This window comes from Eurosta solidaginis, chromosome 1, assembly GCF_040869045.1.
Source record: "Eurosta solidaginis isolate ZX-2024a chromosome 1, ASM4086904v1, whole genome shotgun sequence".
Classification (NCBI taxonomy): Eukaryota; Metazoa; Arthropoda; class Insecta; order Diptera; family Tephritidae; genus Eurosta; species Eurosta solidaginis.
Window position 1 is genome coordinate 105,370,825 of NC_090319.1, and position 72,089 is coordinate 105,442,913.

General features: G+C 37.4%; 1 protein-coding gene across 6 annotated transcripts; it reads left to right on the forward strand.

Annotated features, from left to right (window-relative positions):
* The first annotated feature begins 7,496 nt into the window (after positions 1–7,496).
* On the forward strand, positions 7,497–44,667 carry LOC137236656 (uncharacterized). Of its 6 annotated transcripts, none has more exons than XM_067759505.1 (10): positions 7,497–8,605; positions 8,660–8,737; positions 34,175–34,361; positions 42,326–42,544; positions 42,615–42,691; positions 42,757–42,969; positions 43,033–43,189; positions 43,247–43,464; positions 43,599–44,003; positions 44,063–44,667. In XM_067759505.1, the coding sequence occupies exons 9-10, from the start codon at positions 43,739–43,741 to the stop codon at positions 44,353–44,355; spliced, it is 558 nt and encodes a 185-aa protein (XP_067615606.1). In that variant the 5' UTR covers positions 7,497–8,605; positions 8,660–8,737; positions 34,175–34,361; positions 42,326–42,544; positions 42,615–42,691; positions 42,757–42,969; positions 43,033–43,189; positions 43,247–43,464; positions 43,599–43,738; the 3' UTR covers positions 44,356–44,667. The 6 variants fall into 5 exon arrangements, 3 of the variants coding, with proteins under 3 accessions (XP_067615606.1, XP_067615608.1, XP_067615607.1); XR_010948551.1 differs by having other exon boundaries at positions 43,033–43,464; XR_010948552.1 differs by lacking the exon at positions 34,175–34,361 and having other exon boundaries at positions 43,033–43,464.
* The last annotated feature ends 27,422 nt before the right edge of the window (positions 44,668–72,089 follow it).

Sequence of the window (72,089 nt, forward strand, 5' to 3'; positions counted from 1 at the left end):
ACATATTTCAGTTACATCTGAGTATAATGCGTATTTAAATTTAGTAGGACAAAATTTATGCGCAGCAATTTCAGAGGTGTATTTATAGTTTGTCGACTAGCAGTCAATATAAAGTTTAAGCGTAAACGGATATACGCGTGTTAAAAAACACGGCTGCCGTGTTTTTTAACACGCGCGTATACGTTTCGTTTGCGCGTGTTAAAAAACGCCTATCTTCGCTTAGATAATGCTTAGGAGACCCATCTAGCGGCTGTGGTTAAACAACTAGCTACAGCAACAGGGTGTACCGAAAAGCGGAGACGCAACGCTCTGATGGCCATAGGGTATAACATATAGCTGAATCAGTTGCGATGAATTGTGGACACACATAGAATACATAGAATTAGTGTAGAGGGTGAAACAAAGACACATATTTCAGTTACATCTGAGTATAATGCGTATTTAAATTTAGTAGGACAAAATTTATGCGCAGCAATTTCAGAGGTGTATTTATAGTTTGTCGACTAGCAGTCAATATAAAGTTTAAGCGTAAACGGATATACGCGTGTTAAAAAACACGGCTAATATGTTGGACCGAAAAGCACAGATACAAACCTCTGATGGCCGTAGTGTATAAAATATAGCTGAAGCGGTTGCGATGAATAGTGGATACACACCATTTTTTGAGGTGATACATAGAATTAGTGTTGAGGTGAAACATAAGCCGTGTTTTTTTTACACGCGGATAAGTTTACGTTGCGCGTAAAAAACGCTTAGATAATGCTTAGGAGACCCATCTAGCGGCAGTGGTTAAATAACTAGCTACAGAACAGGGTGTACGTAAAATCGGAGACACAAACCTTCTGGTGGTCATAATGTATAACATAGCTGAATCGGTTGCGATGAATATTAGAGGTGATACATAGAATTAGTCTTGAGGTGAAACATAGACACATATTTCAGTTACATCTGAGTATAATGCGTATTGAAATTTTTTAGTACTAATTTTATGTGCGGCAATTTCAGAGGTGTATTTAAAGATTGACGCTTAGCAGTCCATATAAAGTTTAATCGTGTCTATAGATGTAAAAAAAACACAGCTATTATACTCAGATTTAACTGAAATATGTGTCTATGTTTCACCTTTCACAATTCATCGCAACTCATTCAGCTATATATTATACACTATGGCCATCGAGGGTTATGTCTCCGCTTTTCGGTACACCCTGTGCTGTAACTGGTTGTTTAACCACTGTCGCTAGATGGGTCTCCTACGCGAGGATAAGCGTTTTTTACGCGCAAGCGTAAACGTATACGCGTGTAAAAAAACACGTCTATTGTTGTTGTCTTTTGCATGTTAAATTTCTATCCGTATCTGGATCACGCTTCGTTGGAACGCAGCAAGAGAGATAGTTGTGATTTTAGATGCGATTATTCTCTATATGGAGCGAACGAATTTTTCTTAAAGCCCAGACAAAATCAACTTTTGTAACAAAGTAACGCAAAAGAAATTCAGAAACTTTCGTTTTGCTGGTATTACCTGAGTTTTTTTTTACATCTATAGGCGTTTACGCTTAAACTTAATATGGACTGCTAAGCGCCAAACTTTAAATACACCTCTGAAATTGCTGCGCATAAAATTTGTCCTACTAAATTTCAATACGCATTATACTCAGATGTAACTGAAATATGTGTCTATGTTTCACCTCTACACTAATTCTATATATCACCTCTTAAAATAGTGCGTGTCCACTATTCATCGCAACTAATTCAGCTATATGTTATACATTATAGTCACCAGAGGTTTGTGTCTCCGATTTTAGGTGCACCCTGTTCTGTAGCTAGTTATTTAACCACTGCCGCTAGATGAGTCTCCTAAGCATTATCTAAGCGAGGATAGGCGTTTATTTCTTTGTAGATTTCCAATTTTCCCTCAATTTCTTCTATTTGCAACTAGTTGTATTCAAGTACAAAAACATATTTCCTTTTTGAGCGAAAATAATTGTTATTAAATTTTTTCAATGACAAAAAATAAAAACTTGAGTTATCATCTTGCGTTTGTTGTAGCAGGCAAACTTGATCCTGAAACGGCGCCTTTTCAAAAAAAAAAGTCTTGTGCTCAAATCGTACATACTTTAACGAATTTAGAGCAATTCCGCATATTTGAAACCTTCTACTACCGTTCGAATCACTAAACTGTTGAATAAATAACTCCACTATTCAATAATGCCAAATGGCCTTTACTAAAGTACTTCACATCAATAACACTTCTACGCTATCTGTGCTTAAATCAAACTCATTCTGATTGCTCAGCTGGCGCTATTTTATACTCTGTGCTGTGTCGCTCACATACTTCTAGGCTAGATGCACGCTTATAACCTCTCATATGCACGTGTATATGTGAGTGATAATTGCACAGATGATTGCATACTTTCGAGAGTATCTCAGATATATGCATGTGTTTGTGCTTTACTCTCCGCTGCTTGTATGGACATATGGGTAGACAAAATGATTGATTTGTTGATGTGCATACAAGTCACTGCTTAGTATCGGCTTAGAGATGTGAGTACCACTTCGTGTTACTAATATTCGTCACAATACGATCACGGATCGGCAACCATGCGAAAGTAAAATTACGTAATATGTCAAACGCATAAACAAAATGGGATTATAATACATATACGATAGTTACGTTCCAATGACGCGTGAACCAGATACGGATAGAAATTTAACATGCAATCCTGATATTTATCTGGTTCAATTTCTAATCCTTATAGCAATTCTGTTCGTTTCGTTTTCTGTAGTAGATTTTTTGACAGCTAACCACTTTTGAGTTGGTAGCACTCATGGGTCAACTATATGGTTGGCTCATCTTTACAGTAGAAACATACCTTTCTTTGTTCAGATTGTCAAAATCAGCATGTTGGTGTTAGACGAATGGAATGGAATGAAAACATAAAACTTTAGCAGCTTTTGTGTGTAGTAAGAAAATATTGTCAATGTGTTGGTTTCATTTTGGGTTTGCCATCTCCTTCTGACAATCCCTACTCCAGTGAAATGAAAAAAAATAAAATCAACTTTTGAGATGAGCCAACCATATAGTTGGGCCATGGTATCATTGAAATAAGAATGTGTATATATAAAAGATTTCGCCATATTTAAAAGCGAAAACACGGAAAGAGTAAACAACTTGAAGAAAATGTAAGGAAAATGAATAGTTTATTTACGTGCGAAACTATTCTGTATCTTCAACTTTTGTGTACGTTTCTTATTCTTATTTTCCACAAAACAGATATTTTATATTAGTGCTACCAGCTCTCATTAAGTTGATCCAGATCGTTCGAATGAGATTTGATCGTGAGCCAGAGCTCGATAACTCAATGGAACGCTCCTGTTAGCAAACGGAACGTAATTTATTTTAATAAATTTTACGATACAAATTAGGTTGGATTGTATTTTTAGTTCACAATAAATTTTGAACTGTCAAATTGATTGCCAAAAATAAAAAATTAAAGTATATAACTACCAGGGATGCACCTTAACTTTAAGCTAATCGTTTATCAAAAAATTTCCACCGTTTCCGTTGAAAGACTTCGAAATATTATCGATAAAGAAATTATCAAGATAAATTGCATCTCGTTTTTAACCGAAACGAAAAGCTTTCGCTAACGGTAAAAACGTTAACAAAAACGTGATACTTTGTGTTTGAATTGTGCTGGCAATGCTATAGCCATGGTGAAGCCGTAACGTGGTAACAGCGAGCGGTCATGCACACACAAACTCCATGTAATTTGTTTGTGTAATTCGTTGGTGGGTGGTAATGTTAAAAAATACTCTGAGAAATGTTCGTACTGTCAAAATTCATGAGAAAAGTTGCAATCAGCTTGGCTAATGCTTTCACCTTTAATGACTCCGCCATCAATCAGCTTTGCCTGCATAGTTTTAAAGTAATAATCAACATAAACGATTTGATTTCGTTTTGATATGGCAGAAAACGAAACAAAATCATTTCGTTAATTTAACGTTCTTTACGTTAATAAACGAAACGAAATGACTTTGTTTCGTTTACTAACGTTAATTATCGTAACAAAATGATATCGGTTCGTTGATTAAGCATGCCTGATAACTACGATGGATAAAATCTGATTGTTTTGTTTGAGCGAAGGCGATGAAAAGATAGTGCGAAGGCGGTTAAGAGGACCAGAGGCCCTATTCAGTAACTATGAGTTTTGAAATGTAAATTTTTCTCTCATACAAATTATATGAAGAAAAAGTGTACATTTTAAAACTCACAGTTACTGAATAGGGCCCCAGTAACCCTTTGGACTTATCGAACAAAGCGTTAAGGGCCCATTACTGATACTTAGCATAGACTTGACTTGACTTGGCAACTTAGCCACGATTATACTCTACTTAGCGCATACAATCTGGTATCATAATCAATAGCCGTGTTTTTTAACACGCGTCTATCCGTTTACGCTTAAACTTTATATTGACTGCTAAGAGACAAACTATAAATACACCTCTGAAATTGCTGCGCATAAATTTTGTCCTACTAAATTTCAATACGCATTATACTCAGATGTAACTGAAATATGTGTCTTTGTTTCACCCTGTACACTAATTCTATGTATTATATGTGTGTCCACAATTCATCGCAACTGATTCAGCTATATGTTATACCCTATGGCCATCAGAGCGTTGCGTCTCCGCTTTTCGGTACACCCTGTTGCTGTAGCTAGTTGTTTTACCACAGCCGCTAGATGGGTCTCCTAAGCATTATCTAAGCGAAGATAGGCGTTTTTTAACACGCGCAAACGAAACGTATACGCGCGTGTTAAAAAACACGGCTAATAAATAGCCGTGTTTTTTTCACATGCGTATACGTTTACGTTTGCCCGTGAAAAAAACGCTTATCCTCGCTTAGGAGACCCATCTAGCGGCAGTGGTTGAATAACTACAGCTACAGCACAGTGTGTACCGAAAAGCGGAGACACAACCCTCTGATGCCCATAGGGTATAACATATAGCTGAATCAGTTGCGATGAATTGTGGACACACATATAATACATAGAATTAGTGTAGAGGGTGAAACAAAGACATCAGTGTTTCATTTTTGTGTAGGGAAAGGGGGTTTTTTTTTTGTTTTTGAACTCCTTTGTGTATGATTGGTGGTGTTGGGCCTGCCCGAGACGCCCATATGAGTATAACACGTCAGTACCGATTTTGATGTTTTGCGGTTTTCGGTACTGCTTTTGTGTATTAATTTTCGGTATCCGTATTTTTTCGTAGTATGACAGCACTAATCAGAATGCTATTGTCGTGCTGCGGGTGGCATCTCGTGGAAAATTATGGTTGTTATGGGTTTGTACCCGCACATACCTTTGGGTGATGTGTACTTATAAGAATTTGTGGCAGCCCTGATTCCTTTTGCTATGGACGCGTAACCGGGACTTGAAGGACCCGTTACTGGAAGGTTGTGGTGAGTACATGCCTTCTACTTTTTGTCAATATTTAAGCAAAAGGCAACGTGGAACGACGTAAGTATAAGAAAATTATAACGCATTTTAGTAATTTTCCTAATGTTTGTTCTCCCTTTTTTTGTCTTTTCAGTTTGAAATGGAGCCAATACAATGTATTTTAGTGACGGTGGAGGCTGGGGACGAGCAGCCCAACCCGGTGGTGGTCTATGTGCAATATCCGGAGCGGCGGAGGGGCTCCTTCATTTGTCGCGCCGGAGGAGCTTGTGCAGCAGGCGGTGGCAGAGGGGTTGCTGCGCGTGAACCCCTGTATCCTCCGTGCTCTGCTGACGCCGATTATAGTTAAACTGCGCGGGAACACCATCGCCTGGTATGGCCAGTTTTACGCCAGCTATGAGGGCGTATTGTGGTTACGGCGGCCACCCCACGGTTCACATCCGCGTGGTACGTTCAACTGCCGCGTGTGCAACCGAATCCTATCGCCGTTTTTATGCCTAGTGGCCCACTTGAATGGGCATATGAGTTTTTATCCCTATCGGTTCTCGGATTGCCCGAAGTGGTATACGTCGTCCGCTTCATTGTGCCGGCACCGAACGCGGATGCATTAGGTCTTTATTATAGATTGGTGAACCTTTGAAGTATGTATGTTTTTGGTTATTTTCACAACAAAAATGATAATTTGTCTCTCTTTCTTTTGTTCTGTAAAAATAAAGTTTATTCATTCCTTCGTTTCATCCATTGAATAAACTTGAATAAATCGCCCGGATTAGTAGGAAACTCGAAAGGGGGAGGGCGGTGGGTCATGGTATGTTAATTATTATGTTTGTCCTTGAATTCTAGGATACTGGCAGGAAATTAGGGAAACGCACCATTTGGTGGTCGAGTCAGCGAACATGTAAACTCTTTCGTTTTCTCATTCCATTGTATGCAATGATTGCTGTGGTGAAAATGTCAAACCGGTTCGTGACGTGAGAGAGAAAAAAAAGCCATTTCCATTAAGAAAAAACGAACACGCATATGTGGTAGGTTAGATTTTTTTTTCAGTTTTATTAATGTGAATTTTTTATTGCTTTTACTTCATTGAAAAAATTTTATTTCAATAATTTCATTGAAAATTTTTTCTTCTATTTTCTTTTTAGATGACTGGCGGTGGAGATCCAGGAGATGGAGCTACCAATTGGTTTTTATGTGTCGTTTTCTTCTAGGTGTACCGGCATCGCAATGAGGTGCTCCAACTGCGGCGTCGGCCGCGCCGGCAGTTGTCACACGCTTGCGATGTCTATTGTAGCACGCAGCAATGATTTTTTTCTCTTTCTTTGCATATCTTTGTGGAATTTGGTACTGGAATAAATGCCAGAATGCATTTAAGCGAGGTCATTCTAGGACCTACCACCTGGGATTGACTCTTTGAAGCGCCTAGTTTACCAATAACGTACCCCCCTTGTTTTTTTTTTTTTGTTTGTTTGGCAAATGGCGGCGACCAGCTCGAATGCTGTATTTTTCGTGTATGCATATACGGTGGTGGTAACCGGCGTGCGCAAATGAGCGTTGTCAAAGCTGGAGATGAAATTATTATTTGCATGCCAGGACGTCTCAATGATGTATGTAGTTCAGGCCAAAGTAATCGACGTAACTAGATAACCGTACCTGATTGTAGCTGAGGCTAATCTTATGTTAGACATGGGCTTCTAGCAGCAAAATACCTAAAGTTTTGCTTGATATACGACCTGACAGACAGATTGTGCTACCTGGCCGCCAGGAGTAAGACGTTTAGCTCAAAGTTATATGAGTAATACTAATCAGGTTTGTGTGGGGTCTCTAGATTTGGCAGCCATACATAATGCTAAACAAGTAAATAAAATAATGGATGATAGGGATAAATTTTGCAAGATAAGAAAATTTGTACATACGTAACATGGGACAGGTTGAGAAAGCTAGGGTTTTTTTTTTTTTGTGGTAGGTAAACAAAAAAAAAAAATACGAGAGCAGGTGATTTGTCTAGCGATTTAACATTGGAAGCATATATGTGCACATGAATACATGGTACCAGAAAACTGTTTGATCGAAAACAAGCTATTGCGGATATAGCTTCCGGTCATATTAAACTACTAATTGCAGCTGATGTCGTTTCCAGTGGTCTCTATATAGAATATTACGCATGTGATGAATTTTGATGTTCCACGCAATGTCGTGGGGTATGTGTATAGAGTTCGCCGAACCGGACGGGCAGGTCGTAGCCGTACTTCGATTGGTTAGGTACATCGCGCTACATTGAAAATTGGCATGGAAGTGGCTATAAAAAATTCAGTATCCTGGTGTGGCACAAGGGACTGAAAGTGATATTGATAATTTAGTAGGAATGCTGAATTATGGGATGTTTTTCCACAGGGTTTCTTTATTGATAGTGTTGTTGAGGTGGCGAAACGTGAGCTCAACTGGGAAGTCGATTACATGGATACTTTTAAGCAAATGATTGTACTCTATCCAGAGTACTATGTGCCTTTAGTCATCAAGGCATTGACCACAATTAGTCTGCTTACGACAGAATTGGTGCCAGGTGTGCCTGTGGATAAACGTTTCGGTTTACGCTATGACCATCGTTATCAAATTCTGTATTGAAATTGTGCCTCCGCGAACCTTTCGAATTGGAATGTATGCAAACCGATCCCAATTCGTCCAATTTCCTCTACGATGCTGATACGAAAAGACAAATGTTAATTGGTTTCGGCTCTACGCGGGTCTATTAAAGGAAATTTATTTAAAACTATCGGCGGGTAATAATACAAGCAGCTGAAAATGATCGCGAAGGTGTCTTGCATACATATGTCACGCAAAATAGGTTTCCTCACGGGTTATGAAACTAACAAACGGAAGATGGATGCAGTTAGGATACTTGGTGAAATGTTTAGTTTTGATGGTACATTCAATTGAACATCACTGAGCGCATTGTACATTTAGTACCAACAATGGTCGATCGTCGTCTTTGCCCGCCACCAGAAGAAATATATTCGATACATCGTAAATTATCAGGCATATTTTGTTGGTTGCTCGGCTTGATGTACAACTCAATTGTCGGCCGTACTACGCAAAAATTGTTATTAAGACTCCACGTGCTTGGGTGCGTGAATATTTGGGATGTTGTCAAGGTAGATCCGTAGCATATCAATGTATGGTAGCTAATAAAATTTGTACACTTTTAGTGCGCGTAGCAGATAAATTGTTGGAAAACAAAGGCATAAATTCTGGTATCCTGAATCCATCACCGACCAACTTGAGGGGTATGTACGTTTTATTAGTTTTATTATAGGGGAACAAGCGTTGATCCGTACGCTCCAGGTCATCAGTCTTAGTAAGCAAAGCTGTACATTCGCTTCAACACGCTCTATTAGTTTTGCTTGGCAGGGTTGCCAGCTTCTTGGAATTTTGTATCATGATTAAATTCAAATATCTTAAAGGTGATAGAATCACCAAATAATAAGCCATATATATCAACAATTCAAGTAGCTTTTTATGTCGGTTAAAGGGTTGGCACTCTCAAAATATTGATGAAAAAAGCAAAAAAAATTCCGAATTTTATTTACTTTTCGAGGTGCTATACTCTGTTATTTTGAAGCAATTTACTTTTATGCCATCTCGTTGCATTAGCTCTTGCTCTACGAAGCTGAATTTTTTTTGCATCAAAGTCATCTTCGAAAAGAAAATGATGCTTAGCAGATTTGCACTTTAAACCGACGATATTTAATAACCATTTTCCAATTTTCAGTTTGACTATTTTTTATAATCTGAGCGTTTATATATTCATTCTACCTGTTTACTTTGAGTAGGATACTATGGTATAGTTTTTATACATTTTCGTATACCAATCCCTAAATATACATGAAGTGTAAATATATATATAGGCATAAATTATGTCTAGTATTTAGATTGGAATTGATCATGATAACAGACATATATATGTAAGTAGTGCATAGATATGTATTAGCGTACTGTAAAATGCACCTTATAAACTCAAACAAAATTATTGGGTTTGATTTTGTAAAAATTAAGGAATAATTGTTCTGTGGCAGATATCGGATCTGCGTTGAGGCTTTTCGGGTATCCTCGTTATGGGATAACGAGTGATGGGGATGGTTTCTGGTGTCCTCGCTCTGGGCGAGCGAGTGAATTGTGGGGTTTTCTGTTCAGTTCCGGTTAGTATTATTAAAAACCTAGAAAATTTTATTTTTTTGTTTGCAAGCTTTTGGTAAGCTCTCCCGTGTCTTCGTGCATCTCGCTCCCTTTCCCCATTGCCCACCAGGAGTAAGGTTTACGATTCCCCCCGGTAGACTCGACAGGAGACCGGGGGTAGAGAACAAAAAGAAAACACATGCAGGAATAGCGGGGCATCACGGCGCATAGTTGAAATGCGTCTTCATGTCCCGCGCTCCCTTCCCCATTGCCATCGCGTAGTAAGATGTAGGATTGCCCTCCGGTAGACTCGCACCATCACGAGACCTGGGGGTTGATTATAATTAGGGCCTCGGGAGAGACAAAAGCTTAGGGATAGCGGGGCATCACGGCGGGTGGTTGAACGTGTCTTTATGTCCCGCGCTCCCTTTCCCCATTGCCATCGCGTAGTACGTTTTAGGGTTCCCCTCCGGTAGACTCGCACCCTCACGAGACCGGGGGTTGATTATAATATATGGCTCGGGAGAAGATAGGGATAGAGAGACACGAAGACGCGGGTTCCTGAGGATGCTTTGAGTGCTATCACTAACCGTGGACCTCTGGTTTTAGGTATTCTGGGGAAATAGAGTTTTGGGTTTTTAGGGCGGAATTTGGCCCCTTACATTTCATCCTCCTTGTCGGGGGACGGAAGGAGTACCAATTTTGTAATTGGTCTAGTTATTTGTCCCTTGGTTGTATGGACGTCAACAACACGCATACGGTTATCAGAGCTTGGGTGTGTGTTGACGATTCTCCCCATTCTCCACTCGTTGGGTTGGAGGTTGTCCTCTTTGATAAAAACTAGGTCTCTGGGTTTTAGATTAGATTGTGGATGTTTCCACTTGTATCGTTTCTGGATCTCGGTGAGATATTCCGATTTCCATCTTTTGCAGAAAGTATGGTGCAGAGCCTTCAATTTCTGCCATCTGTTGACTATTGAGGCAGGATTCTCGTTGCAGTCGATTTCGGGTGGAGCTAGCAGATGTCCACCTACGAGAAAGTGACCTGGAGTAAGGGGCTCCAGGTCGGAAGGTCCGTTAGCTGAGGGGCTGAGTTGTCTGGAGTTAAGGCATGCCTCTATTCGGCATAAGAGGGTAGTAAACTCCTCAAAGGTATATTTCGTCTTCTTATATCATGTTTCCACCAAATGCAAACACCGTGTTTGTCTTCGAAAAGCGTGTTTAAGGGCAAACACAAGTCTAAACACTTGTCAAATTCCATACAAAAATCGAAACCCAAACTCACTCCAAACCCATCTTTGAAAGAGTGTTTGTGTTGGGTTTGCATACTTTTTATTATTAACTGATGGCAATAATGTTCATTTATGTCAATTGTTTCTCTTTTGTGTTCACATTCTTCTCGAAGTCATGGCAACATTGTTTGCGATTGTCAATGTATCAATGTCAATATCAATGTCAATGTGTGTGACAATGACAAAAGTGTGTGACAATCAAAAAAGTTAAAGAGCGGTAAAAACACAAATATGGCACACATAATTAATAAAAAAAAACTAAAATACTGTGGACGCCTGCGGCAGACGAGGCATTTATAGACCTGTGGGAGGAGAAGGCCAGCGAGTTGCGTGGGCCACGCAAAAACTCTCACATATATGGAGAAATGGCCCAGTCATTGGCAGGATTGGTTGGCGATATTCGTTCCATCGACATAAAATATAAAATCCACAATTTTACAATGAGATACAGGTAAGAAATATGGGGTAGTAATCTGGGACAGCAGCTGCCTGGGTAATTTTATACGACAGCATGACACTGCTAATACGCTTCCAAAAATATCGAGAGAGGTGTCCAAAGACGAGTATTGACATCAGTATTAATAATCCGAAACCGGAAAAGAAAAACTTTATCCGAAAAACTGTCCGGAGATATTTGCAGTTGAAATTGGCGATTTTCATGTGGTTATTGTAATGTTGGGGTACCCACAAAATTTGTGAACATACATAAGTGTGTTGCGCGGATATAGTTTTGGTCTCCAAATCAGTGTTGGACCCACCCAGGGTAATTTTTTATAAGCGCGGCCAAAGGCCGCCAATGCAGGAAGGTATTATGCGCAAAAATACTGTGGATCCCACCCCCGGTTTCGGAGGGACCCGTGGATAATTTTTCGGTTTTTCGTTAATATCTTTTGAACGACTTAAAATTTTTATTTTACGCCTTCGGATTATTAATCCTGATGTCAAGACGCGTCGTTTGACACCACTCTCGATATTTTTGGTAGCGTATTAGCAGTGTCATGCTGTCGTATAGAATTGCCGCTGACTCTTTAAAAATACTACAAGCACATGACAACTTACAACCTTCTTTTGCACATTTCTTGAGAATTATTACAGATATCGGGTTCCATAAAACGAATTCGATATCCTGGACCCGAAACGCCCGTACTCTAGGTATCACTCTAGTTAACTTCTCAAGGTCAGCCGCTGTCCTAGACCATTACTAAATATATGTACATATTTGAGTTATGTTCTAGGACCGTGGCCAAGCCCTAAAAAATAGCAAAAAATCCAAAAGTGATACCCAGATACGCTGTTTGGCTCCAGGATCTCGAATCCGAAAGCGGATATCCGATATCTCTCATACTTTTCGGGATATTTGCAAAACAAAATTGAAGTTTTCATGTGGTTGTTGTATTTTTGTTCTACACAGCAAAAAAAATTGTGTGGAGTATCAGATATATCAGGTTTTCGCCTTCGGATTCGGTATCCTGGGGCCAAAATGCATCTCTGGGTACCACTTTCGGACTTTTAATAAAAAAAAATTTTTAGCTATTTTTTTTTTTTGGGCTCGGCCACGGTCCTAGAACATTATCCATATTTGCACATAACCATTAATTTGAGTGTTATGTGGAAAATTATTTCAGCAAATGCAAAGGAGGCCAAGGAACAGGCTGTTCTCCTGCTTCTTGGAAGCACTACGAACGTGTTCATCGCATTATAGGAAACGACCAAATTAACAATGTTGAAGCTGTTGTTATGGACAGTATACGAGGTAACTTTATTAATCGAGACAGATATTGTCATTAATATTTGTAAAATGCTTTAAAAATATCTCTTCCCAGAAATAACATTTTTCGTAAACGCTTTTTGGTTTACTTGGGTTAAACAAATCTCTTTCCCTATTTTTGAACGGGTTTTAACAGTCTGCTGACAAATTAAAGTCTTGTCATAATTATTACCTGTGTGATGTACATACTTATCGGTGGTGACGGCAATGAACGCAGTATTGAATTTTTGTGCGCCTGTCTTACGTCTCCGAACGGCATCTGCTAGGCAGATAAATTTTCACTGAGAAGCTTTTCATGGCAGAAATACACTCTGATTGTTTGCCAGACCACTGCCGAGGGGCGACCCCGCTAGAAATATTTTTTATAATTGAAAAAACTCTAAATTTTTGATGTTGCTTTGCCCGGGGCTTGAAGCCAGGACCTTTGGTGTGGTAGGCGGAGCACGATACCAGCACACCACGCCGGTCGCTTCTTGTAGTAGCTGTCGCTAAAACGATCGCCAAAAATCTCTAATAGGCCAGTCATTATAGGGCGTTCACCTCCGAATGTGAGATACCCACAATATTATCGCCTGAAAACTTGCATTATGGCATCCTGAAACTATTCTCAAAATTCGACAATAATTGGATGCCCGCAAGTTTTAAATTCAGGGGTCAAAGCTCACAAAAATCTATTTTTTCTCCTTTTTTTGTAAATATCTCGATTTCTAGAAGTTTTGCGCTAGTTATTATTTATATTATCAGTAATGTAGAGAATTAAATTCTCCGCAACTTTTGTATTTAACATTTTTTCATATCTCGAATTTTTTTCGAGATAGAGGGCGGAAATCGAAATTTTTGAAAAATGACGGTGATAGGTACTTTAAGCTGTTATTACTTCGGAATGGCTTCACCAATTTCAAAGATCTTGGTACCGTTCGAAAGGTAATTAAATTTGTTAGTTTATAGTTTTATATTTGAAAAAAGATAAGTTTCAGTGTAATCAACAACTTCGGCATGTATGTTTTTGAAATACCTTTCCAAGGGTAACACTAAGCTTTTTTCATTTCGATGGTTGAGTGCACACTTATTAGAAGTGACAAATTTAAAAATGTTCAGGAGTTCTGATTTTGTATTTTTGAGACAATTGCGATGTATATATAAAACTCATATTTACACTTATATATATATAAATTAATACAATTTTTTTCTAATTACTAGCCAGACCCGATTCGGTTACATCGGCATCCACAGCCGGTTCGTCCACTTCGTCTCCCGAGCCATCGTCTCCAGCTCTCAGCGAAGCCTCCACACCTGTAATGAAGAAAAATCAAAAAATTTGCGAGTTGAACGAAACTATCAAAACAGCTATGGCAGAAAACAATAAATTGACTGCTGATCTAATTGAAATTGAGAAAAAGAAGGTGGCTGCAATCGAGATGCTGTCGCAAAGCGTCGTTAGCTTCTTGGAGCGGAACTAATTTAAAAACGCTGTTCACTTAAATACAGTCTTCGGAAAAACAAATTCAATGCAAACATATAACTGGCTATATTTTTTATGATAATCAATTGGCATAAACGATTGTTTTTAAATATAAAACAGCCATTGGCAGGTAAATTAATTTTAAAACATTTACTAACTTAAAACAGTTATATTCAAGCACAACAAAAAAAAAAAACACATTTTGCCTAGCATGGAAGAGTGCCAAACTAGAGCAACAAACCCAACGAACCTTCCTATTTGAGAAGGGGAATACATCTTGAAGCCCAAGGTTGATTTGTTTTGAGTAGCGATCTCAGCTGTCAGTCCCCATTGATGTTTCATAACTGGCTATAATTGTTTGTTGCATGGGAAGCTTTAATTTTCTCAATAAAAAGCCTTGATTCCCGTCGAGACCCTCCATGGGCTATTAAGCCGAAATGTACTCAATTAAAGCTTCCCATGCAACAAACAATTATAGCCAGTTATGAAACATCAATGGGGACTGACAGCTGAGATCGCTACTCAAAACCAATCAACCTTGGGCTTCAAGATGTATTCCCCTTTTCAAATAGGAAGGTTCGTTGGGTTTGTTGCTCTAGTTTGGCACTCTTCCATGCTAGGCAAAATGTGTTTTTTTTTTTTTTGTTGTGCTTGAATATAACTGTTTTAAGTTAGTAAATGTTTTAAAAATAATTTACCTGCCAATGGCTGTTTTATATTTAAAAACAATCGTTTATGCCAGTTGATTATCATAAAAAATATAGTCAGTTACATATTTGCATTGAATTTGTTGCTTTTATTTTGTACAACACTATGTATTGCCTTAAAATGTATATGAATTGTTGCTTTTGTTTTGAACAACACTATATATATAGAATTAAAATGTATATGAATTTTGGCACATTCACACTTATGTACAAATGTATTAAATATACCAAAATGTAGAAAAACCTAAAAATAGCTTTCTGTCGACACCAAACTGGTTTAAAGAGTTCATGCGAACAGATAGTTTAAATCAGCCGAAATTTTTTTGGGAATGTCCAGTTCCAGTCCGGATATATGTTAACATATCTTTGTATATACTTTATTTTGGCGATTTTTGTAGGTAGTTTGTTTTAACTTAACCTGCGGTTAGTGACCGAGCAAGCAACCGGCGTTGGTGGTTACGTAGCTCGTCACAACGGTGCGTCCCACATCCATAGGTAAGCCCAGAATGTGTATGTCTGTATGCATATAGCCTATGGCGCATTCATACATATTCTATGCTAGCTTACTTGAGAATATTTCTTGCTAATATGTGGCGAGCTAAATAGGGGTGAAATGACACCCAAAAGGATTCCTACAGATCAAGGGACACCACGAACGGCGTAATGAGAGCGACTTGGGTTCAGCCACAGGTCATTATTGTTGTAAGGGAGCAGGAATAGGGTGATTCTATGCTTTTCACCTGCCTGTTGGCTCATAGTCTAGATCTGTCTACCTAAGGACATATACATTTCTGAGCAAAACAACGACCGAAGCAACATTAAGGCCAAAGCCCAGAGAAAGCTGTCGAGTTGCTTTCAGGGTTTACACAAGAGTGTCACAGCTGACCTCAACTTGCCCGCATCATCAGCACAGAAATGGTTCCCCAATGAGTTGATTGATTTAAGGACCTCTCTAAATAAATTAATGATACTGTGCGTTTCAGCAAAGAAACACACGCAAGTGGATAAATTGTACAAGCAAACTTACCGAAATATTCCATTAATCCGTTCCTTATAACCTCCCCTTCTGATCTGTCATTTAAATTATTGTGACCTTGAGGGCTGCGCCTGGCATCTCGCTGCATATCCACAAGCCAATTTTCTAGGACAGGGTCCTTCTCGTCGATCAAAAAATTGTGTAAAGCGCATGCTGCAGAAATTACGACATTTGCATTTTTGATATGATTATCAATACCTTTTCCAATTTTCCTAAACCTAAAATATAAAGAAATTTGTATTAGAACGATTTCCGTTTTTATTATGTACATATATTCACCTGGCTTTGTAATGGCCGAAAGCATTTTCAACGACTCGTCGACACTTGGATAACCTATAATTAAACAATTTCCAGCCGAGTTTTCGATGTTGTACGGGTAAGGCTTCATGACATATTGCGAGAGTCGGAACGCGGAGTCGCTTATAATATGCACTGGTATTTTTGTGCGCCCATGATACCAGCTCATTTCGTCGAGAAGTGCACATTCCTGCAGCTCCCGCTTGATAGACGACCGCTCAAATATACTTGAGTCATTACATCTTCCCGGGCTACCACAGTGGATGTACATGAATCGGTATTTTGCGTCCACCAAAGCCAAAAGCACTACGGAATACCAACCCTTATAATTGTAGTAGTCGACAGCTTCCTCTTTTTTAGGGTGTATCTCTATGTGACAACCATCTGTATTAGATAACGATTTGTGGTTTAAACTGTTTTCCGTGTTGTTATTAATTTGCTTACCTATGGCTCCAATACATTGTGGATAACCCCTTGCATTGAAGTCTGCTACTCCTTGCGCTATCCCAGTCTTTGTGAGGGGGAAGCTTTTGAAATATTCCGGCGCCATGCACGCCCAGACTTCATTGCAAAACTCTATTAAAATTTTGCAAACAGTAGCTTTGCCTACTCCAAACAAATTTGCAATCGATCTATATTCACTGGAAGATCCCAGTGCATATAAAGCAATTGCAACACTCTTCTCTAAAGGAATCGCATTTCTATAATTTGTGTCCTTCTTCTTCATTTTTTGAAGGCGAATGCACAACTTGTCGAAGCTGGATCTTGTCATTCTAAAGTTTTCCCTAAAAAACTTTGGGCCGTTCTTCTGGCAGTCCACCTCCCAAAAGGTACTTGAATGTTCCTGAAATTTATTTATTAAACCTAAAAATTGTATACTGAAGTTGCTAACACACCAAACTCCATACATTTTGCGAGCGTATTATAATTTCGTTGAAACATGCAGCTATAGTCAATAGCATTTTGTTACAAACAACTTTTCGTTTTAAATAGTTCATTGTCACTTCGCTGTCTATTATTTTAAAAAATAATGACACAATCATTATAATAAATTGAATTTTATGAACCATTTTTAATTTTATTGTAATTAATATAATTTTTTCAACTTCAAACTTCACAACAAAATAAACAATCAAGCGAATGACAGTTTGAACACAATTTACCTCAAACACGCAGTGGAAACAGTTGACAACTATTTCAAACCCAAAACTGGCAAACACGGTGTTTGGGTTTGGTGGAAACAGCATATTATAATGGGTTTTAAAACTTTTTACCCCAGCCTCTCAAAAGCCTCTCATGTGAGGAGCACCTGGGGGTATGAAATGCCATGCGAGAGTTTGATGGCTATATTTATTCAGTATTTCGTCCCTTGCTTCCCGCAGAAATGCCTTGAACTCGGATCGTAAAGATCGCAAAGCTCCGACAAAGTTAGTACCATTGTCGGAGTAGACGTTTTTTGGTCATCTTCGTCTGGATACAAATCTGGCGAAGGCAGCAAGAAAGGGCCGGTACTGAGGTCACTTGTCGCTTCCAGGTGAATAGCTTTCGTCGAAAACCAGACGAATAAACAGACATATCCTTTTGAGATCCTACACCCTCTCCCTCGGTAAGACTTTATGTCAAATGGTCCGGCGAAATCTACCCCTGTATTTGTGAAGGCCCTTGTAAAGGTGGTGCGCTCCTTTGGAAGGATTCCCATAAGTTGAATTTGTGCCCGCTTCTTTTAAATAGTACAGACTTTACAGTTGTGGATGACAGACCTTATCATGTTTTTAACACGCGGTATCCAGTACTGAGTGCGAATAAAGCGCAGCATCAGCTGGTTTTCTCCATGGAGGGAGATCTTATGTATAAACTCAACTAGGAGTCTGCTTAACCTACAAGTGTACGGCAGGATAATGGGGTATCGTTCGTTGTAGGGCATATCTTTGGATGCGTCAATCCTACCACCAGTTCTGATTATACCTTCAGTATCGATGAATGGGTTTAAGGGTAAAATTTCACTCTTCCCATGAATTGGTTTCCCTGACTTCAAATTGGCATACTCTTCTCGATAGTATTGACTTTGGCATATAGCTATCAATCGTTGCGTCGTTGTTTCTATTTTATCAGATGCTATTGCATGAGACTCCCTTTTGAAAGAAACTTTAGTTTTTGGATGTGTTCTGCAGAAAAAACGAAAAATTTATGATATGACCCGCAACGCCCTTTAAAATTCGGAGAACCTATCAAGGATGTTAGGGTTGTTATTGACAGACGTTGCATGGACCTTTACCCGCTTTTCCTCAATAGGCGTGTTGTATACGGTATCTTGTGCTGGCCAGTGGGAATTCTGTTCTTGCAGCCAAGAAGGTCCCTGCCACCACAACGAATTGTTGACCAGGTCAGACGCAGCTAATCCTCTACGGCCTAAATCTGCTGGGTTTGAGTTTGAATTTACGTGGAACCAGTCCTTATTTCCGACCATGTCGATGATCTTGATGATCTGATGTGCGACGAAGGTTGACCAGGAACAGGGCGGCTTTCATATCCATGCGAGTACGATAGTTGAAACCGTCCAAAGGTGGACTTTCGCTGGTCCCAATTTGAGGTTCCTGAAAATTGATTCTGTGATTTCCGCTACCCTGCAAAAATCGTTGTACCATGTGGTCCACTGGAGTACTTACCATTCTACTCCACTGTAATGCAGCGATGGACCAACTCATGTTTCTACACGAACATGTTGTAAGCCGATCATTGCTCGTTTTTAACGATTGTATTCACTACACGATGTTTATTGGACTGTGGGTACTCCATGGATTACTCTGATGTAATGTGGAGCTGGAGTATATGGTCCGGTCCTAGGACATCGCAATGTTAATTGGACCATATTTTTTGTATGAATTGTGGTTAATTTTGGAGCACTCGCTTGGTCCATAGCGAGTACTCCATACATGCATGCATGGAGTACTCGCGATTTTTGCAGGGTAATAGCACGGCTCCGCAAAGTTCCAATCGCGGAAGAGAAAGAGTTTTCACTGGGCTGCTCGGGTTTTTGCTAGCAGCAGGTTTGTACAGATGCCATTATCCATTTGCACGCGCATGTAAACGGCTGCTGCATAAGCCTTCTCGGATGCGTTACAAAATCCATGGATCTCGATGTCGGTTCCTGGTGAAAAGTTGACCCATCTAGGTATCCTGATTTTATCGATTTCATGGTATTGGTCGGTGAAGGTTTTCCATCGTTCTAGCGTACTGGTAGATACTGGTTCGTCCCAAGCGGTGCCTTCTAACCATATACCCTGCATGAGTATTTTTGCCACAATTACCATTGGTGCCAGCCATCCTAAGGGATCGAAAATTTTGGCGATTGCTGATAGTATCTCTCTCTTCGTAATGTTTTCCGGGTTGTCCAGCGTCCCTGCTTTAAAATAAAATAAATCTGAGTGGGCATTCCATCGAATGCCTAATGCTTTCACTGAACTGGTATCTTCGAATGCCAGGAAGTTTTCACTGAGCAGGTCTGCTTTGAGGATGCCCCTTAGAATGTCCTCTGAATTGGATGTCCATTTGCGAAGTGGAAAGCCCGCTGAGTGTAGGACTTGACGAATTTCATCTCTGGCTTTAGTGGTCGATGTGATCGTATGCCCACCCGCTAACACGTCATCTACATACATGTATTCTCGCAGTATGCTAGCCGATGTAGGGTGTGAATTTTATACGTCGTCTGCCAGTTGTAGGAGCGTTCTTATCGCGAGATATGGAGCGCAATTCACTCCGAAGGTAACCGTATTGAATTTGTAAAAACTAATAGGGTCATTCGGGGAAGTCCGATGCACAAAACATTGAAATTTGGTGTGATTTTCGTTTACCCAAATCTGTCGATACACCTTTTCGATGTCGTTATTGAAGACGAAACGGTATAGTCTCCTTAGTAAGATTAATATGGGTAAATCGGCTTGTAGAACTGGGCCTGGGAGTAGAATATCGTTTAAGCTAGTGGCATTCGCCGTAGGGCTCGAGGCATTAAATACTACGCGTACCTTGGTGGTTGTACTTTCTGCTTTTACAACGGCGTGGTGGGGCAGGAAGTAATGATCCGAATCGTCGGATGGGATATTCTTTTTATACCTTTCATGGAAATGAAATGGTATATTAATTTCGTCACGAAACCCAAAATTGTAAGTCCTTAAAGGAAAATAGATAGACCCACCATTAAGTATACCGAAATACTACCAAATGCTTACGTATATAGCATATATTGCTGTCTGAAAAAATCATAGATATCGGTTGTACATATAGTATATATCTCATTCAACCGACTGTTCAGATAAGAAACTTTTCGCAATTTCTACCCCATTTTAACAGCTATAAGCTTCAAATTTCACCGATTGCTTACGTATATAGTATATATTGTTTTGTCAAAAAATCATAGAGATCGGTGATATATATAATATATATGATGGTATATATAGTATACATATATATATTTTTTTGCGATTTCGGCCCCATTTTAATAGCTAGAAGCTTCAAATTTCACCAAATGCTTACGTGTATAGCATATATTGATGTCTGAAAAAATCATTGAGATCGGTGGTAAACATAGTATATATCTCATACAACCGATTGTTCAGATAAGAAACTTTGCGCAATTTTTGCACCGTTTTAACAGCTAAAAGCTTTAAATTTCACCAAATGCTTACGTATACAGCATATATTTTTTTCTGAAAAAATCATAGAGATCGGTGGTATATATATTATATACTTCATATAAACTGTCATTTTTGCCCCTTTTTAAGGCTAGAAGCTTCAAAATTCACCAAATACATAGTTACATTTAGGTCATATATTTTTTAAATGCGTGATTCGTAGTCATAGTTTTTACATGCAGACCACAAAAAACGTGAAGCTTTGCATCCTCACACAAAGTACTATTTTTTATTTTATATTTATCTTAAAAATCGTTGAGATATGTTCAAATTTCACCAAATGTTTACGTGTATAGCATATACTGTTGTCTGAAAAAATCATAGAGACCGGTGGTATATATAGTATATATCTCATACAACCGATTGTTGAGATAAGAAACTTTGCGCAATTTCTTCCCCATTTTAACAGCTAGAAGCTTCAAATTTTACCAAATGCTTACGTGTATAGCATATATTGTTGTCTGAAAAAATCATTGAGATCGGTGGTATATATAGTATATATATCATACAACCGATTGTTCAGATAAGAAACTTTGCGCAATTTCTGCCCCATTTTAACAGCTAGAAGCTTCAAATTTCACCAAATGCTTACGTATATAGCATATATTGTTGGCTGAAAAAATCATAGAGATCGGTGGTATATATATTATATACCCCATATAAACTGTATTTTTTTGCCCCTTTTTTACGGCTAGAAGCTTCAAAATTCATCAAATAGCTACGTTTACGTCATATATTGTTGAAATACGTGATTCGTAGTCATTGTTTTTACACGCAGACCACAAAAAACCTGAAACTTTGCATCCTCACACAAAGTACCTACCTATTTTTTATTTTATATTTATCTTAAAAATCATTTAGGTATGTAGATCTGTTCATTATATATTTCCTATCTTATACATCCGATTATTCGGAGATTACGAACGGCATAAGATTATTGTTCAGCCCAATTCATGAAATGTATGAAGTCTTCGGCACAGCCGAAGACAGCCCCGTCTTTACTTGTTTAATTTTCTCATAAGGCCGAGCGTTTCATATTCTGATAACACTCGACCATACTCTTTACCTAAATCTGGGTTTTTTTATTAGCCGCCCCTTATGCCGGAAGAATTGAGAGCATGCACGCTTATGGGATGGTCCTAAGTTAATATTGTTAGGGTAATCCTGCCGGAAAGGTAGTGACACGGTGTATCTTCCATCTTCATCGTTTCGTTGTTTCTTTAAATAGTTGTTCGCAGTACCTTTCATCTTCATTTAATATTTTGTTTTTGGGCACATTTTCTACCTCCCAGAAAGATGTCAATTGGTTGTCTAACGCAACCTCGTTATAGAAAGACATAATGTTCTTCGTTGGACTCGGTGAATCGATTCGACCGGTTAGTATCCAACCGAACACTGTTTCTTGAGCCAAGAGTGTATTTAGTACATTCTTTATTATACCGCTCATTATAATTTGGGGATATGTCTCCGCCAAGTATGAGGTCTACGTCTTCATTGACGTAGAACCTCTTGTCTGCCAAAACCAAGTCTGGGAATGCCTGCATAGTCATTGCGTGGATATGGCAGGATGGAAGATTCCCAGTGAGTTTAGCTAGAACGAGAACGGGTGTAGTCAGGCTGAAGCAGGTATCCAGTGGTGAACGTAATTCGATTTTGGATGCTTCTTTCACCTGAGCTGACACCGCATTTGTGATGCCTGAAACCTGGGCATGCATTTTCCTCGCTGGCAAATTGATTCTGTGTTTCAGTTATAAAGGAACATTCAGACCCAGAATCAATTAATGCCCGCGCGTAGAAGTCGGTACCATTATGGTGAATGCGTACGCGAGCAGTTCCTAATAACCTACCTGTGCAGGAATTGGCATGACAGGATTTGACATTCTGGTTCGTAGAGGAAGGTGGTTGTCCCGACTCCTGTCTTTTCCGTGCCTGTGCCGAAGTTGATGGGGTATTATCCGCATCTTTGAAAGGGTTGCGCACCGCCGGTTGCTGAAGTGTGTCCGCATGCAGGAGCGTGTGGTGACGAGAGTGGCATTTGGAACAGTTGTACGAACTGGTGCACCTCGTCACTGTGTATCCTGGGGATAAACAGTTCAGGCAGTCATTTGTGCATTTAACGAATTTAGTTCTTTCGGCCGGAGTTAAATCGTAAAATCGTGAACAGTTGCGTAATCTGTGCTCCGTCGATTTGCACATTTTACACATTGATTTTGTTCTTTGCTTGGATACTTTTGTTTGAAAAGCACCAAGTCTTTTCGTAGGGGTTTCTGTCGATTGTCGGGACGTGTTTGATTTTTGCACTTTAGAAGTGGCATTCCATGTAAAACCAGACACGGTTTCAAGTGTCTGAAAACGATTTGACAAGAATTTGTCCATATCCTCCCACTTGGATATGTCCGTTTTGTGGTCAATGCTCTGCTCCCATAGAGCCAACGTATTTTCAGGTAATTTTGTCGAGCATAATTATGTGATGATCGCATCCCAATTTGAAACATCGATCTGATGGGGTTTTAAGGATGCCAAACAATTATTTATGTCGCGCTGTAAGGTTTTGATTGAGCTGCCGCACTCGCTATCTATCTTTTTAGATTAAATAAAATTTGTAGTTGTGAGTTGACGAGAATATGTTTATTCTCGTCTCTCTCACAATGGTTTTTCCAGGCTGTTTCGAAGCCTTCATTTGTCAAGGGACATTTCTTTACGATGTCCTTTGCCTCACCTTGAGTTTTTGATTGAGGTGGAACAACTTTTCTACTGAGGTTAGGCGACTGTTGTTTTTATAGATGGCCGTGAACAGTTCACGAAACGTTGGCCAAGATAGGTAGTCGCCCTTGAATACCTCAGTATCGCAAGCTGGCAGGCTGATACTATATTTGCGCGCGCGTTCTCTCTCAGGTCGAACTTCTCTATCTTTTTCCTCCTTTAATTTAGTTTGAATTTCAGCCATGTTCGACATGCATCTCAGGAATACGGCATGTGCCGCTTTATGCTTGATCTTGACCGCTGCAATTTTCTTTGCGTCAAGCGTGTCAGAGTCAAGTAACTCATCAAGGGCGGTTTCTGCTTTTTCCCACTTAGCTTGCAACTCTTTCTGCTGCATTGCAAGAGTGTGTATTGTGTGCAGAGCCGCATTCATGTCATTAAAGTCGGCCTCGAACTCGATTATTCGATCGGCCAACCTGATATAAGATTCCATGTTCACGGATGAAAATTTGTGAACAAATTAAAACAAGGGGATGTAAAACTGAAAAAAACTGTGCTAATCACCCAACCAACAACGATTAAAATATGATAAAATTGATTTTAATTTGTTTATTTTTTCTGACTTTGCAGATTATTTGTGCCGTAAAAACAGGGAGCAACACCAATGTCTTTTGCGTGAAAGAGAAAAGTGGGGGCCACTCGCCAATACACTTTCGATTTTTATAAGCTTTTATTTAGTTTCACTTTTGTTGTATGTAATGGAATCTTGCAGTTAAATTTGATACACTTCCCGGTGTCCGATTGATCTGAAATTTTGCACACATGTATAACTCTGATGACAATGCAATATTACTTTTCGAGAATTCGATAAATTAATCGATAACACCGTTATCGGTAAAGATTTGTGTTTTCTTTGGCATATCAGCCTAAGTCCCATACAAACCCGCCGGTACCTAATTGTGGATTTTGAGACACGCGTGTCACACGTGAATCTCACGCTTGCGAAAAGCGGAGACACAACCCTCTATTGTATTTCTGCGTATAACCAACATAGCTGAATTTTTAAGACTGTTTAACTCTGTAATCTTTTCTGTAATTTATTTTGCTTTTGGAAAAATTACCTATTTGAAAAAAGCTGGCCGAAAAATATTGGTATAACAGCTTAAGTTAAATCAAGAATGGAAAATCTTGGAAAATTTGAGCAGATGTGGCAATTTCGCGCATCCGTTGAACGAAATATTGACAATCTATTGATCATCGCTAGGAAATTAGCGACATTCCATCAACTTAGCAGCACTTTAGCAATACTACTGTAATTATTTGGCCGCTCAAACACACCCATATTAATTGTGCATTAAATCTAAAATATACAACTCAAAAATTACTCCGGTTGTTATGTCCGCAGAATTTATTTGGTGCAAATACACCATAATAATTTACACGCCCAAAGCCATAATAATTTTCACGGGTCATCAATTCTTTCTCTGATTCAAAAGCTGAGCTACCAGCGCTACCGTCATCAGCTCAGTCTCATCATTGCCAATAGCGCCAATAACACCAAACTCGTGCGTGACACACAAAAGTCGTTTCACTCAATAGCGCAAGTGAAATGTACTACGCACTACTAAGTAGCGTCAAAAATTCGCTTGAAGTCATTTCGTCAATGAGCTACCATTGAGCTGGCACCGCATTGGCGCTGGCACCATGCTATTTACATTACTAAAATTGCGCGAATGCCCAGGCTCATGAATTTGTTAATCCAGATGGTGAAAACGAAGACTCAATGGAATGCAACCTTGCAAACAACAGCCGTCATTTTCAAAGTGTAAAAATTCTGTGATACAACGAACGCTAACGCGGTTAGGCTATTATCGGTAAGTGTTGCATACTTTTCTGCGTACTTGATTTTGTTTTACAGATTTTTGGCGATGGAATTTTAGCTAAGCGAAAGTTGGAATATTAGCCGTTTTTTATACACGCGTATACAATTACGTTTGCGCTGGAAAAAAGCGCCTATCCTCGCTTAGATAATGCTTAGGAGACCCATCTAGCGGCAGTTGTTAAACAACTAGCTACAGGGTGTACCGAAAAGCGGAGACACGACCCTCTGTTGTATGTCTGTGTATAACATATAGCTAAATCAGTTGCGATGAATTCTGGATACACATAGAATATATAGAATTAGTGTAAAGGGTGAAACAAAAACACATATTTCAGTTACATCTGAGTATAATGCGTATTGAAATTTAGTAGTACACATTTCATGCGCAGCAACTTCAGAGGTGTATTTAAAGTTTGACGCTTAGCAGTCCATATAAAGTATAAGCGTATAGACGTTTACGTGTAAAAAAAAAACACGGCTGTTATTTTAAAACAGATTTAACCCACAGAGCAGAGATCTGCAATGAAAAGTTGTAAACTGAATCCGACATAGGCAAAGTCACAATAAAATATGATTTTAAGTTAGTTAACACTGTTTGACAGAATTTTATATGTGCTCTTTGTCAAAAATGCTTCAAATAACTTAGTCACATTTTATTTCGATTATGAATATGCCCCAATATATTCGGATCATGATATAAAAAGTCGTGTACTCATACTAAGTCAGGGTTATTCAAACGTAGCGATTCGTATCATTAATTTGGTTGAGAGTCTTTTTTCATCCTGACACCGCGTTAGCGTTGAACGCGAAAGATCTGACAACCGAAGATGCTGATATCCGAAGTGAAGCTACTTTTGACAAACACTTACGATATGTTTTCTCGAAAATCTGTATATTCATATGTATGTATTTAACGTTTTGTTGTTGCAAGAACACTTGAACATGTGTATGCACATATATACAAATTCATTTGAATGAGTTTAACAACGCATAGGGCACATTCCAAAAGCAACACTGCTGGCGAAGTTGATTAGTGATAACTTCTTGGAACGCAGAGTTGCAACTTTACGGCAAATTAGTGAGCATACAAATTTTCCGCTCCATTCACTCAACGTTTTTATCGATGGGTTGTTGACAGTTAGCTCAACGTATCGTTTCAAAAGCACAATTTCTTTCACTCAGCTGATAACTGATTAGCTGAGCTAGCAGTTGCGCTTTCAATTTCACCCTTCGAAGCAAAATTTTGCTTCGTATTTCAATTAAAATTTCATACGAAAACAAACCAAATACGATAATAGTTCGCGAGAGACCGTTGTAGCTTGTATCCATATGCATCATAGCTTATACTTACACAATAATTTTTGTATGTAAACGAATAGATCAGATCAATTGCGCTTGGTTGTTTTATACGTTCTCATACACAAATTGCTGCGGATATATTAGAGTATCAAAAAAGTTACCTGATACCGATCTCTGCCACAGAGAAAATTTGTTGGTTATGAATGTGGATTTTTTCTGATTTATTTTTAGTATTTATGACCCAATGCCAAGGTGAGCACATGCCGAGGGCTGAATGCTATGAGGGTGTATAAAAATGTCATATCGCTAACGTTGCTCCTCAGGGTACCAGGGCGAACCCTGTTGTACTGAAGCCCTTATCCCTTTACAATGGACCTCTGGGGGATGGACCGTTTGTGTCCTATACTCGTGGGAACAAAATGAACAATAAAATTAAAGAAAAAAAACTTTTTTCAAAATAAGCTTTTATTATTGGTTAATAAAATTATCTAAAAAGTAAACAATAAATTGACTCTAAAATATAACACTTTATAGGTTCGTTGTAACCTTTAACGACAATTAGGCTTTTTCGTCTGCGACAAAAAAATTCTATATTGTACATAATTATATATTTTTAACATTAAAACTTTACACATAAATTATTAAATCTTACAGTTTATATCACAGTCCTAGTCGTTCTAATAAAAGCGTGTTACATTGCGATAGCAAGAAAAGGATATCCTAAATGTTCTTAATTATACCATCAAAATTGAACACGTTTTTTATTAGAACAATTAGGACTGTGATATAAACTGTAAGATTTAATAATTTAGGTGTAAAGTTTTAATGTTAAAAATATATAATTATGTACAATATAGAATTTTTTTGTCGCAGACGAAAAAGCCTAATTATCGTTAAAGGTTACAATGAACTTATAAAGTATTATATTTCTTTAGTCAATTTGTTGTTTACTTTTTAGTTAATTTTATTAACCAATAATAAAAGCTTATTTTTAAAATTTTTTTCTCTTTAATTTTATTTTTATTATGAAATAAGTGCGCGCGTTTTTATGAACTCGACGAAAAGTGTAAAAATTTTATAAAAAAACTTGTGCGAAAAGCGACTGTGTGACAAAAATTTATTGGAGTAGTGCAAATTAAAGTGAAACAAAGGAAAAATGCAAAATTGCCGCAATCGAAATGGCGTGAAAATTTTTTATATGGAGGTGAGGTTATGTGCACCTCTTCCTTGCGCTGTGTCCGGAGAGCCTTACCGCTGGTGGGGGGACAGACCAGATATTCACAAGGAATGTAACCACTTTAGTATTTCGCGTTTGCACTTTTTACTTTTCGACACCGAAAAACTTTTTACACTTCTCGCGGTTAAATTTAATCACTTACACGTGTGACACTCAGACTATAGATTTTACACGGTTTTGTTTATTTTTATTATAACCACAAAAATTAAAATTATGGCAAGAAATATTGCACTTACTTTTGACTTTATTTTGTGGCGATTTGTGTTCCGGTGTGGCAAGTAGCTTGTGGTGTTGCAGTGGCTTCAGCTAGCTTTAGCTTTCTCGGTAGTTTTGCTCGCTGTGTATAAGTATAATATACCTTTCACTTTTTGGTGGCCCAACTGAAGAGTGTGGCAAAATTCTCCGGAAAACTTGTTATGACAATTCGAAGTTGTTTTTAGTCAGTTGTAGTGTATCACCACGCGTGTATATTATGTTTTTATATGGATGTGGACTGTATATAGGCGCTGTGTTTCAAATTCCTGGTGAGATAGTACAAAATGTTCGGCCGGGGTGCGTATGCTCCTGAGTGGGTGGGCGCACCGGGGTCGATCTCAGTGGGAATGGGTGTATTTGAAAATAAATAAGAGAAGACGAGATTTCTCGTTATAATAGATGTGATTTATTGGTTAAATATAAAAAATAACCTGTTTACAATATTACCTGAATATATTGGCAGGAAAAACTGCAGAGATCGTTGGCGGTAGATGTGAGCTGGTTGACGGCTAAAATCCAAGAGGCCGGTTGTATAGAAAGCTACAACCGTTGACCCGCAAAATCCTCCGCTTTGGAGGGGAAAGGCACCCACACATCAACCCCGACATGCATGTGCATGAGTGCTGACAAAAAGCACACATACACATGTATGTGGCGGTGATGGTGTGGGTGGTTATGAATTAAGTCGAGTATCGAATATCGATTTGCAGAGTTGCATTGGGGGGATCGCAATCAGATGCGGAAAAGTTAAGCATCCTGCCTAAACATATTAGGTTAGGTTGAACTGGCCGGTCCATGAGGACCTCACATAGACTGATTGAGTCCGTAGTGTTACCAGAAGTTTGTTTTAACGACCAAGCTGGAAAACGCTATCAAAAACCAGGACCTATGTTATAAAATAACTCCGCCCCACTGGCAAATAATAGAGTTCATAATAACGCGCGCACTTATTTCATAATAAAAATAAAATTAAAGAGAAAAACATTTTAAAAAAAAGCTTTTATTATTGGTTAATAAAATTAACTAAAAAGTAAACAATAAATTGACTCTAAAGAAATATAACACTTTATAAGTTCATTGTAACCTTTAACGATAATTAGGCTTTTTCGTCTGCGACAAAAAATTCTATATTGTACATAAATATATAAATTTAACATTAAAACTTTACACCTAAATTATGAAATCTTACAGTTTATATTACAGTCCTAATTGTTCTAATAAAAAACCTGTTAAATTTTTATGGTATAACTAAGAACATTTAGGATCTCCTTTTCTTGCTATCGCATTGTAACACGCTTTTTTTTAGAACAATTAGGACTGTGATATAAACAGTAAGATTTAATAATTTAGGTGTAAAGTTTTAATGTTAAAAATATATAATTATGTACAATATAGAATTTTTTTGTCGCAGACGAAAAAGCCTAATTATCGTTAAAGGTTACAATGAACTTATAAAGTGTTATATTTCTTTAGAGTCAATTTATTGTTTACTTTTTAGTTAATTTTATTAACCAATAATAAAAGCTTATTTTTAAAAAGTTTTTTTCTTTAATTTTATTTTTTACTTTTTAGTTAATTTTATTAACCAATAATAAAAGCTTAATTTTTAAAAAGTTTTTTTTCTTTAATTTTATTGTTCATTTTGTTCCCACGAGTATAGGACACAAACGGTCCATCCCCCAGAGGTCCATTGTAAAGGGATAAGGGCTTCAGTACAACAGGGTTCGCCCTGGTACCCTGAGGCACAACGTTAGCGATATGACATTTTTATACACCCTCATAGCATTCAGCCCTCGGCATGTGCTCACCTTGGCATTGGGTCATAAATACTAATAATAAATCAGAAAAAATCCACATTCATAACCAACAAATTTTCTCTGTGGCAGAGATCGGTATCAGGTAACTTTTTTGATACTCTAATATATCCGCAGCAATTTGTGTATGAGAACGTATAAAACAACCAAGTGCAATTGGTCTGATCTATTCGTTTACATACAAAAATTATTGTGTAAGTATAAGCTATGATGCATATGGATACAAGCTACAACGGTCTCTCGCGAACTATTATCGTATTTGGTTTGTTTTCGTATGAAATTTTAATTGAAATACGAAGCAAAAGTTTGCTTCGAAGGGTGAAATTGAAAGCGCAACTGCTAGCTCAGCTAATCAGATTATCAGCTGTGTGAAAGAAATTGTGCTTTTGAAACGATACGTTGAGCTAACTGTCAACAACCCATCGATAAAAACGTGGAGTGAATGGAGCGGAAAATTTTTATGCTCACTAATTTGCCGTAAAGTTGCAACTCTGCGTTCCAAGAAGTTATCACTAATCAACTTCGCCAGCAGTGTTGCTTTTGGAATGCGCCCTATGCGTTGTTAAACTCATTCAAATGAATTTGTATATATGTGCATACACATGTTCACGTGTTCTTGCAACAACAAAACGTTAAATACACACATATGAATATACAGATTTTCGAGAAAACATATCGTATGTGTTTGTCAAAAGTAGCTTCACTTCGGATATCAGCATCTTCGGTTGTCAGATCTTTCGCGTTCAACGCTAACGCGGTGTCAGGATGAAAAAAGACTCTCAACCAAATTAATGATACGAATCGCTACGTTTGAATAACCCTGACTGAGTATGAGTACACGATTTTTTATATCATGATCCGAATATATTGGGGCATATTCATAATCGAAATAAAATGTGACTAAGTTAGTTGAAGCATTTTTGACAAAGAGCACATATAAAATTGTGTCAAACAGTGTTAACTAACTTAAAATCATATTTTATTGTGACTTTGCCTATGTCGCATTCAGTTTACAACTATTCATTGAAGATCTCTGCTCTGTGGGTTAAATCTTTTTTAAAATAATAGCCGTGTTTTTTTTTACACGTAAACGTCTATACGCTTATACTTTATATGGACTGCTAAGCGTCAAACTTTAAATACACCTCCGAAGTTGCTGCGCATGAAATGTGTACTACTAAATTTCAATACGCATTATACTCAGATGTAACTGAAATATGTTTTTGTTTCACCCTATACACTAATTCTATATATTCTATGTGTGTCCAGAATTCTTCGCAACTGATTTAGCTATATGTTATACACAGACATACAACAGAGGGTCGTGTCTCCGCTTTTCGGCACACCCTGTAGCTAGTTGTTTAACAACTGCCGCTAGATTGGTCTCCTAAGCATTATCTAAGCGAGGATAGGCGTTTTTTTCCAGCGCAAGCGTAATTGTATACGTGTGTATAAAAAAACCGCTAATATTCCAACTTTCGCTTAGCTAAAATTCCATCGCCAGAAATCTGTAAAACAAAATCAAGTGCGCAGAAAAGTATGCAACACTTACCGATAACAGCCTAAAGGCCCCATTACTGATACTTAGCATAGACTTGACTTGACTTGGCGTAAACTTGGCAACTTAGCCACGATTATACTCCACTTAGCGCATACAATCTGGCATCATAATCAATAAATGTCAATTTGATGAAAAAATGTCAAAATGAAATGGAAACAAGCAATTGGCATCTAAAAATGTAAACGTCACTTAGAACTTACATAGAAAATCAAAATTCAACAGACTTCTAAAGACCCCATTACTGATACTTAGCATAGGCTTGACTTGACTTGGCGTAAACTTGGCAACTTAGCCACGATTATACTCCACTGGCGCATAAAATCTGGCATCATAATCAACGTTGAAATTTATTTTTAAATAAATGTCAATTTGTATGACAAAATGTCAAAATGAAATGGCAACAAACAAATGGCATCTCAAAATGTAAACGTCACTTAGAACTTACATAGAAAATCAAAATTCCACAGACTTCTAAGTCAAGTTAAGTTTTGAGTAATCAGTAACATGCAATGTTAATTTAACAGAACTGTAAGTGACAGTTCGCAAGCCAAGTCAAGTCTATGCTAAGTATCAGTAATGGAGCCTTAAGCCCCCATTACTGATACTTAGCATAGACTTGACTTGACTTGGCGTAAACTTGGCAACTTAGCCACGATTATACTCCACTTGGCGCATAAAATCTGGCATCATAATCAGCGTTGAAATTTATTTTTAAATAAATGTCAATTTGTATGACAAAATGTCAAAATGAAATGGAAACAAACAAATGGCATCTCAAAATGTAAACGTCACTTAGAACTTACACAGAAAATCAAAATTCAACAGACTTCTAAGTCAAGTTAAGTTTTGAGTAATCAGTAACATGCAATGTTCATTTAACAGAACTGTAAGTGACAGTTCGCAAGCCAAGTCAAGTCTATGCTAAGTATCAGTAATGGAGCCTTTAAGTCAAGTTCAGTGTTGCTAAGTTTTGAGTGATCATTAATATGCAATGTTCATTTAACAGGACTGTAAGTGACAGTTCTCAAACCAAGTCAAGTCTATGCTAAGTATCAGTGATGGAGCCTTAACCGCGTTAGCGTTCGTTGTATCACAGAATTTTTATACTGTTTTCACACAGACGGCTTATTGAATAATAAAGGCAGTTTTCTACATTATACTGTTTTCACACAGAAACTTAATGATCTCATTTCACCTGCTAATGAAATCGTAAATTTTTTGCTTTCACACAGAAGTAACTGCTCGATTAGTATGAAGGATGAGACAGACAATCATGGCGGAACGATACAAGGTGGGAGCATAGTGACATATCTACAAACAAAAAAAATTCCATGTACTTGTAAATTCGATGGACAAATGTCAAAATCGTACTGCGCCGGTAGTTGATGTATCAAATCAAATAAAAAAGGTTATAATCAGCTGTTCGATGCGGCCACCTTGTATCGTTCCGCCATGCAGACAATGACATTTGCTTTGAAAACTAAGAAACGGAAAAGGAAGCGGAACGCTGCCAACAGAGTTGCATTGTGCTTTTGACTTCATTAGGCATTCGATTAGCTACTAATGAAATAATAATAGATTCGAATTTTGTAGGGAAGATTGAGCTCAATAAGCGTCTTAATGTAGAAAATTGCCTTTATTATTCAATAAGCCGTCTGTGTGAAATTAGTATTAAGACGCTTATTGAGCTCAATCTTCCCTACAAAATTCGAATCTATAATTATTTCATTAGTAGCTAATGGAATGCCTAATGAAGTCAAAAGCACAATGCAACTCTGTTGGCAGCGTTCCGCTTCCGTTTCCGCTTCTTAGTTTTTGGTGTGTTCAGTGCTTAAAAATGTCATTTGTCAAAGTAAATGTCATTGTCTATATGGCGGAACGATACAAGGTGGCCGCATCGAACAGCTGATTATAACATTTTTTATTTGATTTGATACATCAACTACAGGCGCAGTATGATTTTGACATTTGTCCATCGAATTTACAAGTACATGGAATTTTTTTATGTTTGTAGGTATGTCACCATGCTGCCACCTTGTATCGTTCCGCCATGATTGTCTGTCATATAGCATTGTCATTTTATTCGCTTGACATTTCATCCTTCATACTAATCGAGCAGTTACTTCTGTGTGAAAGCAAAAAATTTACGATTTCATTAGAAGGTGAAATGAGATCATTAAGTATCTGTGTGAAAACAGTATTACACTTTGAAAATGACGGCTGTTGTTTGCAAGGTAGCATTCCTTTGAGTCTTCGTTTCCACCATCTGGATTAACAAAGTCATGAGGCTGGGCATTCGCGCAATTTTAGTGATGTAAATTGCATGGTGCCAGCGCCAATGCGGTGCCAGCTCATTGACGAAATTACTCCCCTGCAAAAATCGTGTGACCAAAAACGCACACATTCACTTGATTTTTTTGACAGCCACAAACACACCCAGTGTACGTGTGAGAATTCGGAACATAGAATTCAGAAAATGAAATAGCATGATGAAATATTTATTTTATATTTATTATCTCACTCTTTTTCTCACATTATATGCATATAGATGGTGAAATTTGAAAATTGTCAGCCGGAGTTGCGCGCTATTTTATTTCTTCGACTTTATTTCTTCTAATTCCAATTTTGATTTCAAGTGCGCATCAGCTCAGCGGTGGGAAAATTTACAAATTAATTCAAAAAAATTCTGCGGAGGGACCCAGTGAAGAAGTACCACTTAAAAATCAAATATTCCGGTAAGTAAACAGTTTTAGAATACACGGATGCCATGGAAATTTTGCCAAATGCCTCCAGTGCAGAAAATATTCTCCGCATGTTTTTGGTTAGGCGTACATATACCTGACTGGTCAGCATAGTGCATGTCTTATGCGGCAGTTACCCACGAACGTACGTAGAAAAAACGTGTCAGCTGACACGACCTATCTTATGAGTGTGCAATGTAAACGAAAACTCACCGACGTGCAACGCCCGTACGTGCGTAGCCCGGAACGTAGAAATCAAAACAATTTTGATTTTTTCCGTAAGAACGTGTCAACTGATCGCTCTCTCACTAGACAGAGTTGCCTAGTAAACTTTTGTGCGCTAATTTTTGACCGTTTGCAATTTTATGCAAAAACGCCTAATTAAAGTTTGAAAAATTGTGGAAATTATTCGAAATAATTATGTAAAAGTGCTGATTATATATATTTAATCTATTTATACTTATTTAATATGTATTCCGGCCTTTTACAATATCAAAAATTAAATTGGAAAAAGTTGATGTTTCCATAAGCATACATGCAAAATGGTCAATGGCAACAGTGCTTATCTGTAAACAATACACACACAAATATGTTATGTACATGTACACAGACGCACACATTGATTCCTACGGGCTTGAGAGTTCGGTCAAACGTGCTTCGTACGACAAACGTCCTTACGTACGGCACACGTCGGTGGGTAACTGCCGCATTAGCCAAATCGTGAACTGCCGTTGTCGAGATGTTATCAATCGTTGTTGTCGCTGCCGCTGAACTGACTTGGCGCTCGACAATGCTGGAGGCATCATCACTCGGAGCTTGTGTAGCACTATCAGCTGTTGTGCTGCCACCCTGCATTGTGGACACTTTCTTCCATAGTGCAATTATTGAGAGCCAGTGTCTGGTGTTGCAACATGCATCGAACTGCTGGCTAAACGTGATTTCATTTGATTGTCCACTTGTGATTGTGCATGGACAGCTACTGCCCGATTTCTGTTCGATAAATTATTATGTTGTAACAACATATTTGACGTGCTACTACCGCGACGCGGACTCATATTAGGACTGCATCGCCCTGTGGTATTTTGTTTCATCAAAAATGGATTACGCATCTTTGGTGAATTGAGTTTATTATCTAAAACAATTTCAATATCAATAACACGAATTATTATAAATAACAATGACCCCAGCGGGTCAGGGGGAGAAACCTTATCGCTACAACAACAACACTAAACTAAATTTGTGGACATAATTTCATTTTTATTTGAAGTACTCAAATTGGACCACCAATGTGCAAGATGAAGCTTTGGAGAGTGTTTCCAGCCACTTCGACATAATATAAGAGAGTACGGGTTTTGAGGAGTATTACCGATGTTTATGGGGTTGTGCCCGATATACATACAGCACGTTTGGGTAACAAGTAACATTAAGGTAAAAGCCCGACCAACTCGGGAAGGATTTATTAATAGGATCACTTTGAAACTTCTGAGCCATAAAGTGGTATCTTGATTGAGAGTCATACCAAGGATTAGAAACCACTTATTCAAACAGAGAACATGCTGAGGTATTGTAAAACCATTTCCTCCCTTTAGTGCTACTAATACTAGGTTCAAACACACATCAAATTGGCAATTTATACTATTTGGGCAATTTATTACGCAATTTGTCATATAATAAATTGTAATAATAAATTGCCAATTTAAAAAAAATTGCGTAATAAATTGTTTCAAACTGCAAATGCAACAGTGTAAAGTGTGTTTATTGAGTATAATTAAACGTCAGTTACGCATGGCTGAACTATATGGTTGGCTCATCTCATCAGCTGATTTTATGTCTTTCATTTCACTGAAGTAGGGATTGTCAAAAGAAGATGGCAAAATCAAAATGAAACCAAAACATTGAACACATTTTCTTACAACACACAAAAATTTCAAAGTTTTATGTTTTCATTCCATTTCATTCGCCTAATAATGTGCGTGTTCATTTTGACAGTCTGAACAAAGGTATGTTCTTGCTCTAGCGATGAGCCAACCAGCTATCAAATTACTATTGTGTAAGCTAAATCGAGTTGTATGAACAGCACTCAATTCAAATCGAAATTTCCTCAATTTATTTTTCTGTTTGAACATAGTATAAGAGCCAACGGTAATAACGAAAGAGAAACGTGTATTTGTTGGTACAGGCCAAAATCGTCTAAACTGTTCAGTGCCAATTAAAAAAAAATATCAGCTAAATTAAAAATTATACAACACGAGTTAATGAAAATTATTTTATACATGGAAGCAAAATTAACACACAATACTACAATTGAAAAAGGATTATTTTTTTACACTTACCTAAATCGGCCAGCGCTCTAGTCATCTCTCTTATTTCTGCGTCTTGCCGCTCTAAGCGGAAACCCATTTCAGCCAGTGTTAATGCAAGCTCTACTTTTTCCTGCCTGAACTGTTCTTGTTTTTTAGCTTCATTATTGGATTGACTGAGGAATAATAAAAAGATATAATTTTTATTATTTTCTCTCGTTTATCGGGATTCAAATATCAGCACTACAGCGCCTATCACAAATATAATCGCCTCTCCAAGCAAACTAGCTCCTAGCTCTATTGCCATGGCCTCATTGAGTGGGGGAACTGTGACTGGTTTACCTAAATTTAACGCCCACATTTTCGTCTTCACTTCAACCCAATTGTAAACTGTAAAGTCAAAAATCGTTAGTGCAGTTCCCACTAGAGATGATATTTCATTAATTCTAATCTCAAGCTGTACCGGGTGTTAAATAATATCTTGCCTAAGAAAATGGTAATTTCATACATTATTTTCTTATAACTATAAAGTGATGTCATTTCCAATTCCCTAACTCTGCTCCTCGCGCCCAGTTTCACTTAATTTATGTGTTAATATATTGAGTATACGGTAATAGTCTAGTTGAGGGGTCGACTGCTAATACGCTACCAAAAATATCGAGAGGGTGTCGCGTATTAATCTCGAGAACAATAATCCGAAGGCGGAAAAGAAAAATTTCATCTCTGTCCGGAGATATTTTCAGTTGAAGTTGGCGATTTTCATGTGGTTGTTGTTGTGTTGTACCCACAAAAAAAATTGTGCATCACCGTGGCGGTAGCCACGGTTATACCACACACCCGGACTTGGCATGGCGTAGCCCAGGGTTATTTTTTATAAGCGCGACCGAAGGCCGCCAACGCAGAAAGGTGTTCTGCGCAGAAATACTATGGATCCCACCCCCGGTTTCGGTTTTTCGTTAATATCTTTTGAACGAGTTAAAATTTTAATTTTCCGCCTTCGGATTATTAATACTGATGTCAAGACGCGTCGTTTCGAAAACGTCCTATCGCAGAAATGTTGTATAACGCCCAATTTCAAATTTCAATTCAATTTCTGATGTTTTCGAAACGGCAACCGAGATAGGGTGATATTCCATTCCACTGATTTGATATAACCTTTTCCAACTTTGCACTGAGTAGGTGATTTCATGTAAAGTCCTCTTTTGACAAACCAAGATCGTCCTCTGCAAGTCGCTTATCGTACCAGTCCTGTTATATGGTGTAAAAGTATGTACATTGACAACATCATATGAGGAGGCTCTGGGTCACCAAGCGGGTTAGGGCTTCAGAATATACCCGAGGTAAGTATGCCTGTCGTAAGAGGCGACTAAAATACCGGATTCAAGGGGCTGTGTAGTGCAACCCTTCAGGTTGCCAGCGCAATATACAGCTTCTCCAACCCCAATTGTAAACCTCACCTATCCGTGACGAAACCTGTTTCACTAACAGACAGGGCTCTGGCGACCCCAAGCTCCTCATGGAACTTGGGGGGAGGAGGGAGGGATATTCTGAAGGTTTAATGTGTCCATATAAATGTTACCGGAGCGTACCGGATCTGTATCCGGCAAAGGACCATCACATCGATAACACTCCCCAAAGCCTTCGGGGAGCAAACTTATCGCTACAACAACAACAGCAACATAAAAAACCTAAAATTTTCCAAATATTTATCTTTAATTTTGAAATTTCCAATTTAGAAAAAAGAAAAATTATTGACATTTGAGTGAAATCACCTTTGTTTTTATGTGTTTTAGAATTTTGCAATTGTGTATTAATTGTCACACGTTGTCCCACAACGGCGGGGCATACATCCGGGCTCATTAAAGTTTCTGGTACTGGTACCATTTTAGAGGCAGCGGCCAAAGGTCCAACAACGTTGGTAGGCATATTTGCATAATTCTGATTTGTAAATGAAAGTTATTTTGAATTTTGTGGGTATGTTAGACATAGACAGGCAAATATTTTCAAAATTAACAATCTGATAAAAAAAACATATATATTATAATGAATGCGAAAAGCTAATCCCTTACCATTATAAGGATTTGGTGTTATCGTGCTAGGCGTTGACTCCTGTGCGTTGTTCGAACGTGTATTAGTGTTACTACAGCCGCTGGTTGATGAACCTTCCGAAGTTTGTGACAATAGCATGGCATCATATTTGATATTCTCTAACAAAGACGTAGGTGCTGCATGATTATTAACACAAATTGGTGCTAAAAATATAAGAAATGATAATGAACTTGAAGACGACATATTGCAAAAACTTCACTTTTAGCAATTTACATGTTTTAAGAAATGTGAACGTAGTAACTTTTCCGTTGCAAAATACTCGAAGCACTGATTGCATTGAAATTCATGCGCTGTAAATAAAACCAATGTGAAATGTTTGGTGACCCATACATATCTGTGGCAATCCATAAACGGCTAGTCTTCATAACTTAGAGCGGTGTGAAGTTAGCCCCCCAACTAAAAATTTTTAATTTTTTAAAATGCTAATCGTTTGATAGTCGTTTGATAATGATTGATACGCTTCTATTTTCGTTTGATAGTTATTCGTTTGTTAGAAAAAAAAAATTTAAATATCTATGTGAAGTTAGCCCCCCCAACTAAAAATTTTTAATTTTTTAAAACGCTAATCGTTTGATAGTCGTTTGATAATGATTGATACACTTCGATATTCGTTTGATAGTTATTCGTTTGTTAGAAAAACGAAATTTTTTAAAATATCTATGTGAAGTTAGCCCCCCCAACTAAAAATTTTTAATTTTTTAAAACGCTAATCGTTTGATAGTCGTTTGATAATGATTGATACACTTCGATATTCGTTTGATAGTTATTCGTTTGTTAGAAAAACGAAATTTTTTAAAATATCTATGTGAAGTTAGCCCCCCCAACTAAAAATGTTCAATTTTTTAAAACGCTAATCGTTTGATAGTCGTTTGATAATGATTGATACACTTCGATATTCGTTTGATAGTTATTCGTTTGTTAGAAAAACGAAATTTTTTAAAATATCTATGTGAAGTTAGCCCCCCCCCCCCCCCCACTAAAAATTTTTTATTTTTTAAAACGCTAATCGTTTGATAGTCGTTTGATAATGATTGATACACTTCGATATTCGTTTGATAGTTATTCGTTTGTTAGAAAAACGACATTTTTTAAAATATCTATGTGAAGTTAGCCCCCCCAACTAAAAGTTTTTAATTTTTTAAAACGCTAATCGTTTGATAGTCGTGTGATAATGATTGATACACTTCGATATTCGTTTGTTAGAAAAACGAAATTTTTTAAAATATCTATGTGAAGTTAGCCCCCCCAACTAAAAATTTTTAATTTTTTAAAACGCTAATCGGTTGATAGTCGTTTGATAGTCGTTTGATAATGATTGATACACTTCGATATTCGTTTGATAGTTATTCGTTTGTTAGAAAAACGACATTTTTTAAAATATCTATGTGAAGTTAGCCCCCCCAACTAAAAATTTTTAATTTTTTAAAACGCTAATCGTTTGATAGTCGTTTGATAATGATTGATACACTTCGATATTCGTTTGATAGTTATTCGTTTGTTAGAAAAACGAATTTTTTTTAAATATCTATGTGAAGTTAGCCCCCCCAACTAAAAATTTTTAATTTTTCAACGCTAATCGTTTGATAGTCGTTTGATAATGATTGATACACTTCGATATTCGTTTGATAGTTATTCGTTTATTAGAAAAACGACATTTTTTAAAATATCTATGTGAAGTTAGCCCCCCCAACTAAAAATTTTTAATTTTTTAAAACGCTAATCGTTTGATAGTCGTTTGATAATGATTGATACACTTCGATATTCGTTTGATAGTTATTCGTTTGTTAGAAAAACGACATTTTTTAAAATATCTATGTGAAGTTAGCCCCCCCAACTAAAAATTTTTAATATTTTAAAACGCTAATCGTTTGATAATGTTTGATACGCTTTTATATGCGTTTGATAGTTATTCGTTCGTTAAAAAAAATTTAAATATCTACATATGTCAAGTTGCCCCCAGTTGATAATTTTTCAGGCTCTAGAGGCCTAGGAGCTCGAAGCGATGTATATGTCATTCTCTGGTTGATAATACGTGATAATGCAACTGGCTGCACTCCCCTCGTTGCGGCTCTTAAGTTAGAAGGGCATACAAATTTTATGTCATTTTTATATATAGGAAGAAGATAAACATTAATTTCAGGGTACCTCTTATCCGTAGTTTTGATTATATCTGTTAAACGGCTTTAAATAAACCAAATAGTTTACTTTTATGTCACCAGCATCTTTATTTGATATCCATTTTGTACAATTACATAAAAAATTCCGGGGTCCCTAATATGGGTTTCGACACCATAGGCAATAATAATAAAAAAGACTTTAGCCGATTGTCATATCCAATAGGTATACAAAATTTCATGAGAATCGGTCCAGCTGTTTCGGAGGAGTATGGTAACGAAAATTGGGCCACGACAATTTTATAAGGAGAGTTACATACATATGTATAAACTTACATACAGGTTCAATTAATAAAAGAGTGTTAAAAATATTAAAATTTCATGTGAAGTTAATCCCCCAATTGATAAGTTATAATTTTTTCGAGTTGGGTACATGTATGCATATTTTTCTGAGTTTTGGTATTTTTTCATAACGAATTTTGGTCCCAAAAATAAACGCGTTGTGGCAACAATATAATGGAGTAGAATTCAAAACTACATACATATATTAAAATTTAAACCTATATTTTTGCATTGATTGTTGTGCCGTTAACTTCAAGTGATAGCCACGTCGGCGCCGACGAAAATCAACATACTGTAGACCGTTTAGTTGAATAATTAGGGCTGATCACATTCAACACGGCGTCTACAGACTACAACCACAATAAAGATAAGCTTGGCGACAACCGTAGCGAATGTCAGGGTCAAATAGATTATATTGCACAGAGTAGTGGGTGATGAAAGCAAGTCTTTTCTGTGACGTTGTAACCGTGTGCAACTCCAGAACTTCTAGGAAAGTGAGACCGCCCAAGGCAGGAACTGCACTGGAGGGATGACGCAAACGTATATATTCTGTAGTTGCAAACAGTGCACAACGGGACAGGTACTAAGAGATTGTGTCCACGACGTGCTTGTGTGTTTTTGCTGGAAAAGATAGGGGAAGATGGGGGCGGGGGCTGATGCTCGGCATTGCTCCTGACTGTGCTACTATGATTGTAGTGATGGGTTGGAGCGGCCGTAAGAGTAGGGGGCGCCGATCGGCGCCAGCAACAGCGGGCAGTAGATATAGTATGCAAAGCAGGGTTGCTGCTGGAGTGTTGCACATGTACGCTTCTGCTTCCGCGTCATATTTCTATAGATAGTCATAAGTAAAGCCAACTGAATCTTAATCAGGTTATTTATTTATCTGTCAAATCATCACGTTCTGAAGTTGGCAACTCAATTCAATTTCAACTGAAATAAGTTGTAATTCGTAATACCAAACAGGAGTTGAGTTGTCTTAAAGTTGAGTTGTTTTAATTACAACCCAACTAAGTTGAGTTGTAAACGGTAATAGGGCATTAAAGTAATCCCCTGTTTCTATCATTTTAAAATTTTTAAAAACTCTTTATAACAGTTACACCACCGCATAATGATATTGATATAGCGCCGTTGCAGGATGCGATGCATTGCAGCCAGGATTTATTGTTTAGTGGCTGTACAAAAATCTCCTCTGTGCAGGCTGCAGAAAACCTGAGGAAGTCTTCACCTGATCCGCCAGTGCCAATTCGCAACCAAAGCGAACTTTTTTCAAATGAAACTCCAACAACATCTGTAATGTCGGAGCCAGACAAAGGTAATCTTAGGAAAAAAAAGACTTTATTAATAATAAATCCAATGACAAAATAATTTGCTTATTTTAACAGATATAATGGCTATGCTTCGTTTAATACTTGAGAAGCAAACAAACATTGAAAGGCGACTGGAGAGCTTGGAAGAAAATGTAAGCATTTACTAATTATAAAGTAAGCGTTTATATTTATATATGTACATATATTTAAACTTTAGGCAATTCCCAAAACTGATGTGATGGCGCATCAGAAAGTAGTACGGGAGTCTAAGGTTCTTGTCAAGCGAGTACACAAAATGGTCTGCAGAATTACTGGTGAAAGTGGGGAGGATATCCACGCTGATCTAGCTGTGATGCTTCCAATGAAGTCCATCGATGCTCTCTTTGACTTCAAAGAGAAGATATTGGAGAAAAATTTCGAAGACGCGGTAGTAAGTTTTTGCACTATTTATATTTGGTTTAATATTTATAATAAGTTGCAACGCTCTTTGCAGATTACATATTTTTTTTCTCTCAAGGGCTCGTCCGGCGAACTTGGCAGTGTGATGAAGCACATTTTCACTGACGAGTTGCTTGACCTTTTTAACTGGGCTGGCGGAGGCGGAAAAAAAGCACTGTCAGCACTAAAAGTTGTGAACGTTGCTTTATTCGGTAATGCATATACATATCTTTGGCAAGGAGATATTTATTTTAAATCGTGTTTTGCAGAAATTTTTAAGTTACAGGGCCGGATAAAGTTTGAGGACGACCTCCGAAAATACGTAATCCAAAGTCACAGCAGAAGTAAACAGAGGCGTTACCTACAAAAAAAAAAAATAGTAAAACGTAAAACACACAGAACTGTGAAAACCGCACCAGCCATCACAAAACCTACGAGGTGTCTATCGCTAATCCAAATTTAAAGTTATCTGCTGCAACAATCTATGGTATTTATCATTCACTCACCAGGACAAAGCCGCTGAGACTTTGCCATACTTTAACATACAATACTTTACCCCATTTTAGCACAACTATTATTTTTGATTTTATTAAATTTTATAAATTGTTTCTTCCTCTACAGTTCAATTTCCGTATTGGATGGTAAAGATGACTTTCGCATTTTGTCCATCAATAACTGTGACAAGGTGGAAGATATCTATGCGCGTAAATCGCAACATATTATCTTGGTCGAGCGTTTCTTCAATAGCTCCCTAAGGGGTGATGGTGACAGCAGAGAAACCCAACTGTTTACAAATGTTACACTTCAAAAAGAATCAAAATATCTGCCATTGCGTCTACGGCTCAAATATACACAGTATACGAATGAATCGAACGAGCCTAACGGATAGTTTACATATTCATGATATACGAGACTTGAAAATGTTACATCAAATCGAAAATATTGTACCAAACGAACTGGGTCTGAATACTGAAACAGTACACATATTCAAAATCAATGAGAAGGCTGTGATGATAGCATTAGACGGTGAGTTATTGAATAACATACGAAAACCATTTTAACCCATCTATTTATTTGCATTACAGCTTTAGCTTTACAAGTAGCAAAAATTGCTTCCGCCAGGCAATTGGAAAAGGCAGAGAAGCATTCATCACACTTTACGGATGATGCAAAGTCAGAAACTGCTGTTGTAACTGCTGCCACCGACACAATGGTCATCTCTACTTCGCCGAGTAGCGCTGTTCCGACTAACTATCGAATACAGTATCATCATATCTTTTGCCAACACAGGTCAGCGATGTGCTTACGCAGGACCGTGCCTTCGCTACTTTATGATGAATGTCAATTCCCACCAATGGCTATTGCGGCGCGCGATTGACCAACAAGACGACGGCGCAGTATAGATAAAGAATGTTTGACTGCCGCAGCGAGAGCTTAAACAATTTTTGTTTGAACATGAAAAAGGATTATGTATTTTTTTACTGGTTTAGTGTAGGCTGTTGCGGCTGCGTTTGAAGTGTGAAATTTATTAAAATTTTAATTTGACAGTAAATTTAAAACAAAAAACGCTTAAGCTTTATGAGCATTGAATTATTATGAATATAATATAATGTAATATAACAATATTTTGCTACAGTGCTGGCCACTTAGACGACGCTGCAGCAATATAGCTCAAAGCAATTAATATATTTTTTATGTTATTATTAAAGTACATACTTACTTCGTTTTTATATGAACTGTATCAATTTAAGTTACAATTTCATGTAAATATATAATAAGGTATGTCGTGATCCGATTGCTGTTGGAATTGTATGATAAGATTTAGAACAATAATAAGACTCAATCACTAGTCCTACATTTTTAAGTTCATACTTTACTTTATTACTTTCAAATTCAATTACGACAGCAATCGGATTCCACGATACCTTTGAATATTCTCGATCTGAAAAAAAGAGTAAATCTAATCTGAATTTCTACTTAGCTTTAAGTTTTAAATTGATTCAAATAATTGGATTTTTTTCTAAAGCTTAAAATTATTTTCTGCTCGTTTAGAAAAGATTTCAATTGGAAAACAAAAACCAATTAAGCGAGTTTATTTATTATTAAAGTACTTACTTCTTTTTTGTATGAACTGTATTAATATAAGTTCCAATTTCATGTAAATATAATAAAAATAATAAATATTGAAAATTCAATTTTTTTGGTTCATATTTTATTCATATGGCTGCTCCAGGTAAAGTAAATCTGCAGGTAAAATTCACGTTATATGGCGGTTATATAAATGGTAAAACCGCAGTAAAATTGATTGTCAAATGGCTCGAAAACGTAGAGTGATATGACGGAAAAATGACCGCCATTTGACGAGCATTGTGACGTGTGTGAGCAGCACAGTGCTATGCTCACATCCTATAAGTGGGAGCTGAATGCACCATCACATTAATAGGAACGAAACTGAAAATTTGGTCACAAAAGTTCATCACGCCCATGCAAACGTGACTATGAATATAACCGCTGCAGAAAGTCAAAATGACTAGTAAAATGACATGGAGCGTTTTTGCAGGGTCCAAGCGAATTTTTGACGCTACTTAGTAGTGAGTGTGTAGTACATTTCACTTGCGCTATTGAGTGGAACGACTTTTGTGTGTCAGGCACGAGTTTGGTGTTATTGGCGCTACTGGCAATGATGGCACTGAGCTGATGACGGTAGCACTGGTAGTTCAGCTTTTGAATCAGAGAAAGAATTGATGACCCGTGCAAATTATTATGGCTTTGACCGTGTAAATTATTATGGTGTATTTGCACCAAATAAATTCTGCGGACATAACAACCGGAGTCATTTTTGAGCATTACATTTAATGCACAATTAATGTGGGTGTGTTTGAGCGGCCAAATAATAACATTAGTATTGCTAAAGTGCTGCTAAGTTGATGGAATGTCGCTAATTTCCTAGCGATGATCAATAGATTGTCCATATTTCGTTCAACGGACGTGCACACTGCTCAAATTTTCCAAGATTTGCCATTCTTGATTTAACTTAAGCTGTTATGCCAATATTTTTCAGTCAGCTTTTTTCAAATAGGTAATTTTTCCAAAAGCAAAATAAATTACAGAAAAATTACAGAGTTAAATAGCCTTAAAAATTCAGCTATGTTGGTTATACACAGAAATACAACAGAGGGTAGTGTCTCCGCTTTTCGCAATCATGAGATTCACTATGTGTGACACGCATGATTCACCACGTCTAAAGCTGGAGTCATTGGTGCCGTATGTCGTATCGCTGTATCCGTATCCCTAACGTAATCAGCTGTTTATCGTTACGACGGTAAACCAAAACCCAATTGGTTGGCTACGATACGGTTACGACTTTAGCAGCACCAATAATCGATTGCATTGATTCTCATAAGATTGGTCGAATCAGCTGTTATAAGGTTACCGATACGGTTACCGATAAAGCACCAATGTCTCCAGCTAAAGTCTCAAAATCCACGGTTAGGTAAGGCATGACGTAGCTGAATGCGTTTATAACCATTTCAACTATCGTAGGAGTGCGGGTTCGACTCCCACTACCGGGAGAAAAGGCTTTGAAGAGATTTACAAGGTATAATCGAAACAGCTGTCGCCTTGTCCGTCCTGTAGTGGAATTCAGTAACTTTTTTAACGACATTTGCCATCGCTTTGTTTGCGAATCGATAACTATAACGATTTCGTTATTCAGTAACTATTTTGCATCGATATTCGTTTATCGTCGATCAGCTGTGTCGTTAAATAAACGGCAAGTAAATTGGCTGCGTTAAAAATCACGATATTAATATTTCTGGCAATTTTAGTTAAAAAAGAAAATCGGAACTTTAATTAAATACTTTCAAACACGAAAAGCTGCTTTATTTATAAATCAAATGGCATTTGAGTACTTGGCGTACGTTTTATCACAAAATGAAGAATTACTAAGTGCATCGCCAGTGGTTCATAGAGAAGTAGATGACCCATTCCACTTGAATGCAACGGAGTTTCTAAAGCTGTACCGACTAACCCTAGACTTGGCTCATGATATTATTTCTCAACTTGATGGTCAATTAAGGGGTACAATAATAACTGGGATATCAACAGAGAAAAAAAATTAATACCGCATTTACTTACCTTTTGTTAAGATATGTAAAAACTTTTAAAAGCAGTTAGTATGCAGCATTTATTTATTTTTGGCACTGCTTTTGTGCTTTCCATTTTTTAGGTTTCGTTAAGCTGTGCTGCCACCCTTATACTATTAAAACGAAATTTAAATGTAATTTATTTCGATTCGTTAAAACTAAGTTAGTGAATTGCACAATCGATAAGGCAGGCGACAAAATCCTTAATTAAAATCTCGACAAATCGCATCGTTATAAGTTAGTGAATTCCGCTACTGATGTCACGTTGTTTAAAGTTTTCCCAAATTATTAAATAAATTATAAAAATTAAAAAATTGCTTCAAATAAATGTTTTCATACATTTAAACAAAGCAATACGGGCAATCCCCGATTATTAAATCATACAAACAGACAAAATTGGTTAATTCGTTGTAGTTCTATAAATAGAACAAAAACAGCAACAAAAAACAAAGTTTCTTAGAAAACCGCCGTACCAAGCATAGCTTTAACACATAATTGCATACGAGGTATGCAATGTGTAAAAGATTAAAATATGCAAAAAGAGGGCAATTGGGAAAAACTTTACAACAACTAAGGCATGACGTAGCTGAATGCGTTTATAACCATTTCAACTATCGTAGGAGTGCGGGTTCGACTCCCACTCCCGGGAGAAAAGGCTTTGAAGAGATTTACAAGGTATAATCGAAACAGCTGTCGCCTTTGCCGTCCTGATGTCACGTTGTTTAAATTTTTCCCAAATTATTAAATAAATTATAAAAATTGCTTCAAATAAATGTTTTCATACATTTAAACAAATCAATACGGGCAATCCCCGATTATTAAATCATACCGGCGGGTTTGTTTGCAACTTAGGCTGTTATGCCAAAGTAAACACAAATCTTTACCGATAACTGTGTTATCGATTAATTTATCGAATTCTCGAAAAGTAATATTGCATTGTCATCAGAGTTATACATGTGTGCAAAATTTCAGCTCAATCGGACACCGCGAAGTGTATCCAATTTAACTTGCAAGATTCCATTACATACAACAAAAGTGAAACTAAATAAAAGCTTATAAAAAACACAGCTAATGTCAATTTGTATGACAAAATGTCAAAATGAAATGGAAGCAATTAAATGGCATCTCAAAATGTAAACGTGACATAGAACTTACATAGAAAATCAAAATTCAACAGGCTTCTAAGTCAAGTTAAGTGTTGCTAAGTTTTGACTAATCAGTAACATGCAAAGTTTATTTTAACAGAACCGTAAGTGACAGTTCTCAAGTCAAGTCAAGTCTATGCTAAGTATCATTTAATTTATGTATTATTTCTTGGTTACAAAAAATGATTGCATTTCTTGAAGAGATTTCGCTCAACAGAAGTTAACTTTACAGTTGGGTCGTTTCGTTCTAAACTTGTTCAATTGACCGGGTATCTCAACTGAACAAGTGAACTAGATCTTCGATTTCGGTTCTATTTGTTCTTTTAGTTCGTTTTATCTAAAGTTATTCTTTCTCTCTTCTCGTTCGCGAACATTGTAAATTCATACACACATACGCTGAAATTCACAGTGAGCACGAATGTCGATGACGCCACTTACAGTCAGGCATGCTTAACGAACGAAACGATATCATTTCGTTACGATAATCAACGCTAATAAACGAAACGAAGTCACTTCGTTTCGTTTATTAACGTTAAGAACGTCAAATTAACGTTAATTTTACGATCTTAACGTTAATAAACGAAACGAAGTGACTTCGTTCCGTTTATTAGCGTTGATTATCGTAACGAAATGATATCGTTTCGTTCGTTAAGCATGCCTGCTTACAGTAAAGATTTGTGTGATCATGTGTGTGTGGCACTGCTACAACAATTATGTATGGACTATTTATGAAAAACATCTTTTGTAAGAAATTAATTATTACATTTATTAAACTTGAAAAGTTCATATTTACAATTTGTGTCTCTACTCTTTCAATTTCCTGGATCTTCCGAAATTTGTAACTTTGTTTGAAGTAATTATACATATATATATTAACTTATTTATTCAGGCATGCTTAACGAACGAAACGATATCATTTCGTTACGATAATCAACGCTAATAAACGGAACGAAGTCACTTCGTTTCGTTTATTAACGTTAAGATCGTAAAATTAACGTTAATTTGACGTTCTTAACGTTAATAAACGAAACGAAGTGACTTCGTTTCGTTTATTAGCGTTGATTATCGTAACGAAATGATATCGTTTCGTTCGTTAAGCATGCCTGTATTTATTCATTACTCATTTAAATATACCTACACAAAGCATTGCTGCATACACACCCCCCTCTATACTTGGTGGCTTTTTTCGCGGGTGCGAGCAGCAGTGATCAAATTTGCTTGAAAAAAAAAGAACAGATGAACAAAAAGAACAACTTGTTCGTTCAACAGAAAAAGAACGAAAGATTCGAATCTCTGAAATGAACGGAAAAGTACAACTCTAGTTAACTTTCAAGAAATCCGACACCAACGGGGGTTTATCCCCATGAATTGCGCCAATATTTCCTTTTGACTTGGATTAAGCTTGTTTGAATGCGACCTTTTGCTAATAGGCGTGTTTTTTTCTACACGCGTATACGTTTACGTTTGCGCGTAAAAAAGTTAATCCTCGCTTAGATAATGCTTGGGAGACCCATCTAGCGGCAGTTGCTAAATAACTAGCTACAGAACAGGCTGTACCCAAAACCGAGACACAAACCTCTGGTGGCCATAATGTATAACATATGGCTGAATCGGTTGCGATAAATAGTGGACGCGCGTAGAATACATAAAATTAGTGCAGAGGGTGAAACATAGACACATATTTCAGATACATCTGAGTATAATGCGTATTGAAATTTAGTAGTACTAATTTTATGCGCAGCAATTTCAGAGGAGTATTTAAATTTTGACGGTTAGCAGTCCATAAAAAATTTAAGCGTAAACGTCTATAGATGTAAAAAAACTCAGCTAATACCAGCAAAACGAAAGTTTATGAATTTCTTTTGCGTTACTTTGTTACAAAAGTTGATTGTGTTTGGGCTTTAAGGAAAATTCGTACGCTCCATATAGAGAATAATCGCGTCTAAAATCACAACTATCTCTCTTGCTACGTTCCAACGAAGCGTGATCCAGATACGGATAGATATTTAACACGCAAAAGGCAACAACAATAGCCGTGTTTTTTACACGCGTATACGTTTACGTTTGCGCGTAAAAAACGCTTATCCTCGCGTAGGAGACCCATCTAGCGACAGTGGTTAAACAACTAGTTACAGCACAGGGTGTACCGAAAAGCGGAGACACAACCCTCGTTGCATTTCTGTGGATAACATATAGCTGAATCAGTTATGATAAATAGTGGACGCGTACAATACATAGAATTAGTGCAAAGGGCGAAACATAGACACATATTTCAGTTACATCTGCGTATAATGCGTATTGAAATTTAGTAGTACTAATTTTATGCGTAGAAATTTCAGAGGTGTATTTAAAGTTTGTCGCTTAGCGTCCACATAAAGTTAAAGGGTAAACATATATAGATGTGTCGCAAAGATCCTGAGCCAGATAAATAATTTTGCATGTAAATGCAACAACAACGATTTTAGCCAGATAAATCCAGATAGAAGTCTAGTTCAATTTGTGAGCCAGATAATTTGTCAATTACTTGTCTTTAGTTTGGCAACGCTGCCTTTATTGAACCTACTTTTTCAAAATAGATGTCGCTGCTTAGCCTTTCGCTGTATGAGTTAAATGAAAAACAGCGGCGAAATCAGCCTACCATATCTCACGCAAAAATATCACGACCTCTGTTTCTCAAGTCTCTCAATCATCCAGAGCATTCCCGTGAGAATTGAGCGTGATACGGAGCTAGAAAACTCGATGGATGATGGCTAATAAGATTATGAAATTTTCTATTATATTTTATTTATTCATCTATTCTAACAATTTACTTACATTTTTAATGAAATTTGTGTATTTACGATCGCCAGTTTATGTTCGAATGAAAGTGGAACGTAACGATTACGTTCAATCACTCGTCACGTATGTTGCATTCCAAAATTACGATCGAAGTGGTATGTTCACGTATGTCATAATCCGAAAATCATGCTTTACGTCATAAGCTATACGATCACGGATGTTACGATTTAGCCCCTGATTTTTTATTGATGATTAATTATTTGCTCCCACGATGGACGTAGCAAAGTTCCTTATTACCGCCTCGTGATCGTACGTGCTTCGTTGTGCTGTAAAAATTCAATTCACTTTTATTTGTTAAATTTGCTTTCAACTTTTAGTGAACGCAAACTTTGATTTTATTTTAGATTTACCTTTTTTCAAGAAAACTTGATTTTAAATATGTATTTAATTTACTTTCGTTCACTTTTTGATTTTTGTTGAATTTTTGCTGCTTCCCGCGATGGCTGCCAATGACGAAAAAAGCACAGATTTTGACAATTGGAAAGTCAGAGAATATAATGTTGGAAAGTGTAGATTTTCCTTGAATTCGAACATGCGGTCATTGTGGATGAGTACAAGGTGTTGACTATCTTATTCCTATAACTTATATGATGAAATGTTCTAGATTTTGAAACTAATCCAATTATATATTTTTCTAATTCCAGACTAAAATGGGTAATCCCTGCAAAAATCGCGAGTACTCCATGCATGCATGTATGGAGTACTCGCTATGGACCAACCGAGTGCTCCAAAATTAACCACAATTCATACAAAAAATATGGTCCAATTAACATTGCGATGTCCTAGGGCGGGACCATATACTCCAGCTCCGCATTACATCAGAGTAATCCATGGAGTACCCACAGTCCAATAAACATCGTGTAGTGATTACAATCGTTAAAAACGAGCAATTATCGGCTTACAATAAGTTCGTGTAGAAATATGAGTTGGTCCATTGCTGCATTCCAGTGGAGTACAATGGTAAGTACTCCAGAGGACCACATGATCCAACGATTTTTGCAGGGATAGAGTGTGCGTCGTTAGATGTGGATAGGGAGTCCCGATGCATGCCTTTCTATTGGAGGCAGAAATATGAGTAAATTATTGAGGTTTAAATTATTATTAGAGTTGGGTAGTTTCGTTCTGAACTTGTTCAATTGACCGGGTCTCTCAACTGAACAAGTGAACTAGGTCTTCGATTTCCGTTCTTTTAGTTCATTTTATCTAATGTTATTCTTTCCCTCTTCTCGTTCGCGAACACTGTAAATTCATACATACATACGCAGAAATTCACATTGAGCACGAATGTCGATGATGCCACTTACACTAAAGATATGTGTGGCCATCTTTGTGTGTGGCACTGCTACAATAATATATGTATTGACTATTTATGAAAAACATGATTTGTAAGAAACAAATTATTACATTTATTAAACTTGAAAAGTTCATATTTACAATTTGTGTCTGTACTCTTTCAATTTTCTAGATCTTCCGATATTTGTAACTTTTTTTGAAGTTAATTATACATATATATATTAACTTATTTATTCATTACTTATTTAAATATACCTACACAAAGCATTGCTGCATACACACCCCCCTCTATACTTGGTGGCTTTTTTCGCGGGTGCGAGCAGCAGTGATCAAATTTGCTTGAAAAAAAAAGAACAGATGAACAAAAAGAACAACTTGTTCGTTCAACAGAAAAAGAACGAAAGATTCGAATCTCTGAAATGAACGAAAAAGCACAACTCAAATTATTATTTAGGTTTACATTTTTATTGAAGACTATATTGCACAAGAACTTCAAAAAAGACCATGGCCGACCAGAAGAAAATGGTTTTTATTATTCTAATACCTGTATGACACTACTTTATTTTCATTTGGATTTTAAGATAGAAGTTCTGACGAACCTTTTTCAAAACACAAAAAACAATTTGTAACAAGGGAAAACAAACAAAATTTTTATTTAACAAAAATATAAAAAAAAGCCGAATGTCAAAAAAACTTAGCGAAATGGAAACTGGATCGTCTGTTTTTGACTAGATTGTCTTTTCCTTGAATTTCGTGTTTTTTTTTTTTGGATATACACACCGGCCCTGAAATCGTATTATGACGGAGAGCGACAAAAATTTGAGGGAAAAATACACAAAAATTACAATGAAATAAAGTAGTCTCATAAAGGTATAAAACTACATCCAAAAAAACTACAGTAGAATGAAAAAGTTCGACCAAATTAAAATTAAAAAATTGCTTTAAAAATGTTGGCGTACATTAAGCAAAAAGCAGTTCCTAACATTATATACCCAACGTGAGCTCCCACTAACTTATTAAGCTACAGCGTAATGGTGAAAGATTACACACAATTTGTATAAAGTAATTCCGCTTTTTTGTTTGCATTGAACATTTTTTTATTTTTAATAATTTTTTTTTTTTCAATATATATCCTACTAACTTTTTAAGCTGCAGCCTTATGCTTGGTGAAAGGTTACCCACATTTTGTTTGCCTTGGATATTTTATTTTACTTTAATAACCTTGCTTCTTTCTAGCTTCCATTATTACTTTTGGTGCTCCCCATTGTTTTTAAAATCTCTTTTATGTTTGTTTTTTTTTTTTTACCTCAATTTATAAAGGCTCTAACTCAAATGAACACTTGTTTAAAATACTGCATTTATATATATATTAGGCCGCGTCGATTTATGGGGAGGCAAAAAAATCGCCCATTGCTCTGTGAAAATCATATTCTAGGGATCAAAATAACAAACTTTGCCGAAGGAACCATACCTCTAAAACGGATTCTGATGTCCCCCCCCTTTGGGTCGTAGGGGCAAATTTTGAAAAACCCCACTTTGAAATGCCTATGTTTTTTCTTTTTGGAGTTTATTTTTCTCTTTAGAAATTTATTTAGTCAGAACATATGTAAATGAAAAAATGAATTTAACTTAGTAATAGAAAATAAATTTAAAAAAATTATTAGAAATTAGCGTTTTTACAACCCCCTTTTAAAACCAAGGTATCACTGTGATGCATTTGCATGTCGTAAACATAGTTGTGTGGGTTTTTTATTCAACCGTTTTAAAAAATGAAGATATCACTGTGACACAATTGCAAATCGTAAAATTGCTTGTGTTGTTTTTTTTAAGCCACCACAAGACCCAAAGGGGGGGACATCAGAATTGGTTTTAGAGGCAAACTCGACCCGCCTTAATATATATATATATAGATTCGAAAATGTTAAAAACATTTCAAAAACTGGCGGTTAGAGCCTTTGGCCATTAAGTTAAATGTATGTACATTCCTCTGTATTATAGCTAATGCTTTGTATTTTGTTTTGCTTTAACTAGGCGGAGTGAATGGCTGTGGCTGTTTGGGGTTTCTGGCCCGATCTCCAAATGCATTTTTGCTTGCCGAAGGCATTGTTCTCAAGGGATGAGAAAAGGGCGCCTGCTAATTAAATGAGCTCTGCCTGATACTAATTTAAGAATTGTAGAGCCTGAAGTGATAGTTGAAGGGAAAAATGACTAAGAGAGTACAGCTGGCTGTTTGATAGTTTTAGGTGTAGAAGACATTGAACCGATAGGTATTTCGCCCATTCCGGCAGAAAAAGAGGAGGAGACACATCAACCCCCTGTTGAGTTGAACTCTGCTTTAGATAGTTCTCTCATTGCAAAATGGGCTAATCGTAGGCAAACTCAGACAGATAATTAGCTCACTAATGGGACTCCACGGAAAAGAAAATACCAGGAAGTGTTGAGTGAAAAAGATGAGGCGCTGGGGTAGCTATGAATAAAATTATTAGTTTTAGAAGAGAAGGTTTTCAATTCAGTGGTCATTCCAGATTTGACTGAAGCAAGGCAGGACAGTCAAGTCGAAGAGCTATGCAGAATGTTACCTCCACATGTAGCATTATGTGTGAGGAATTGCCTCAAAAATACCCAGAGCAACGCACATCGATTTATAGAGAACTGAAAACGCTAGCTCTTGCAATTAAGGTTATTCTCTCTATAGCCTATAGGTATTTAAAGCCCTTATTAACGTGGCCGTCCAGAAGAACACTTGAACACTTTGTTCAAAGTTGGCCAATTAAGCCTAGTTGCAACTACAGCAGCATAAAAGCTCTGGATCTAAGAAGTCGTGGCTTTACAGATGCACAAAAGTATGTTTCCATTTGTTGTGATAAAATGTCCTTAAAATTGTTTGTCCAATACGAAAGAAATAGGGACTTGGACTCATCCTTCAGCTTATTTTTTGTGAACAAATCATGCCCAGGAGATGTTTTAAGAAAATACATTTTCGAAGTAATGTCAGCTCCAGAGTATTGGTTCACCCCTGCCAAATGGTAACCGATTAAGTGTAAAATTTTGTTGGCTTTGCAAATCTTGTAGGAGTTTCTATTGGAAGCCCCTTCTTCGAGGTTAACATTCAGGAAACTATGTATGTACTTTTTTGATTTTCCACACCTTATAAAAAGTACCCGAAATTGTTTGGAAAACGCGTATATTTTCAAGACCGCCCCGTTGACTGGAATGATATTGTGCATCTCTATGAACAAGGCTCCTTTTATGATATTTCCTGCACCTACAAACTTACTCAAAAACATAAAAGACCAAAATATTGCGACAAAATGAGCATACATTTAGCTACACAAGTTTTTAGTAATCCTGTGGCAAGTGAAATGTTCGCTATCTACAGCTCTAGATCTCCATACTTTTTTAACACTGCCGTCCGAACACAGGACGAATTTTCTTCGACAAACTGTTCAACATATTTAATAGCCGTGCTTTATACAAGGGTATACGTTTACGTTTACGGGTAAAAAAAAAGCTTATCCTCGCTTAGATAATGCTTAGGAGACCTATCTAGCGGCAGTTGTAAAAAAACTAGCTACAGAACAGGGTGTACCTAAAATCGGAGACACAAACCTCTGGTGGCCATAATGTATAATAGAGCGCTTCATAAATGGAATCGTACAAGTGTATACATTTGTACTTTTAGTTTTCCACCACTGTGCTATGTATGCACAATTGAGAATGAGTTGTGTCAATACAATACAACTTGAATTTAGTGTTGCAACACTACTCGAACTCATTGTCAGGCGCAACCATTTCCATTCGCTCAGTTTTACTCGTGTTTGTACTGTTGTGTAAGAACTCGTGTGCCAACTCGTTTACCACGTGTACACTAGTACTTTTTGTTTTGCTTGTTTGTTTGCTCAAGTATAACTTGTTAAGCCCGTATAGAAATGGTAAGTTAAATTTATGTTACAAAATATAGCCAATTTTTCTTACTAAACGGTTATATTTTGATGAAATATCTTACAGAATGAAATGGAAATCAACAACCAATTCGATCGAAATACACTTAAGCAAAAGATTTTGAGTGGATGCTATAAAATAAGTGACAAAAGAGGGCGAAGCAAGGTTTGGGAAAATTTCGGGAAAATAATGAATGATACGGGTGGGGAAATGACAGTCTCGTAGCATGTCGAAACTGTTATTCAATATTTACTTTTAAAAATAATAGCACCTCAAATTTAGTAAAGCACAAATGCTATATAAGTTCAAAAAAGTGTGGTTTGACTCCGGAAGAGAAAATTGAAACTGATGTGGAAACAAAAAAAAAGTGTACAGAGAAAGTTACCGAATGGAGTATGCAAAATTGCCGACCTTTCGGAATAGTTGAGGACGTCGGTTTAAAAAATTTTGCGGAGTTTTTAATAGAGGTAGGTGCGAAATTTGGTGCAAATGTTAATTTGGAAACGTTACTACCTCATCCGACGACGATTTCGAGAAATATCACTCGTTTGTATAAAATACAGTTTGAAAACCTTAAGACGGAAATAAAAAATATAACAGATACTGGATATGGTTTCACGTCAGACATTTGGACAGATGACTACTATCACACTTCATTTGTTTTCTTAACGATGCACTACGTAAGAGAAGGACGATTACAAAATAAGCTGCTAGGCATAAAATCGATGAAGGGTGAACCTTGCACATGTAAGTATTTTTTTTTTTTTTTTTTTGTAAATACAATATTCTAGTAGAAAGTTACACAGAAGAAACTGTAAGAAATGTAATTTCCAGATGTGAACATAAGAAATAAAATAAGCGAATTGCTGAACATTTTTGATTGCGAACTGAACTAGCGTGTCATTGTTGTTACAGACAGGGGACCAAATTTGTTAGCAGCGTTTCGAAAAAATAATCACATAAATTGTTTCAACAATTTGTTGCACAATACTATTGAGAAATAAATTAATGAGCAGCCGCAAGTATCAGAAATATGTAGTAAATGCCCCAGACTAGTGAAATATTTCAAAAAAAGTGGTTGTGATTTTATCCTGAATACCTCTTTGAAGAGCTTTTCTCCCACACGCTGGAACACAATGTACTATTTACTGGATTCAGTAGCAAAAAACTGGATAGAATTTACCAATATTTTGACAGAAAAAATAAGATTAATTTAATTAGTAATATAAATTTGAGTATTGTGAATGAACTAGCAATCATACTTAAAATTGTCACAGAAACTTCAGAAAAGTTGGAAGGATCGTCTTATGTAACACTTCATTTGACTCTTGCATTTGAAAAATGCATGTTCACAGAATGAGAGGGATTTGGAAATAATTAAAGGTTTTAAGGCAGAACTGCTCATTAAATTAGAAATGGTGGTGGAAAGTAATTTATCAATATACCACAAAATTGCCTTATTCCTTTATCCACAAGCTAATAAGCTCATACGATTTTCAGTAAATGAAAAAGAATTAATTAAAAATGAAATAAAAAAATTGATGGAAATGCACATATATAATAGTGAAAATCAAAACGATTCTTTAAACCCAGCATGCACATCGCGCGAAGCCGAACTTCTACAAGCTTTCCTTCAAGCTCCACACATAATGACGCAGCCTGAAGACAATATATTGAATGAAATCCAACGATACGAAAATATAAACGTGTCATATTACGATGGTTTCAACGTTTTACAGTGGTGGGATGAGCACAAGGCCCAATTCCCACTTATATTTAAAGTAAGTTTTCAGGTACTGGCCACTCTATTTCTGCAAGTAGCGCTCCGTTCTCTTCAGCTAAAAACTTACTTTCCGAAAAAAGGAGTGTTATTGGCTCCAGACCAACTCATTTTAACAAGATAATGTTTCTTCACTCCAATGTTATTAACAGTCGGTCAGATTAAAATAGTGTTTGGTTTTTACTTTTATATATGAAGTTATTGTTTATATGTACATATGTATCTCATTTGCACTAAGCCCTTAAACGCAGCAAAAAGTTTTGTAATGATATGCTTGGTGTTCTATACCAATTGAATTTATGGCTTATGTTTATACACTAAATGAATAATTTAAGTTTGTTACGTTCACACCTTTATGTTATTAAAAAGTGCCTTGACATACATGTTTTATTCGTTTTGTACTGTTTGCTAATTGGAATGTAAAAAGAATGTAGTTACTACTGCAACGTCTTTCTGCCTACATTCAAATTAGGATTTTCAAACATTTGCTACAACTGTTCAGTTGTATACAACTGTTTTCACTGCAATACTCGTGTAGAGGTTGTATACAACTGATCATACAGTTCGAATACATTGTCTGAAACACACTCGCATCTCAGACAAATGCTACACTGCACGAACGTTATTCCATTCGGTGTGAGTTCGTACATGATATCATTCAAACGAAAGCGAAAACTTGTACTTCACTTCAAGAAAAATATATAGTCCACTCATAAGGGCGTTTGAATGCATTCATGCAGCGCTCTAATGTATAACATATAGCTGAATCAGTTGCGATGAATAGTGGACAACCATCATTTTTAGAGGTGATACATAGAATTAGTGTAGAGTTGAAACATAGACACATATTTCAGTTACATCTGAGTATAATGCGTATTGAAATTTAGATGCACAAATTTTATGCGCAGCAATTTCAAAAGTTTCTTTAAAGTTTGACGCTTAGCAGTCCATATAAAGTTTAAGCGTAAACGTCTATAGATGTAAAAAAACGCGTGAAAAAAAAAACACCTATCCTCGCTTAGATAATGCTTAGGAGACCCATCTAGCGGCAGTGATTAAACAACTAGCTACAGCACAGGGTGTACCGAAAAGGGGAGACACAACCCTCTGTTCTAAGCTCAAATAATGCAATCCACGAAACAAGAAAGACCTACAAAACAACACTAAAACAATTTGGGAGGAAATACCATCGTCTTTCACAAAAAAACTAGTGGAATCTATGCCTCGGCGAATGGAAGCGGTTTTGGATGCGTCAGGAGGGACCATCAGTTACTAATTTGCAAAAATGTACCGTATTATTTTTAAAACCTGCATTCATTTTATTAACTGTATACTTTATTTTGTGACATTTAGTTCGTGCTTTATGTTAAGTTTTAGTCCATTATGCATCCTATTGTTTGAAATTTTAATTACTTTAAGCTGGTATTTGGATAACAGAATGGTAGCCTAATGTTATGAATTGGAAAAAATAATAAAAATCGACTATCGTTTCTTTTATTCGCGTTTTTCCTATACAAGCCCATACGTATTCTCAATTTTGTGACTAACTGTACGTAGGTCATTTGATTCGAGAATAACTCCGCAACGTTTCTCGTATCTCTTTAGGCAAGCGTGGGGCACAGCTTATATTAAATGCGTCGATAGACGGAAATACGAAGTCTTGTCTGAGGATAAGTGGGAAGATTTTTGCAATAACACCATTATAGCAGCTTGTAACGACGCTTTAGTCAGGGACACTTCTTGGCAGGAATTTCAAGGTATATCTAGGCCAAAACCAATTTTTTTAAACATGTCCAAATCGAAATTTTAGTTGATTTCGATGAAGCTAGTTCTCTACATAATAGTGCATTTGTTTATTTTTGTGGATACATGTATTTCAAATATTCCAAATTTCATAAATGTTTAGTGCTTCTTCCAAGATTTGGAGATGAAATAACTGAGAAGGAATTCTTCTTCACTCAGAAGCAATTTTCCAATTGTAACCTCGTGCGTCCTCCATCCGTATTTGTCGATTTTATATCCAACGTGCCATAGGGTTGGATTTTCTAAAATTTTATTTGAAAAAATGGTAGACGTAGATCCGTACTATTGTTGCAGCAATTGCAACCGCGACACTATAAAATGAATTTTTATAAGAATTCGTACATATTTTCTACCAAACAGTTTTCATAAAAAATCAGCCCACATAAAAATTAAAAATATAACTTTTAATCATTTAAATTTCTTGTTCTTGACTTTCGCATTTCTTATCCTTTCTAAGGGCATATCGTACTTTTCCAAGCAGCTTGTATTTAACATTTAAATAGAAGTCCCTTTTCTCTACCATTTCAACTAGCGACCTAAGATTTTTTCTCCTGGACTGTCACTGTGGGCGAATTTGTAAATATGTACGTATGTAAATATTTTCATCAAACATGTACCTGAATTGCTAACGAGCAATCTTTTATTTTTGAGTCATATTTTTTAGTAATCAATATACCATTGTTTACTATATAGTTTGGCAGCTTAAATAGAGGTTATGTTGCGAATAGAGTGGAAGGTAGTGGACTAGGCAGTCGAATGTCATATAATGAAGGAATGGTGTTCGGAGTTTTTTCAAAGTTAAAAAAAAATGATAAAAGCTTTAATATAAATAAAACTATTGTTTTAATAACAACAAAAACGCCTTACCTATATATTCTATATAAATAAATTCGTAATGATTATCTCACTCTAAAATTTGAGTTAAATAATCTAAAGTTTTTTTTGAAACCGAGTCGAGAACTGTGCGTGTGAATGTACGAATTTTCACCGATCAGCTGTTATTTGCGCTACTTGGTAAAATTTACAATGCAATATACTTTTAACTTATATTTTTTAAATTTGTATGTATATTGTATATGTATGTATATATTATTGTCAAATACGCGCCTGAACTTTTAACGTGCAATCTTTTATTTTTTAGTAGTATTGTTTAGTAGTCATAATAATTTTTAAGTCTGTATGTATACGGGTGAAAACAGGCCTGGGGAACCGAATACCCGAGAAAAATGGGTAACACGCCTATATAGCTACCTCGCGGGTGGAGCTGTAAAATTAACTAAATAGTATCGATAGTAACATTGATAGTTTTGCAACTCTGCAAAAAGGTGGTAAGGAAAAGCAATAAAATAAAATAAAGTACAATTTTTACTATTAATAATCTTTCTTTTTATTTTATTTTCTTTACACAGGGCACAGGATGTCAATTTCAAAAGCAAATCTAACCGCCACAGAGGCATTTTACATATCCCTGCCGTTGCTTTAAATAATTTTAATATTTATATTTATCTTAAGCTTAATTCACAAAGGCCCTAAACAACAAATTTAATATACTATACCAAAATCTGCCAAAACGCAGTTTCAAAAATTTGTTAGGGCTTTTGTGTCCGCACTGGTGTACAATCATTACCGAAGCCTTTAAATCTTTGAGATAGCTGCATGGCAAGAAGCTGGAATGCAAAAAGAGTGCTTTAATTTTGAAACTTTAATACAAAGAAAAAATGTATTAGCTTATCAAACATATAAACACATAAGCTATCTTCCGGTGGCAAAATCCTGACCCAGATAAATAATTTTGCATGTAAATGCAACAACAACGATATGAGCCAGATAAATCCAGATAGAAGTCTGGTTCAATTTGTGAGCCAGATAATTTGCTAATTACTTCTTTTTAGGTTGGCAACGCGCCCTTTAATATACCTACTTTTTCAAAAATAGATGTCGCTGCTTAGCCTTTCGCTATATGAGGTAAATGAAAAACAGCGGCGACATCTGCCTATCACATTTCACGTGTGCAAAAATTTCACGACATCTGCTTCTCAAGTCTCTCAATGATCCAGAGCATTCCCCTGAGAATTGTGCGTGAGCCGGAGCTGTAAAAATCACTGAAAGACGGCAATAGATATCACCAAAAAGTACATATGTGGTCATGAAACAGTTAGTTTTGTCCTTGGAAATTTCAAAAATTTTATTTTCAAACTCCTGCATTATCGCATATTTTTGTTGGGAAATGTTAACCATAGCTAATGTGAAAGTCTTGCATCCACATAATATAGTTTTTGGAGCAAATATATATGTTTGTTTACTAAAACGAGTCGAAATTAAATACAAAGCCATTGTTTACCATAATACGCCATGTTGCATTTATGCACATTGTTGTATTTTGCAGTATCTTTTAAAATCTTTAAAACGCTAATAAAACTTTTGCAAAAATAAATTGTCACTCGAGCAAAACTTAAGTTAAGCTAAAGTTAAGTTAAAATTTATTTATAATTATATAATTTATATTAGCTGCGTTTTTTTTTAAATCTATAGACGTTTACGCTTAAACTTTATATGGACCGCTAAGCGTCAAACTTTAAATACACCTCTGAAATTTCCTGCGCATAAAATTTGTCGTACTAAATTTCAATATGCATTATACTCAGATGTAACTGAAATATGTGTCTGTAGCCGTGTTTGTTTTTTTTTTTTTACACGTGTATACTTTTACGTTTGCGCGCGTAACAAAACGCCTATCCTCGCTTAGATAATGCTTAGAAGGCCCATCTAGCGGCAGTGGTTAAATAACTAGCTACAGAACAGGGTGCACCTAAAATCGGAGACACAAACATCTGGTGGCCATAATGTATAATATATAGCTGAATCACCAAGTATGGGAAGAAATAAAAGGGCACCTAGACAAACATTCGAGCCAACAAAAGAAACACTACGACCTACGCAGACGGCAATGGAAACCACGCATAGGGGAGCGAGTGATGAAAAGGAATCACCCACTCTCATCCGCCGCATACAAGTTCGCACAAAAGCTAGCACCGCCATTTTCCGGCTCATACCTGGTGGTCGAATACGTATCGACAAACACGGTAAAACTAGTACACCCGAAGCAACCCAAACGACAACACGCGCACGCACACTTACAGGACCTAAAGCCGTCCGAATTTTAAACAATCCCTTTTTCTACTTATTCGTTGCAGGAAACCAAGCGTCCAAACAATGAGCCTAAGTAACCGCCAATCTGCACCATCAGACTCACCGAAACCAATACGCCCAAGGCGCCCGCTGTTCGAGGCAACCGTATGGCCAGCAAACCGGGCAAGAATACAGAGGGTACAAATTTTGTATGGGCCGCCAATAACCGAACATCTGATGACCATATGAGACCAAGAGTTAGCACCAGAGACAAAACAAACCGAACCACAAGAAAGGCACGCTACCGAACAGAACGACGCACGGTGGGGTATTTCATCAATTTAGCTGGCCAAAAGTCGACTTCAAAATATTACGATTTTTTTTTTAAATACCCCCCTGGCATTCCTAAATGTCCACTGAATAGTATACATATTCCAAAACCCATCTGAAACGTTAACGAAGCTAACCGCGCATGGGAAGGTCGCAACGATACAAATTTTTCTATTTTTATAAATATACTTTGTTAATTTAAAATAAAATGAAATGTTCATTATTTTTCACATTGCAAACAAAAAAAAAAAAAAAAAGGAAAATGGGAAACAGGAGAAACACGAAAACGGATACAGTTTAGTGCTATCCCTACACCGACAATACAACAAAAGAGAATTGAAGTAATGAATTAACCGTAAAATATAAACATTAACTTTGTTAGATATTAGTGGAATGACCCTGTATAATTGGGAAAAAGAAAAAAAAATTTTTAATAAAGTGCGTCGCCCACATGCACATCGGCATACCTAGGCTATGCCTGGAGATCCATCTTTCCCTACAGCAGCTTTCCGTCAACCGAAGTGGGAGGTGGACTGTAACGTAGCGTTCCAATAATATAAACCCCACTGTACTTCTTTTCGAACTGGCGCCTGAAACTATTCATATGTAGTGTAGTCAACAACCAACAGCTGACGGCAGACAGTTCCAGCAAAAAGGCAACCACCATATGGTAAATGGCAATATGCAGAAGTGCCAAAGTAGTGGCGCGGGTCACCCTTCACCTGGGCTGGACGACGAGAATAGTGCTGATTACATTCACGACGGCGGCGTAGCCGCCACGTCTGTCATATTATTTTGACACATGTTCTTATGGCGGTGGTTTTTTTTAACGACAACATGGCAACACGCCATGCCGCTGTCGCGAGATATAATCTATTTCTATTTTGACAAGCGGCAAAGCATGTTATGCTTCTTCTTAACCCTAGGACTTATACCCAACTTTTACTACGACTTCTTATACCCGGGTACAGGTGTGACCAGTAGCCTGTTTTACCCGTTTTTTCTTATTTTTTCTGAGATACAAGTTTTTTTTTTTAATGCAATGTTGTAGCTGACTGTCTTACGAAGATTTTAAGTAGTTATAAACATATATTTGTAGCCTGCTTCTAAGAATTGCGCGCATTCTAAGTTATTTCTAAGAAGTCAATAATTTCTATTGTTAGAATTTTTAGAATACAACCTTTTTCGCGCACTCTTAATTATTTAGAAGAAGACATTATATTGTACCCTTGCTAGAATTTGCTGACAAACAACATTTGATATAATCCGACTACCTGGCAGGTAAGAAATGCTTCCAGAAACTTAAGGGTTGCAGCTATATAAACGGCAGTTTTGCGAGTTTATATTCATTGTAAAGCGTTCTTTTGAAGTGTGAAGTTGATTTATATTTGTGAAAATAACAAGTCAGACAAAATTTAAAATATTACAACATGGATAGCAGAAGGAACATGGAATATTTGTCTTCGAATCAATATATGAGGTAAATACAAATAACTCAAATATAATTTCATAAATGGAATAAAAATTAATTATTTTTATATAGATTATCTGACGCTGAAAAAGAGCAGTACATACAAAACCTATTTGACGAAATCTCAGATGATGAATTATTTTCCGACCCTGAAGGGGATGAAAGCGAACAAGTAGCAGTAGCAGATGGCGTGGTTGAATCGGATGTAGAAGGCCCTGATTACACAATTGACAATGCCCATGTAGATGAGACTGATTACGAAGAATCTGACAATAAATCCGATGCTGCAGATGATTCTGAGGAGAGTAATTTGCGTGCAACTGAATTCGTAGCACGTGATAGTACCACATGGAGCTCACAGCCACGACTTGCACGCCAAACTAGGCAACAAAATATTTTGCGACAGCGAAGTGGGCCCGCAAGATCAACTACTATGATGTCAATAGTCAACACATATAAATGTTTTATGACTCCGGAAATGGTGGATATTATGGTACGCTACACCAGCAAAAAAGCAGAAGCTACATATGCGGAATTAAACGCAAAACATCCAGAGGCGGAACCAAAAACATGGAAGAAGGTTACTTTGAGCGAAATGTATGCGTTCATTGGAGTGCTTATTATGACTGGCGCTAACCGCAGCAATGCCGAATATGCGCCGGACTTGTGGCCGGTGGAAAATTGTCCATTATATCATGCGTCAATGGGCATTAATCGATTTCAGGCTGTTTAGGCCAGCAGGCTAACCCCAAAGGAAAATTAAGGGCCGGCCACCCTAATGCAATTTAATACAGAACCGCTTATTTATTATGGCCGTTAGCACATATACTAAAAGCAAAATTGACGTTTCGTTAAGTCACCCCGCCAAAGGCCTGTTAGCTTTGGGGGTAAACGAAACGCTTGGAATGGAACTCGGTCACTTGGATTAAAACCGCAGCAGTATACTCACGCTCGTAAGTTCTTTGTTTATACCACAAGTTTGTCAAACCCAGAAAAAAGATCACTCCAGCGATCATCACCGCCAGAACGCAGAGTCCCCGAATATATTAAAAGAAACTAATCTGCAACCCGCCAGCTCAAGTTTTCATGGTCCATCAGCGCCAGTAAAGGAGTCAGAGATACAGTCCACTCACAAAGCAATACAATTTATCAAATCCATTACTATTCAGCACAAACATAAGCGTTGACTACAAAGCCATTCCGGACACCAGCAATGGAATTTGTACAGCGTCAGAATTCATCAAATCAATATTAAAAGAGTTTGGTTAAAGGTATGTGCTCAAACTAAAAGTGACACAAAGAAAAAAGTGGTTAAGTTTTTTTCATATAAATCACATGCGGTGATAAAAAATTGCAAAAAATTGACACAAGAAAAAAAGTGATAAAAATTTTTTTTTTAATATAAATCACTTGCGGTGATTAAAAATTAATAAATAAACGGTGCTATTACAAAGCCTTTTGCCTATCCAATACTCTCCCCCACCCGTGGTAAGAGGTATTGGACACAGCCTAAGGCTAGCAGTCAGTGGCCTAAAATCTTAGCAACTTTCCTTAAAGCGTTCCACTGCACTGCACTTTCGGTTCTTGAAACCATCGCGTTTATAAATCATTAAACAAATTCTGAACTTATTCGTGACAAAAAGGTGCTTGTCCAAACTTCTATGACGCCACGTTGGTCGTAAGCAGAATATTGAAAAGCTCGCCAACACAGTGCTTTCTGCTCGCTAAAAATTTAAACGCGCAAACACAAACGCTCCTATTGCAATAGACCATTTATTGGCTCTAGCTACACGCGTTAATTGTGGCAAGCAAATTTTTCTTTGGACACTTGGCACCAGCAATATTCATTTTAGCGGAGGAGACATAACCTCACATATTATATTGCACACCGGTCACACATACAGGGTCACTGGTTTTTCCTTTTAAATACAATATCTTCTTTTTCTTTAAAATCAATATAAATTGGGTTCGAGTCGTTTAATCCTCACATTTATATTTGATTTTTTGTTCACTGTATTTTTATATCACATATTTATTATACTTATATCACACACACGTATATAATTATTTTTCATAAATTCTGGTATTCAGTGGCGAAGAGCTGAAAATAACACTTTCTTGCATATACATATATATATATTTGGTTATAATAAATTTTAAAAGATCATAAAGAGGTGATTCCAAAATTTTTCTTTTGCGTTAAAATTTTTTTCAGTGGTGGTGTTAGGTTATTGAAACCCTTCCCTTTGCTTCTGAGCATCAAAATCGAATTTGCCAATTAGGCCCTGCATAATAGCTATTCTCTGTTAAATATCAAACGATATGGAGAAATTCATTAAAGCAGCTGATGAGGTGGCACAGTTTGAGGCTGAGTTGAACAACAGACCTCAAGCTGAACACACAAAATATACTCTAGCCATACACCAAGAAGAGTTAAAGAATAATTGGAGAAAGGCAAAGCTAGCGTGTGAGGATCTCTTGTACTAGGAACCGGCAGAGAAAAAGGTGTTAGCGCAGGCCAAACCGAAATACCAGGCGACGTATTCCGTATATGTACGCGGCAGTTCAACCATGGCTGAATTAATAGCAAAACTAAATAAACGCGATAAGGAGGGAGAAGATACTCCTGACCCAGAACACAGCATGCGACTACCTCCGTACGGATGTATTCAAAGGTGATTACCTCTCCTGGCCAACATTCCGTGACATGTTCACGGCAATATACATACGGAATAAGCGCCTCACCCCAGTTGAGAAGTTATTTCACCTCAACCAAAAAACGCAGGGTGAGGCAAGGGATATAGTTAAAAAAATGCCCACTTACAAACGATGGGTTTGACACAGCGTGGAAGAATTTAGGGGAAAGATATGAGAATAAACGAATTCTCGTCAATACCCAATTAAAAATATTACTCAATCTTGAAAGCGTAGAAAGTGAGATTGGCACCGCGATTAAAACACTTCAGCGGGAAATAAATAACTGCATCTCAGCTCTAAAAGCTCATCAAATTGAGATAGGCAATTGGGATGCGATATTCACATATCTATGCTCCACCAAACTACCCGAAAGCACGCTAGCTTTATGAGAACAGACCATAGAGAATAAAACTGAAATATCAAAATGGGAAGATATGGATAAATTTTTATCGAATAGGCTCCAGACCTTGGAAACAGTCTCGGGATTAACAGGTAGCAAAAATACCAAAGCTCCCAAACAACCACCACCCAAACATAATAATGATTCGTCTCAAAAGAAAGTAGGCGCCTACCAAGCAAATGTAGCTAGAAACACTTGCAGATGCTGTAAGAAAAATAACCACAAGCTATCACAATGCCAAAGCTTCCAACGGCTCTCTGTCATAGACAGAGTGGCGTTTATAAAAGACAGTAGGGGGTGTCTGAATTGCCTATCAGCGAAACACACAGTATCCAAATGTACGTGCTCCTTTAATTGTAGCATTTGCCATCTCAGGCATCATAAACTCCTGCATATTCAACAAAATGCGGGCACGGGTGCAAGACCAACCACAACGCAACAAACACAGTTAGATCAAAGACCATCTACCTCGGCACAAGCTCAGGCCCAACGTCAGCTTGCCACGGCAAATAATCAACCAACCAACTTCAATTCCTGTTTCGCGAATACAAGCAAAGGGGTTCTATTAGGCACTGCGCAAGTCCATATATTTTATAACAATGAACACTTTCCGGCCCGCGCCCTAACAGAGTCCGGATCAGAGTGCTCGTTCATTTCGGAGCGACTTAAGAGAAGGATAAATTTGCCCAGTCGGAAGCTAAATGCACAAGTGTCAGGGATACACAACACGGTGTCAGCGCAAGTGAAACAGGCATGCTTCATTCAGTTGCGGTCATCAAAAAACCCGAATGTACGCATACACACTACGGCATTGGTTTTAGCCCAGCTCACTGGCAATCTGCCAACCTGTCAAATTGACCCCATGACACACCAAGTTTTCCCGGACTTGGTGCTAGCAGATCGGAGGTTCTTTGTAAATGAACAAGTAGATCTTATTTTGGGTGGGGATATTTACGCGCAGATAATGCTAGGCGGTATACGGAAAAATATTTTAGGCACCCTCCTTGTGCAGGAAACAGTATTTGGCTGGATATTAACTGGCCAAATGGAAACGGCCAGCCCAGCTGGCAGGCGTGTGTCATTTTTTAATGAGGTATCACTGGATAAACAAATAGCGTCCTTTTGGGAGCTGGAAGACATTTTCAAAAACCATATTTATACCAAAGACGAAAATTACTGCGAGGAGTTGTATCAAAAAACCACCAAAAGAAATAAAGATGGCAAATATATCGTGTCTTTGCCTTTTAAGCAGGATTTTCCAAAGGGTATCTCATTAGGACCGTCGCTTAAGAGCGCGTGCTCTCAATTTTTCAGAAACGAAACCCAGTTAGCGAAAAATCCCGAATTGCAAACGGAATATAACCGATCATTTACCCCAATTTACCCCATCACGCAGTAATTAAGGAAGAAAGCACCACCACTAAAGTGAGAGTTGTTTTTAACGCCTCCTGTCCCACTTCTAATGGAATCAGTTTAAATGATGTCTTTCATTCCGGCCCAGTCCTTCAGAGTGATCTAACAATTCTCATACTCCGTTGGAGATTGTTCCGATACGTATTCAACAGTGACATCGAAAAGATGTACCGGCATATATTGCTAGAGCCCAGGGACACCATGTATCAACGCATCGTCTTCAGGTCATCCACCAGCGAACCCATCAGCATATACGAATTGAAGACCGTGACCTTCGGAGTGAACTGCGCGACCTATCTGGCCATAAGGACTCTTCTCCAATTAGCAGAGGACGTAGAGGAAACCCATCCCATCGCATCGGACATCCTACGACAGTTTATGTATGTCGACGAAGTTTTAGCAGGCGGACACACCATTGCCACCGCCACGAAAGCACGGGACGAAATCCAAGCGGCATTACAATCAGCCGGCTTCTCCCTCAGGAAGTGGACTTCAAATTGCGATCAACTACTGGAAGGTATTCCAAGATCGCACTTATTAAATGAAAACTTTGTAAACTTTGAGGATGCTAGCATGGTTAAAGCCTTAGAGATCAGGTGGAATGCCCACTCTGACTATTTCTATTTTTCTACGAAGCCCATAGATAACCAAGTCGTGTTCACAAAGAGGACAATATTGTCTGCTATAGCAAAATTATTTGATCTACTAGGTTGGCTAGGACCATTCATTATTACCTCGAAAATCATAATGCAAGGTATTTGGCTGGACGGCACAGGCTGAGACGAAGCCGTATCCCCAGCGATATTAGATAGATGGCATGATTTTTTAGAAAGCTACCGACATATTGAAAGCATTCGTATACCCCGTTGGGTACAGTTTTCCCCGGTAGCGAGCAGCGAACTACATGGCTTTTGCGACGCTTCCGAGAAAGCATACGCAGCCGCAATATACCTGAGGGTACAAACCGAGAATCATGTGTTCGTAAATCTACTTTTCGCAAAAACCCGAGTAGCCCCGGTCAAGACTATATCTCTACCCCGCCTTGAACTATGTGATGCGGTTCTACTAGCGGAAATAGTAGAGTCAGTCGCAAAAAACCTCAATTTTAACATTTCTACGAGCTACCTGTGGACGGATTCGACAATCGTCCTGGCATGGGTTCGCAAACCCCCATGCTCGTGGAGTTTGCAGCTTTAAAATCTAAAAAACTCATAGGAGAAAAGAGCGAGGTACTACCACTGAACCCATTCTTAGATGAAAGGGGGGTTATGAGGGCAGGCGGCCGCCTCGAAGCTTCCGAAGATATCCCGTACAACGAGCGACACCCAGTCATTTTGCCGTATAATTGCCAGTTGTCACGTCTTATTGTAAAGTTTACCCATAGGATCTCTCTCCATGGGGAAAACCAACTTATGCTACGCCTCATCCGTACGCAGTATTGGATACCACGGGTCAAGAACATGATAAAATCGACAATCCACAATTGCAAGGAATGCACGATTTACCGAAAACGTGTTCAAACCCAGCTAATGGGAATTTTACCCAAGGAGAGAACTACGTACTCACGGGCATTCACAAACACAGTAGTTGATTTTGCGGAACCCTTCGATATAAAGAACTTTCGAGGGCGAGGTTGTAGAGTGTCGAAGGGGTATGTGTGCTTGTTGGTTTGCTTTGCAACGAAAGCGATTCACCTGGAACCCACCTCCGACCTCAGCACCCAATCATTTTTAGCAGCATTTGCGGAAATGAGGGAATTCCTACAAAATGCCCGCGATAACACCCTATCCAAGTACTCCCATCAATCCTTATCGTAGCACTTCATTCCCGCATCAGCTCCTCACATGGGGGGACTGTGGGAGGCGGGAGTGAAAAGTTTTAAAAGCCACTTCACAAAAATCGCTTCAAGTTGCAAATTCACCTTTGAGGAGTTTGTGACTTTGCTATGCAGGATCGAAGCCTGCCTCAACTCCTGACCATTGAGCCCTGCGTCAAACAATGCATCAGACCTGGAGCCTCTAACCCCAGGTCACTTTCTGGTAGGAGGGCATCTCTTATCTCCACCAGAACCCGACGCCAGCGAAAACTCTGCCTCAATCATAAATCGATGGCAAAAGTTAAAATCACTACATCACTCCTTCTGCAAGAGGTGGAAATCGGAATACCTCTCTGAACTGCAGAAAAGAAACAAATGGAGATTTCCCAAAACTAACCTAAAAATCGGGGACTTGGTCGTAATCAAGGAGGACAATTTGTCTCCAAACGAATGGAGACTCGGACGGGTGGTCAAATTACATCCAGGACCTACGATCGCGTCAGAGTAGTCGATATTATGACAATGAAAGGCCAGATCACCCGACCCTTGGTAAAGCTCATCATCTTACCATACAATCGCGATGAGCCAGAAGGGTCTGCGGCGTCCTGTTCACGAAAGACCACACCAATGAGTCTACGTCGTGAGCTACCCAACTTATAAATCTAGTGGAAGTTCAACCAATAACCATGCATGTTCAAATGAAAAAAAGGAAACGTCGGGAAGATTTTTGGAACATGGACAAAAGAAGAAAATTAACTTGGAATACAAATCTGCTCAAGTAAGATAGAATTCAACCTACAAATGCCAAGCAAATAGGCAGAGTGACTAATGGTCCTTCTTAATCACTCGGGTCCTATATTTATATTCCGGCGAAACATCAGCTGTAGAAAACGGTAGTCCGATGGAGCCA

Excerpts from the sequence above, each read along its gene's own strand:
- LOC137236656 (XM_067759505.1), top strand. The coding sequence starts at position 43,739 with ATGGTGACAGCAGAGAAACCCAACTGTTTACAAATGTTACACTTCAAA. Across the intron at positions 44,004-44,062 it reads TGTGATGATAGCATTAGACG|CTTTAGCTTTACAAGTAGCA; the intron begins GTGAGTTATTGA and ends TTTGCATTACAG.